The sequence below is a fragment of the Clupea harengus genome, chromosome 7 (genome assembly GCF_900700415.2).
Source record: "Clupea harengus chromosome 7, Ch_v2.0.2, whole genome shotgun sequence".
Classification (NCBI taxonomy): Eukaryota; Metazoa; Chordata; class Actinopteri; order Clupeiformes; family Clupeidae; genus Clupea; species Clupea harengus.
In genome coordinates, this window is record NC_045158.1 from 24,575,011 (window position 1) to 24,647,099 (window position 72,089).

At 44.8% G+C, this 72,089-nt stretch overlaps 1 protein-coding gene and 1 long non-coding RNA gene across 3 annotated transcripts; both read left to right on the forward strand.

Moving 5' to 3' along the window:
• Nucleotides 1-13,864: 13,864 nt before the first annotated feature.
• Nucleotides 13,865-18,217, forward strand: LOC116221135. The gene is made up of 3 exons (XR_004164038.2): nt 13,865-14,202; nt 14,473-14,660; nt 17,234-18,217. It is a non-coding gene; the product is annotated as an uncharacterized LOC116221135 (long non-coding RNA).
• Nucleotides 18,218-18,221: 4 nt separating this feature from the next.
• On the forward strand, nt 18,222-39,572 carry LOC105891400 (neuronal calcium sensor 1). 2 transcript variants are annotated; one of them, XM_031570916.1, is made up of 8 exons: nt 18,222-18,619; nt 26,513-26,537; nt 33,540-33,678; nt 37,258-37,336; nt 37,570-37,658; nt 37,782-37,859; nt 38,302-38,421; nt 39,517-39,572. In XM_031570916.1, the coding sequence occupies exons 1-7, from the start codon at nt 18,556-18,558 to the stop codon at nt 38,398-38,400; spliced, it is 573 nt and encodes a 190-aa protein (XP_031426776.1). In that variant the 5' UTR covers nt 18,222-18,555; the 3' UTR covers nt 38,401-38,421; nt 39,517-39,572. The 2 variants fall into 2 exon arrangements, with proteins under 2 accessions (XP_031426776.1, XP_031426777.1); XM_031570917.1 differs by having other exon boundaries at nt 39,521-39,566.
• Nucleotides 39,573-72,089: the final 32,517 nt, after the last annotated feature.

The following is a 72,089-nucleotide window of genomic DNA, read 5'->3' on the forward strand; positions in this document are numbered from 1 at the left end:
GCTGTCATGAATCATATTGCAGCATTTCAGATGTATTTCTTTGGTATTACAATATGTACTGTAAAGAATTATCATATTTTTTTCTTTTTTTTGGGATGCAACACCAATCTATGCAAAAATAGACGGCAACAAATAGTTTTTTTCAATGCTTCAAGTTGTTTGTGTTTTATAGTTCATTACATTTTGAGTGACAAAGAAGTCGTGCTTGGTGAGTGCATTTGCTTAAGTTGTGGCATCACCTTTGGGTGAAGTATGAAGTGTTTTGGTGGTTGTAGGACATTTTGTATGAAAGCCTAACTGATGTGCTCAGGTGTGTGTGTGTCTGTAAAGCACACTGTGTAAAGAGTTTTGAAGAAGTGGACACAAGTGTGGAAATAATTGTGAAATACTGTAACTCATAAAGCAGAGGTAGGAAGCGCTGTAGGGGAGGGTTTCGTAGCTCTAAATAAAGCCCTTCATCAAAGACTCAACATGTTTGAGCTGGCGTGATAGTCTCAATGGCGTGATAGTGCCAGTGTGTGTGTGTGTGGGCGTACATGTGTGTGTGTCTGTGTGTGTGTGTGTGGGTGTGGGTGTGTGCGTGTGCGTACGTGTGTGTGTGTGTCTGAGTGTGTGAGTGGGCGTGTGCGTACATGTGTGTGTGTGTGTGTACATGTGTGTGTGTGTGTGTGTGTGTGTGTGTGTACATGTGTATGTGTGTGTCAGTGTGTGTGTGTGTGTGTGTGTGGGCGTACATGTGTGTGTCCCTGTGTGTGTGTGTGTGTGTGGGCGTGTGCTTACGTGTGTGTGTGTGTGAGTGTGTGAGTGGGCGTGTGCGTACATGTGTGTGTGTGTGTGTGTGTGAGTGTGTGTAGATGTGTGTGTGTACATGTGTATGTGTGTGTCAGTGTGTGTGTGGGGGGGGGGTGTGTGCGTACATGTGTGTATGAGTGTGTGTGTGAGAGAGAGAGATGGAGAGAGGGTGGGCATACATGAGGAGATAGGGGAGGAAGGGAAACAGAAGCAGAGGAGAGAGAGAGAGAGTAGAGGATGAGCAGTGAGAGTAGAGAGAGTGAGAGTAGGGAGGGAGAGAGAGAGAGAGAGAATGAGAAGAGGGAGGGAGAGCGAGAGAGAGAGAATGAGAGTAGGGAGGGAGAGAGAGAGAGAGGGAATGAGAGTAAGGAGAGGGAGAGAGAGAGAGAGAGGGAATGAGAGTAAGGAGAGGGAGAGAGAGAGGTGCAGTGTTGCTGTCGTCAGCTCCCAACCCCTGACAGGTGTGTGAAGTGTGGAAGTGACACTTTACTACGGGGAATCCCTGCACACACACACACACACCACACACACACACACACACACACACACACACACACACACACACACACACACACACATACACATATCATACACATGCAACAAGATGCCGTTATATCATCAATACCACACGCACACACCAGCATACCAGTATACTAGCACACATGCCAACAGCCTGCCAGTGTAGGAACACATGACCACATCCTGCCACTACAGCAGCACAAGATACAAGCTGAGCAGGATCGTGAGACCCAGGCCAACACCCCACACACACACACACACACACACACACACTATAAATACTGCTGTTTCCTGGGCCTGCACTAGCTGTTGAAACTGTAGCAGTGGCTCTAGTGTAAATGTGTACACTGGCTCGCATGAACTTCTAAAAGTGACACACACATTGCTGGGGAAATCACCATCGGTACTGATAGGGAGGGTGTGTGTGTGTGTGTGTGTGTGTGTGTGTGTGTGTGTGTGTGTGTGTGTGTGTGTGTGTGTGTGTGTGTGTGTGTGTGTGTGTGTGTGTGTGTGTGAGTGAGTAAGTGAGTGACTGTACGTGTGTTTGTATCCACTTAACACACTGCTCTGTAATATGGGGAAAAGCTGGAGGCCTATCCAGCAGCAGCTTTAATTAAGACCAGCAAATTATAGCAATTATGCATTTTTTCGCTCTCCCTCATTCAATCCTCTCTCTTCCTGACCTGACAGCAGTGTGTGTGTGGAAGAGACCTGACCATAGTGTGTGTGTGGAAGAGACCTGACAGCAGTGTGTGTGTGTGTGGAGGTTCAGTGTGAAGAGTTTTTAAAATGTGGACATGGTATTGAAGTGTGAAAATGATTTAAAATGGCTTGTTTGAGGAAAGTTGAAAGATTGTTGAATATTTGGTAAATAGTTACTATCTGATCTGTTCACACAGATCCAGCCAAATCAAGTGTGACTTCATCTGACTTCACAAGTTAACATATACATTTGCCTGGAGTCGAGAACATAAACCAAATATTCTGACTGATTTGTAACTTGACCAGATAAAAGTGACGACTTCCATATGACGCAGGCTTTACAGCTGAGTGATTTCATGCCAAGAAACTGTATAAAACATTTTAAATCAAACTCTCCCAAGGGAACATAAACAGCGGAGGTTTGAGAGGTCAATGCACTTTACAGATGTCCCAACTATTTACAAACTCCAGAGCTTTCCTTCCCTCTGTCCAGAGATTTCCATTTACCGTCTCCCGAGCTGAGGGTCTTGCGGTTTCACCTCTCGGCAGAGACAGTATGATGCCGAGCAGAGCTAGTGCTACTGTGCCCGCTGCCATGCCCGCCACCATGCCCGCTTCCTACACTGGACAACTACAGCCGTCGAGAGCCGGGAGCTGGACTGACGGTTTCTAACGGCCCTGGGCCACGTGAAGAGATGACACACACACACACACACACACACACACACACACACACACATCAAAGTCACCTCTGGAACGGCACCGGACTGCGTCACACACACAACCCATCTGATGAACCACAGAAACAAATATAATAAACAGATGATTGGGCAAATGAATGCACTTACCAAGCAATTACCAAAAAGCATAATCCTTCCAAAGCCCTCTGGCCTACTTAACATGAGGTGAACTAAGGGCAGATTCTAAACCTCTACCAGCATTGGATTCAAACAGTAATAGAAATAGAAAGAAAAGCCTTTATTGTCATTGTATTTATACAACGAAAAGGGAACAGTAAGAATAAACCTTCATAATAATGTAAAAGAGAGTGAACACTGACTTGTCACGTTGTGGTATTTGTACTGTACACTTACCAGCCTCTAGAGGGCAGTGTACACCTGATTTTCACACAGCCCTCAGCATCCTCCTCAGCCCTGATGCTTTACTAACGTATATATCAGCTGCCATAACTGTCATAAATGCAGTGTTAAACTGGTCATATTCAAAGCTGGTACAGTCCACGGGCAGGGTGGCATAGTCAGGGTTCTGAGCCCCATGGCAAACCTCTGCCAGCCCAGAGTCGTTTCACTCCTGATGAAGATACTGTCCTGTATGTTTGGGTCAACACCAAAGCACACCCAGTGAGGGTGTACGTATATTCCCGCGTGTGTGATGTAATGCCTATCAGGGGTGTATTGGGAAAGTAATTCAGTCCTGAACTTGCCTGCCAGGGCCAGTAATGAGACAGACAGAGAGACAGTAAAAACTTCATATAGACCTTCTTTTCATGACCCGCTGGCCAACAGATGTCGCGGCCCACCGGGATTCGTCCTTGTACACTTGATGGCCAATTCAACACAGAGGCATATAGAGATGATGGCACCAGTTAACCCAATTAACCTAGTTAACCCAGAACCTGTCTGCAGCTGCTGGTCCTGTGCCTCTGTTGGTACCACACTCATGGGACTCATGGAAGGCACTGTAACTGACTGGTGTGTGAGTGTGTGTGTGTGTGTGTGTGTGTGTGTGTGTGTGTGTGTGTGTGTGTGTGTGTGTGTGTGTGTGTGTGTAATACTGGAAGGCACTGTTACTGTCTGGTGTGTGTGTGTGTGTAATACTGGAAGGCACTGTAGATGACTGGTGTGTGTGTGTGTGTGTAATACTGGAAGGCTCTGTAACTGACTGGTGTGTGAGTGTGTGTGTGTGTGTGTGTGTGTGTGTGTGTGTGTGTGTGTGTGTGTGTGTGTAATACTGGAAGGCACTGTAGATGACTGGTGTGTGTGTGTGTGTGTGTGTGTGTGTGTGTGTGTGTGTGTGTGTGTGTAATACTGGAAGGCACTGTAACTGACTGGTGTGTGAGTGTGTGTGTGTGTGTGTGTGTGTGTGTGTGTGTGTGTGTGTGTAATACTGGAAGGCACTGTAGATGAGAGATAATTGACTAAATGTAAAGCAAATAGAAAGGTTGAATAAAAAAGGCCCTAAGATCGACCCCTGGGGGACACCACCGCTCAAGATCGACCCCTGGGGGACACCACAGCTCAAGGCCCTAAGATCGACCCCTGGGGGACACCACAGCTCAAGATCGACCCCTGGGGGACACCACAGCTCAAGGCCCTAAGATCGACCCCTGGGGGACACCACAGCTCAAGGATGTTAGTGTAATTAACAAGGCCCTAAGATCGACCCCTGGGGGACACCACAGCTCAAGATCGACCCCTGCGGGACACCACAGCTCAAGGATGTTAGTGTAATTAACAAGGCCCTAAGATCGACCCCTGGGGGACACCACAGCTCAAGGCCCTGAGATCGACCCCTGGGGGACACCACAGCTCAAGGCCCTGAGATCGACCCCTGGGGGACACCACAGCTCAAGGATGTTGGTGTAATTAACAAGGATGAGATCGACCCCTGGGGGACACCACAGCTCAAGGATGTTGGTGTAATTAACAAGGATGAGGTATCATTTCCAATGGAATAGAGGGGCCATGTTGACGATGCTCTTGAACTCTGAATAGTTTTCAACAACTGGCGGAGATAAACCTTCCATCTTTATACATTCCTGTTCAGGGGCAGACCACCAGCTTTCAGTTCCCACAGGCTAGATGCCAGATTGTTCCCCTGCCTGAGACGGCAGGTCTCTGCATATCAGCAGATCCCACACCAGCAAGTATTATTCATATTAACCAACCTTAAAAATCAGCATGTTAAGAAGGAAAAACTCCAGTTATTTTAAGCAAAGCAAAGTAGGCCTACTTTAAGTCGAAGTCTGTGGAAATTGCAAACAATTTTGACCTAGACAGATGGCCTACTATACTACAGCTGTTGAAATCCGCTAAAGCATGGAGAATTCTCCGTTAACAAATCCTCCGTTAACAAGGTGTGATATTTTGCTGTTTTCATGACATGGTTTTAATGTATTGTTTTTTAAATACGCTCCTGTAGGCAACACACTCATCAGTGTTTCGTTAAAGTTGTCATATCTGATGATAACTGAAGCATATGAAGATATTTTCTTGGTTGGACTGATCCTTTATTTTCATTCATAAACCGCTACATCTTATTTTAAATGGTAGGTTGATAGATGTGGAGAAAGCATGGCAAGAGAGGGGAGGGGAATTTTTACCTTGGGCTATACCTCACACATCTGAAATAAAGTCATGTCATGTCATGTCTTATAACCACAGACATAAGACTCTCCTCTAAAAAGACTCCTGCATTGGATGCTCCTGTGTTTCCTCGCCCATAGGTCCTCTGTCCTCTGTCCTCCCTCCTCCCTCCTCACTCCTCGTCTCTTTTGGCAGATTTGTTTGCCTGCCTTTGGACTGTCATTCCGTGTACCGAACTCTGATAATAAACGTTGTTGATTATTCTGTACCCCTGTCTCTGAGTCGTGCGATTGAGTCCTGCTCACAATACAGTCCGTTAGAGTCTGTCAGTCTTTCTGTCTGTCAGACTCAGTGTCTGTCTTTCTGTCTGTCAGACTCAGTGTAACTGTCTGTCTGTCAGTGTCACTATGTATCTGTCTTTCTGTCTGTCAGACTCAGTGTCACTGTCTGTCTCTCTGTCTCTCTTTCTCTCTCTATCTCTCTCTCTTTCTCTCTTTCTGTTTGCCTGCCTGTGGTTGCCCTCCTCGCCCCCGTGTTCATCATTAAGTCTCTGTAAAGCTGAGGACTCTCTGTCCATCTGTCATTAGTTCGTATCTGTATGTGTGTGTGTGTGTGTGTGTGTGTGTGTGTGTGTGTGTGTGTGTGTGTGTGTGTGTGTGTGTGTGTGTGTGTGTGTGTGTGTGTGTGTGTGTGTGTGTGTGTGTGTGGGATTAACACCATCCTGTCAGCACAAACCCACAGGATGCTGATGGTTTCATGGAATCCCTCTGAAATGGGGGCCACTCAGGGACATCAGCAGTGATGACCTCATAAAGGACTCCAGGTATTACACCAATCACTCTCACGGAATGTTTGCCAGCCCTCATTTGGTCACTCAAGAAGACAACATCTTACCTAGACACAAGTCTCCACTCACTCACACACACACACACACAGACACACACAGTTTCCACACAGCACACCACACACATACACGCATAACACACTTCACATACACATATGTAACACACCATTTACACACTACCACAACACTCCACTGTGCACCACACATCAGAGGCCACACACAGCACACACTACTCACACCACAGACACACACCTCAGAGAATCCCCCACCCCCCACCCCTGGCACAGGGCAGACATGTTGTGTTAAACAGCTGGGGCTCTTATCTGTTGGCAAACACTGCTGTGGTTTATGGTGATGCCTGTTGGCTTACCTGATGGTGGACAGAAGCCACAAAGGGAATTACAGCATCTACGCCCTGGGCTCATTCAGATCTAACACAGTCATATGGGGGCTTAGTGTTATGAATCTAACACAGTCATATGGGGGATTTGTGTTATGAATCTAACACAGTCATATGGGGGCATAGTGTTATGAATCTAACACAGTCATATGGGGGCTTAGTGTTATGATGGCTGCACATGTGCTCAGTGGATTTTGATGCATTTGAAATGTTTCTTTGAAACTGTAATATGACACTTACAGTATGTGGTGTCATGATGATTTATACATTAAACTGCATGAAATGACAGGTTTACAGAACACTTAAAAACAAACTCAGAATACTTTATCCCATCTTCTGTAAAAACAAAATTAAAAAAATGTAAAACACGTGTTGTCTAAGTGTTGTTCATCCAGTATTTTCAATTTTTATGGCTGTCAGAAAGATCTGGATGGCCAGATGAACAAAGCTATGAAAGTGGCACACAGGGACTGCTAAGAGACAGAGTTATTTTCATCCTGATAACATTTCTATTAATAGGCATTTATGTGTTCTGTGTGTGAGAGCTCATTTATCACAGCCACGGCCTCATCCATGGACTCACTGCTCTCAGGACCACTGAGGACAGGTCTCCTCTGAACAGCCCCGCCAATCTCCTCCTCTCCTCTCATCCCTTCTGTACCTCTCCTCCTATCATCCTCTCTTCCCATCCTCTCTTCTCCCCTCCTCCCTCCTCTCCTCCCGTCCTCTCTTCTCTTCTCTCCTCACCTCCCATCCTCTCTTCTCCTCTCCTCTACTCCTCTCACCTTCCTCCTTCCCTCTCTTCCTCTCTCTTCCTCTCACCTCCTATCCTGTCCTCTTCTCCCTCTTCTCCTCCCTTCTCTCCATTTCCTCCCATTTTCTCTCTCCTCCTCTCCTCTCTCCTCCTCACCTCCCATCATCTCGTCTCTCTCCCTCTCCCCCCCCCCCCCCCCCCCTCCCTCTTCTCCCTCCTCATCTCACTGGTTTGGCGTTTCTTAGTGTTGATTACTTTCAGGGCCCCGTGTGCCAGTTTCAGGAGAGCGGGCTTGCTGTTGATGTTGAGTGAGAGAGGCGTGTCTTACTGTAGATGGAGTCTCTTTTCCAAAGTGGGCTTATGAGGCGTCTCCCCCCGACTGTCTCAGCTCTGACTCATGCGGATGAAGTATGAGGGATTTGACAGAAATATGCCGTTTCTGGAATCCTGTGCTCACTGACCTGGATTTCCCATTTTCTGTCTGAGACGCCCATAGTTGCTGCCGCCATCTCAGGCCTGTCATCTCTCTTCTCTGCTTTCAGAGGTCAAGGGCAGTCCTGTCCTTCGGCCTGCTGCTTTTTATTTACCTGTAAAATGCTTTATGGCTAATCTGTGCGTGTGTGTGTGTGTGTGTGTGTGTGTGTGTGTGTGTGTGTGTGTGTGTGTGTGTGTGTGTGTGTGTAAAATGCTTTATGGCTAATCTGTCTACCAGGGCTCCTGGCTCACCAGTGCTGGGTATCGGATGCATCCGCTAATAAAACAAAATGAAACCATATTAAAAAGAATTTTTTTTTTTCATGAAGCACATTTAAAAACTTGCTTCAGGCTTATTGTAAGAACTCTGTAGGGAGATGTTACCCCACTAAAGTAGACTGCATACTGTTTTAGAAATTGTACAATAAAGATCATCAGAAATGCAGGGTTTTATAAAACGATTCTTCACACATATCTTTGTGGCAAACACAAACACAAACACAAACACAAACACAAACACTGTACCCAGCAGTCATGCATGAATTGACTGAACAACAGGAAGCTTCAATGCAGAGGCAATGTTCCCAGAACCCATCACTGAGGATATTTGGACAGGAGCAGGTGCACATTTAAATGTGTCATCAGAAAGGGTCTGTTTGAAAAGGTGTTGGAGTCTCAAATTAGTCACGGTGTGACAAACATGAAAACAGAACTCTATCTTTCTTTCTCTCTTTCAGATGGGGTCTGAAAATGCAGCAGCTAAACTCAGATACTTGTTCTGTCCATTTGATCATGTTCTTGAAACATAAAGGTACAAGCATGTCACACTTTGGAATAACATATGTATGTATTTATGAACATAATGTTAATATCGCTGATTTGTTCTCCAATGATTCCACTTTCATGCCGTATCAGTATTATTTGTTGTGGTTGCGTGAGAAGGAAGACATGGAAATAAAGTTCTTTAGTACCTAAACCTTCAGTGTGATCGGCATGAAAGGATAGATGATATTCCCTCAGGCAGATAAAAACAAACATTTCCTAATTCTATTTTGGTGCTTGTATTTCATAACTTAATGTGATTCTGGTCCTGCAGCGAAAGCTCCAGGGATGAAGGCAGACTAATAAATCAAGAGGATTTAATATGAATTCCACTGATGAGGTCCATCTGTTCTTGAGCACAGCAGATGCCCAGTAGAAACCAGCGCAATCCGCCACCTTTCAGCCCCCCTCACACACACTCATCCCTAGGCAGCGTCATCCAGACCCCTACCTGTCTGCCCTTCTTCCTTCTGCACCGGTTTCCTGACCCCTGACCTCTACTTCCTGTCTGGTCTTGTCTTCCTCTCCGTGTCCAGGGACTGACCTACAGTAAACCACCCTGGCAGAGGAGTCACACGTTCAGGCATTATAAATCAAACACGTTTAGACATTATAAATCAAACTTCCCCTCGTCGTTCTACTTTTACTCCACCTGGTTCCTCACTCATCTCCAGCAGACTGTCTCTTTCCTGGGGAACAGAGGAGAGCGTCTCTCAGAGGAAGATGCCAGAGAAACTCCACATCAAATATTCTGTGTGATATAATATTCACCGCGCTCCAGTGGGTACGCCTAATCTTTTACAACTTTCGATAAAAGTGGATGAAAGTTTGAGGAAGTCCCGATTAGTTACACACACAGTGTAGTTTTCCAACGCTAACAGCATAAGCACATGCTAATGATCCAGCACTGACAGCAGAGGGCAGAGATGGCTAATCTGTGGTGATTGTTGGGGCACAAATCCCTCTCTCAACATTCTCATGGATGACTGTGGGTAAACAACAGACTCCTTATATGAATATACATAATGTGATCATTAGAAAGGGGTCTACATGGGTAATCAATTACAATTATAATTCGAGATTGGTTAGTTAGGTACGTAATTAATGCTGAGTTAGTTAATTATGTAATGGACACAAGAGAATGCAAACCCTTCTGTTAAATAAGGTGTTGGTGTTGGCCACTCTGTGTGATTATAATACCCCATGTGATGACACAGTAAGCCAGAAAGTGGGGGCATCCTACACACTCCTCCCTCCTCTCTCCTCCCTCCTCCCTCCTCCTCCTCCGTCCTCTCTCCTCCCTCCTCTCTCCTCCCTCCTCTCTCCTCCTCCTGCTCCGGACTATCAGCTCCTCCACAATTCCCAGCTCCATCCAACACAAATTTGATCCTAACGCTTACACACACACACATGCACCCACACACACACTCACACATGGACACACTCACACATATACACACACACACAGACTCACACATACACATACACACACAGTCACACACACACACATGCATGCACCCACACACTCACTCACACATACACACATAGTCACTCACACGTACACACAAAGTCACACACACACATGCGAGCACACACACACACACACACACACACACACACACACACACACACACACACACACACACCACACACACACACACACACATTCTCCAGTTCTTCCACTGCTGTGGTGTCCCACAGTGAGCATTAACCCAGATTCCTCTGTAGGCCAGACGATGCTTTTTACAGCTATGAAACATCAGGGGATTTCAAAGGAAGATGTTTTATTTACATATCAAGGTGCCACAACACCCAGTTGGAAGCATATTTATGTCTCTGTGTGTATGTGTGTGTGAGTGTGTTTGTGTGTGTGTGTGTGTGTGTAAGTAAGTAAGTAAGTATGAGTGTGTGTGTCTGAGTAAGTATGAGTACTGTATGTGTGTATGGGTATGTGCATGTGTGTGAGGACGTTTGAGTGTGTGTTGGTATGAGTGTGTGTGTGTGTGTGTGTGTGTGCGTGTATGTGCATGTGTGTGTGTGTAGGAGTGTTTGTGTAACAGCTCGAGAGGCATCAGGCAGAGGACTATCTGGTCACAGATGGAGGAGAGTGAGGGCATGGCAGCTGCCAGGGTTCTTGGCAGACAACGCCGCGGCCTTGCCAAGCCGAGCTTCACTTCTGTTTGGGAAAAATATTTAACCAAGCCTGCCTCTCCCCACGCCAACGTGCCCAAAAACCCCACACCTCCCAGCCTGGCATTCCGAAGGACAGCCCATGCCAATCCATGCCTCTCCTCCGGGCCTCACAGATCCGTTTCCCCTCACACCCCCTTCCCCCTGCTCACACAGTTCCCCTTCAGCGGAAGTGTAGGCTTTTCACAGGGCCAGAGCTGGGGAAACAAAGACATTTAATCCTTACTGAGTCATGAAAACATTGGTGCCATTATTGTAACGGTTAAAGGAAAATGTGTTCAGCTTCGGAACACACGGTGGGGATGATTCACCATCAAATTAGATTTGGCTTTGAGTCAGAGAGAAACACTCAGGCCTGCTGAAGACCTGACTGTTCCCTCAGGCTCTACAGCAGATAGAAGAGAGGAGGACAGGGGAGACAAAGCCTGAGTGAGGTGAGTCAGGATCTGAGGGGAGACAGAAGAGAGGAGGACTGAAAGACAGAGCCTGCGCTCCAAAGCAGGGAGGGGTGTGTGGGGGGGGCGGGGGGGGGGGGGGGGGGGGATGGGGGTTGGGCTGAGGAGCCTGGGCTCTGAGAATCTGAGACTCATCCAGACCAGCCGTGCTGGCTCATCCTGCCCGCCACGTCTCCCCCTGGAGCTTGTATCCGCAGGCTGGCACGGGGACCACAGGCGACTCTGCTGGGAATACTAAGAGGCAGGTAAAGTGGCGCTCGCTCTGTTCAGCTTGAGCACTGATGATGGAAGATGAAGCGCCAGGCTCCAGTCAGCATATCAGCTTCCACTAAAGCACTCATCTCAGTGGGCTTGGCCTGTCGAGACGCTCCCACTTCTCTGGCTCAGGTCCATGTGGATTTGGGAAATTAATGCAGGGTTTGCATGCAGATGGCGACGGCAGTGCACAGCCTAGGATGAACACTGGAGATCTACTGCACTGCAGCTATTACTTACTTACTTCTGCTTCAGTTTACTCTGCTGATGAACAGACAAGCGTTTCCCTCCTCCTGTGTCATGACTGGGAGTGGTTGTCCATCACTGTTGGTTTCTGTCTGCACAGACTCAATTTTATGAAGCATGCACAGTATTTTTCATCATCATCTAGGTCTGCCAGAATGAAACACCTTTGATAAGAAGGTTTTTTTTTTCTCCATTTTTACTTTGCAAGCCCCAATGAACAGAAAACATAACAGAAAGAAAAGTTCTGTCCCATCTCTGCATTCCAGAAAACTGTCACCTTCTTCCCGTGTGTCTGCCTTGAAATCTCATTATGTTTGTTTACTCACGCAGCATCACTGTGGCCAAAAGCAGTCCTGTTGGGACACCTTCATATTTATGTGGTGGTGACTATTTCCTCTCTCTGTGTGTGTGTGTGTGTGTGTGTTAGTGGAAACTATTTCCTAGAGAGCATTTACTGTTATGTGAAAATATGATCCAACAGTAATTGCAAACTAAATCAAAACCAGTGATTTAAAAAACACATACAGCAGAAATGGCTGCCTGAATACGTGATTCATGTTGAAAGACTTTATTTGTCGCAAACTTTATAAGTCTCTTTTTTGGCTGCTGAAACCCTGACCTATTTCACAACAACGTCTGGCCTTAATAACACTACTGCTGAGGTATGAAGGTTTTCGTCTGATATTCATCCATTGTTCTCTAAGAGCTCCCTGGAGATCATCCACACCTCTCCAGTACCCAGCATCATCATAGCTACGTATATAATTTTCAAGCTTTCAAGATGTTCTTCATATTGCGAAGTGTGGAGATGCTTACATACATGTATAACATATGAAATGTTTCCTGTATATGTCTGTGTATGTTGACTCTAGTAGGCTTTATAGACCGCTACAGCTGCTGTCTTCTCAACCCACTTCATATACATGATTATTAGCCACTTGCTGAGAGGATGGTGGTTCAATGAAGGTTTGGTGCCTAATGGATTAAACATAACAGATTTTAAATACATGAATGACTACAAGCTGGGAGGCAATTACATCCAGAAAAAAATCTGTTGATCTATAAAAGCCTCTATAGATCCCCTGCTGCAGCTGGAGCAGCTCGCCATTCAGCCTCTGTAAAGGATGCTGACTGAATAGAATCAGCAGTGCTGAAGCGTGTTTATGTGTGTTGCTGTTATTTGTGGATGTGCTACATGTAAAGCATCTACTGAGGGCGTGATGGTGACCCCAGCCAGGTGTCTGTCTGTCTCCGATGGTCACTGACCTTCCTGTGGAAAGTGCTGCTATGAGCCTCTAGGTGGAGCTGTGGGTCACAGCGCTGCAAGAGGGAGTGTAGATGTCAGAAATACTGATTCATCCCTATGCCAGTGTCACTGTTAGTTATGAAGGGAAAGTAATTCAAGGCTATGATGAATACAGATGACAGGTAATAATACTAAGAATAACAATAATAATAATAACAGAAATATCAATAACAGCCACAGCAGCATCAGCAGCAACAACAACCACAACAGTAATAAAAACCTTCATTTTAACTTTTGTGAGGATAAACATCTTAGAAAAGAGCCCTGACCCACACATCAGTATCATATCTACTGCATATAATAACACTTTACACTAACAGTGACCAGTGTCACAGGGGCTGAACGCTCAGGGCGTATCAACAGATTGTGGCTAGATCAGTTCAAGAACAATCAGCACCTGGGCAGAGAGCATTCTGGGGGCAGGGGGGCAGGGGGGCAGAGGGGCAGGGGCGGCGTTGCTGGGTAGACCCTGTCCCATGCCTGCAGCTACAGATCTCTGAGAGATGAAAGGGGAGCCATTAGGCTTCTTTAGCCCTCTGACTGGAGCTAATTAGCACTGAGGAAAAGTGGAATCACCCCGCCAGAGGGCGGCTTTGCTTGAGATTTCCCATGTTAGGACACACTGCAAATCTCAGTAGTAATTACCCTTTAACTAGTCTGCAGCCGGAACACACTTATTTCTCAGGACCAGTTTCCATGTTTTTGACCTTATAGCACACACAACCTTTCTCTCTTTGTATACAAGAGGTGGTTTCTTTAGATTTCAAATACGTTCATTACTAACTTTTATAATGTTTGATAACATGGGAAATGAATTAAATGAATGTTGTTAAACGGTTAAACCAGACCAATGCATCAGGTGGCCAACTCTCTACCCCATCTCAGCTGAGCTGTTTTGTTTCCATTCGCTATGAAACAACAGATTGCGTCTTCAATAATAAAACATGAGCATGATTTAGGTTGCACAAGTGTGTGTGGAGCCTACGTTATTAATGAGCCTACAGTTGGGTTCCAGAATGTGGTGCTGCTAAGCCACTAACAGATGGTCAATGTCTTGTTTAATAAGTAGGCAGTAGTGTGGAGGCAATGGTAGGCTAAAATTGGCTACATGAGACTGGTAAGATGAAAGATTTTGCGTATATTACATATATTATTTATATATACAATTAAATAAAAAATAAAACTTGACAAAAAAGAAATAAAAGATTTGATGACATCTCATAAAGGTCTACAAACTAACTAACATAAGACCATATAGGGTAGCCTATATAGGTTGGCCAACACAGAACAGTTAAATCCTTGTTTTCGCTTTTGCATAGAAATGGGGTAATTAAGTGTTATTATATATTATTTATGTGATTGCTTGCTTGCGCTATGTGAACGGAAGCCCGTAATTGGAGTCTGAAATTAACTGAATCGGTCAGGAAGTAGGAACCGAACAGAACCGAAACCACAGTTGCGGGCGCAGTTGGAACTTGGAATCCAGGCGTTGGAGGACCCGCCAGTCATCACATCATACCGGAGTGACGAGCGTCAACATTCTCCTGCTTGGGCAGTTTCCGTGGAGTCGACGGGGTGAATACGCGTACTTTACGCTCTGCACATTCATTTGTAATATATTAATGTAAAATGTATTCTCTGACGATAAAAGCGTGGGGTAGCTGAAGGAGTTTGACACGTAGGTTTTTGGCAATGGTCCCCGGTCGGTCGCCATACTAACATCAGTCATCACTGTTACAGTTGTGTTGCTACGGATACGTTACAGTAGCAAACGTTAACCGTCCCACACGGCAAAATGACCTGTAGTAACGTTAGCAAGAAAGATTAGGTTGATTTACTGATGAAGACAAAGGAGTTGCTGGTTTGAAGGTCCACTCCACATGCGTATCCTGGTAAGTGCGATATCGATACGTTACTCAGACAGTAAGTTAACTTATAACGTTAGCCTATGAACCAGAGACATTAGCGATAGTGTGTCTGTGTTGACGTTAACTATCTCTAACTTATTTGACAAATGTGAAATAAAACACATCGCTATGGTTTGCTTCAATATTAGCTATCGATGCCTGCTGTAAGGATTATGTTAACTTAACTGCGCCAGCTTGCTAAGGTTAGCGTCAATGTTAACATTCTGAGTAACTGTAAAATAGTTGTCATTCATTTACGCTAGCTTCTAACGTCAGCTGTTAGCGTTGGCTAACATACTGTCGGAAGATAACCTTAATAAGACCATAACTTTGGGTCAATTCATCCGCCACTTTTGCGGACGGTCCCGTCATTCATTTTTCCCTATACTGAAATACAGTGTTCACATAATAACTTCAGAATATTACTTGAGCAACAATGCGCAAAACAACATTTTGACTGAAGGTAAAAACGGATTTATTTACTTGGTTTCCTGTAGTTCAATAAGTGTAGCACGCTTTAAGATCACCTGCTGCGTTCGCGCACCGACCGTCGTTTTCATGCGGTTAGCCTGTCACGATGGAGCACTGTTCTGGCAGGGCAAGTTTGTTGCTTTTGTTTTGGTAATGGCCATCGGCGCTAGTTAACCCTCACTCAATTATTTGACACTGGTGTGGTTGTGTTGCGCGGTGATGTCGATGCAGAGAGACTTGGCACAGTGCTCTAATAAACAGATTTGAATGCCTTTCAGAAGAGCTACCAAGAAGCCGAAACAGTTTCACATCTCTCTCAGCCGCTATCGGCAGGATCAGCTGGATGAGGGTTGGTTCGCGTGTTACGACCATAGTATGACAGCTAAGGCAAAAACTGCTGTAATACCTTGCCTTGTGGTCACTGGTACAGCTTAGTGCGTTGCATGCGTGCTGCAGACTATTGTAAGCAGTAGGCTACTGCGGTGGTGGCTGCTGCAGTGTTCTTGGTATTGGACTAAATAACTCATATATTGTCTTTATCTATTTACAAGATTGATTCATTCTCTTTTATGTCTAGTTTCTGTGGGAATGAAATGGTGAATGGTATGAAGTTAACTTTAGCCATTTTCACACATGTTCATACAGTTTCCTGCAGTAAAGTCTTAACAACGATGAAGTCAAATTGGCATACCGTGTTGTAGCAACAGTTTATTCCAAGATAAAGCGATGAGAACTATGAAAGTCAAGGCTGAGTTGGGGGCTTCACCTCTCCAGCAAGGAGAATGAGAGCTCAGCATTTTACACGGACCACTGCACAGCTTACTGCACACAGGCACAGGAAAGGATGGAGAGAGGGATAGAGTAGAAGAGATAAAGAGAAAGAGAGCAGTAAGAGAGATTGGAAGATGGAAATATAGTGATTCAGAGATAGAAGGGAGAGGAGAAAAGTGAGTGATAGTGGACTTCATTCTCATGCAGCAACATTCTATTCCATCTCTCTTATATTTTCTCTTAATTTGCTGTTAAGTCAGCTCCAGATGCACCAAACGTTCCATCCAAATCTTCCCTGACCCTGGTGTGCTGAATGATGAATCCTACTTTATCATAAATTGGAGGCACATGGCCGATTGTTTGTTGTTAGAATAGGTAATGCCCTCGAAACACATGTGAGGGCAGGTGTTGTGCCGTGTGCAAATACTCTGGGACATGCCCATGAACGCAATATAACTATCATTACTCTAAAATGTATAATAATCTTACTTTTATTATATTACATTCATGTGTTTTTCCTTGTGTTGGACAAAAATGTGTGGACTGTGAATGTTTTCTTCTTGGGAACTAACCAAATAAAAACAAAACAAAACAAAAAATAAGGACATTGGCAATTGTTTCTTATGTGGCTTCCTGCATGAGGCCCAGTGAGAGAGAAATGCAGAGTCACAGAGGGACAGAAATATTTATATATACTGTATATATATAGAGAGAGAGAGAGAGAAAGAGAGAGAGGGAGAGAGAAAAAGAGAGAGAGAGAGGGAGAGAAACAGAAAGAGAGAGAGGGAGAGAGAGAGAGAGAGACACAGAAAGAGAGAGGGAGAGAGACAGAAAGAGAGAGAGGGAGAGAGACACAGAGAGAGACAGAGACACAGAAAGAGAGAGAGAGACAGAAAGAGAGAGAGAGAGATGAGGTCACAGGGTTCAGGGAGCTCCAGCCCTTCCTGCCACTCTGCCCGAGGCGCTGGCCTGACCTTGTTGCTGTTTGTCTCTCCTCAGCTTTCTGGACGAAGAGGTCACAAACTCACACCCACTTTAAAAGCCTCTCCTCCTTCCACCCCGGGGAACATTACTGTGGGGCAAACGGGCCTGGCTGTGAGTGGATGGATGCACAGAACTGATAAACGGCCCGTAACGAAGGACAGTGCCCCAGTGTGCTCCAGTTTCACCAGCACATCCTGGCAGCAGTGACTGGAGCTCCATTATCTGTATCTGTGTGTGTGTGTGTGGGTCTGAGACACGTTGGAGTAGAGGTGCCCACTGCAGCATGTGCCAGAGAAGGCTGGAGGACAAGAAGAATGACACTAGCGTCTTAAAACACACAAATACATTCACATAGACACAAACACACACATATACTCAAACGCACACTTTGGGGTCAGTCCCTCTGAAAGGGTTTCTGCAGGCGTCTTAGCTGGTTTTGTGTGTGTCTGGTGACTCACACGGCCAGGGCTGGTGACTGAGGCTGCTGAGGAGAAGCCAGTTTTACTCACAGGGTCGGAGCTGAGTAGTAATCACCCACAGCCCCAGAGACGTACAGGCAGAGGGAGAGTGGGAGAGAGAGCGAAAGAAAAAGGCAAATGCGATGGTGGAGGAGGGAGCCGTGAGAGAGGAGTGGCAGTCGTGCATGAGCGGGTGAACATACAGTACATGCACACACATACACACACACACACACACATCCCACGTGCACAAACACACACATGAAGCGGAGAGACAAGGCTCCTCGGCTAGCTGGGCTTCAGCGCTGAGGCTTAACTGAGTTGCGTCTCCCACTCTGGAGGCAGGGAAGGAGAGGAGAGGAGAGGAGAGAGGAGGGAAGCACAGGAGTGCTCAGCTGCCTGCCATTCTGGCTCTGGCTTCACCACAGCAGCACCACAGCCATAGGAGAGGAGAGCCCAGGGCTACACACTCCTGAAACTGGAACAGCCGCTCATCACTCGCTAAGAGGAGGCAACCAGAGAGAAGAACAGGACGGGAACACAGGGAGTGGTAACAGGGTTGAGCCCTCTTTGACTTCAGCTGAAACAGCGCTGACTGGATCCTGGTTTTGGACATAACTGAACTTTGGTTTTAGTGGTGCCCTTGCTGACTGGATCTTGTCTTCAGTGGGACCAGTTCTGACTGAACTCAGGTGTCAGTGGCACCACTCTCAACTAAACCCTTCTGTCTTCAGTACCAGAACCTGGTCTGTCAGCTGCCTCTGCTCCCTGAGTGAGAAAAGGAACCGCAAGGACTGGGTTCTGCGCGTCTCTTCTGAATAATCAAGGAGGAGAGAGGGGCGAGGAACCTTGCAGACAGCACTGAGGACCACAGTAATAATGGGGAAGTCCAACAGCAAGCTGAAACCAGAGGTGGTGGAGGAGCTCACCAGGAAGACCTACTGTAAGTAGTCAGTCTCTCGCTCTCTCTCTCTCTCTCTCTCTGCCTTTCTCACCCTCTCTCTCTCTCTCTCTCTCTCTCTCTCTCTCTACCTGTGTCTTTGGTGGACCTACTGTCCGTAGCCTAACACTTGCTCCCTCCTAGTCTCTAGCGCATCTTCAGCTGTCATGTCTTCCCTGATTGCACTCATGTTACATGTTTTGTGAGCATGGCCATTCAGAGCAGGTAACAGGAACACCATTGGTCAGTATCCGCAGCCTTAATCAGCTTTTTGCTGAATGAATGAAGGCTGTGGAAAGATGAGTTACCCGCCACTCTACAGCACCCACCCACTCTAATCACGTGTGTCTCACTTTGGGCTTTATATTAATCTAATCAGACCACACAGTTAATCTGTAAATCCGCAGTATACCCTGCAGTGTTGACGCACACATGTATCCAGCTGATGGGAGCAGTTGATGAAAGCCTTCATCTCTCTCTCATGAGGAGAACATGAGTCTCGGGTGTGGGTCGTGCCCATAGGGAGTCAGATTAGAGCCTGGAGGGTTCTGTAGGGTTCTGAGTACTGGCCATTCCCATTCACACAGAGCTTGGGTTCTCCTCAGACACAGGTCATGAGGCAGCCACTCTGTAGGGACAGCCCTCACATACTTGCTTAATATGGGCCTTCATGCTATAACCACTAGATGAAAAGGCCTTCATGCTACGTATAACTATTAGATGAAAAGGCCTTCATGCTACGTATAACTATTAGATGAAAAAGCCTTCATGCTACGTATAACTATTCGATGAAAAAGCCATCATGCTACGTATAACTATTAGATGAAAAAGCCTTCATGCTACGTATAACTATTAGATGAAAAGGCCTTCATGCTACGTATAACCATTAGATGAAAAGGCATACTGTATACATACACTGGCATAAGGACACTCTGGCACTCTGGATCTCTAGCAAAGATGGATTGGTGAACGTGTGGCTTGGCCCTTGTGTCCCGTCAGTATTATTACATGTTCCTCACTGTGTTTGTTGGCTGGGAAAAGAGCTTTGTGTGTGGAGACACAAGTTCACTCAGATGTAGACCAAAAATAGGCCTTAGAATCAGAATTCAAGAGCTGTCAAATTGTGATTAGCAGAAGCGTGGCAACCTCCCTAATCAGAGCTTAAAAGGACCTTCAGTGAAAATATTTGATGAATATGCAGAGTGCCTGGTCTTGAGATGTGCAATCAAGCCTTTGGTTGGCCAGAAATAGCAGAGCTGGTTTGTCAGCTGCCAGACCTGAGTTTGTTGCCATGGAGGCAATATAAACACATATGGTGTGTGGTAGGCTTCATATTTTATATTGTTTGTTTATTTATTTATTTATTTATTTTTGTTCTGTTAAACTAGTTTAGTCCAAGCCAAAGGATATTCCTCAACAATTTCACCTCCAGTTACAGTTGAGGAGTTTAGACAGCTGTAGCTCAACTGGTAGGTCAGGGTGATACACAGACAGTGGACACGGCTTTGACTCTTTCAGAGCGCACATACTGCAGACAAATGATACTCTGCAGAGTGAGGAAGAAAGTGTTCACGTCATTCTGCTGTGCCTCGGGTGTGTCTTTCCTCTGTCAATCACACCCCGGCATGGAAACCCTCCCCTTTGGCTGTGGAGCCTCATGGGCTCTCCTCTACCCAAATACGTGCAGTGATGGTGAAATGCACACTGGGTATTATCCTGCTGGGGCGGCCTTGGGCAGCTGGCTGATAATAACTGTGTTCAGAGGCAGGCAGAGATTGAGACAGACAGACAGAAAATGAGAAAGAGAGAGAGAGAAGGGAAAGTGCAGAAAAGAGGAGGATGGCCCCCCCTGCTGAGACGGGCTGGCTGCTGCTGTCTCTGGCCACTGTTCCCTGCGCTCTGCTCTCTCGCTGTCTCTCCCTCTAATTACTTCTGCTAGTTGAAATGGTAGTGTTTTATGAGTTTTGATGGGTTCAGTCTAACACCAGGGGGTATCAGGATATTTCTTTGCCACCATGTTGTCTTACCCCTCATCTCTTCTTTCATTCATCTCTCTCTTCACTCTTTCATTCGTTCTTCTCTATCCTCCATTACCCCTCTGCTGTTGCTTTATTCTCTCCTCGTGTCTCAGTCCATATCAGGCTTTTCCCAGGGTTTAGCTTTCCAGAGGGCTTAGGTGCTGTTAGGGCATTGAGTTAGGGACCAGGTCCGACAGGGGGTGGGTGAACTGTTAATGTGTTTATTACTACTACTACTACTACTATTATTTTTATTATAATTACTATTGTTTCTTGGCTCTTCTCTCTCCTCCAACACCCCTGCGCTGGTGCATTGTTCTGTGTGATTATCAGGCTCTTCCTCTCCTTATTCGTGTGTCAGTGTGTGTGTGTGTGTGATTATCAGGCTCTTCCTCTCCTTATTCGTGTGTCAGTGTGTGTGTGTGTGTGTGATTATCAGGCTCTTCCTCTCCTTATTCGTGTGTCAGTGTGTGTGTGTGTGTGTGTGATTATCAGGCTCTTCCTCTCCTTATTCGTGTGTCAGTGTGTGTGTGTGTATGTGTGATTATCAGGCTCTTCCTCTCCTTATTCGTGTGTCAGTGTGTGTGTGTGTGTGTGATTATCGGGCTCTTCCTCTCCTTATTCGTGTGTCAGTGTGTGTGTGTGTGTGTGTGATTATCAGGCTCTTCCTCTCCTTGTTTGCGTCTCAGTGTGTGTGTGTGTGTGTGTGTGTGGAGCCTCCACTGGCTTAACTTCATATCTCTGTGCTTATTGCCTGTGTGTGTGTGTGGCTTGGGAAGCACTATCCTCCCTTAATGACATGACTGAGGCTTTAAGCCCTCCAGCCTCTTTAACCCCAGAGGATGTTACTGTGTGCAGAGCAGAGCAGCGCTGCGACTCAGGGGAGAGGAGAGAGCCAGTGGTCTTAATGCTGATGTTTCTGCTCTTCCCCATCCTGTCAGTAGGACTCTGTGTGAGGGATTTCATTGGTTACAAGCTTATAGGCAATGGTAGTGCAGCTGGCAGGTAGCCATGCAGTGTGTGTGTGTGTGAGGAGTGAGTGTGTGTATGAGGAGTGAGTGTGTGTGTGTGAGGAGTGAGCAGTGTGTCATAATCACTCACGGGAGGGTTTAATGTAACTGACCATGTACTGAGGGTGTGTTAGGAGTGGGCGGTGTGTGAGGGGTGTGTGAGGATTGCACCGTGTGTCATAATCACTAACGGTAGGGTTTATTATGCATTATCCTCTGCATAGGAGCTGGGAGCAAGGCAGGGTTAGGGTTAGAAGCCTGGGTAGAAGCAAGGCTGACCTGAAGGGCTACCGGACCAAACTGCCTGTCCTCTCTCTCACTTACTGTCCCTTACACACTCACTCACTCACTAACATCTCTCTCTTTTTCTCACTCACTCACTCTCTCTCTCACTGACATTTATCTCACTCTCTTTCTCACTCACTCACTGTCTTTCTGTCTGTCTTTCACACTCACTCACTCACTCACTCACTCACTCACTCACTCACTCACTCACTCTCTCTCTCTCTCTCTCTCTCTCTCTCTCTCTCTCTCTCTCTCTCTCTGTCTTTCACACTCACTCGCTCATGGTACAGTATCTTGTGCTTGTGCTGTCACCCTCTCTTTCTCTCCTTTTCCCTCTCTCCTCCTCCTCCTTCCTCCTCACTCGCTCCTTTGCTCTTGGCGTCTCCTCTGTCTGATTGCTCTGCTGTCCTTCGTTGGGCCTGAGCTATGAAATAGTTATGAAATAAAAGTTGATTACATCTCAGCCGCAGTGAAAGGACTCTCTGTGGAGAGGCCAATTAAGCCGTCTCTCTGCTGAAGCCCAGTGCAGTCAGACAGCTGACATTCTCTCTGGCTTGTTGGAGGAGTGTGTCTCTCTCATCATGGCTCTCTGTGCAGAGCCGAGTGGGGTGCCATTTAGGGTCGTATAAGTCTCTGTCACGTGTGGGACAGTGAGGACATGACTTGTGAGCCCTCCCTTAGGGACATAACAACAAGAGACAAGACATGAGACAAGACACGGGCGTGTTCAACAAGATGAGACAGGAGACTGAGGCATGGAGGAGGAGGAGGAAAGAGCCTCATGGAAGATGTGGAACATCAGCAATACACTCCAGTTGTTAGTAGAGCACTGTGATAGTGTGCTGGATGCTGGGTTTAGTGAGATTGTGACAGGCGATCATGTTATAAGGCTGGCCTTGAGTTGACTCGGTGTGTAACGGTGTTAGGCTAGTTGTAGATTGGCTTGCTTTAGGTCTTGCCAGTTACTGCTGAAAAATAAAGTAAATCTACGAAGGTGGGTGTGTGTTGGTGTATATGTGTGTGTTTACAGTATGTGTGCTGCATAGCATAGCATAATGTGTTCAGCGTGAGGTGGGGCAGTCCAGCAGCATAGCATGATGTGTTCAGTGTGAGATGCTGGGGCGGTCCAGACAGCGCTGTGCCCCTGTGTTGATCCAGTGATGCACCACAGCAGCATGGCAGGACAGCGCCCCCTGCTGCCTGAGGGCCATTCATATTTCATGAGGGTTAAGGACCCTGCCAGGAGTTTGATAGAGACCGAGGGAGAGACAGTGTTTAGCCCACACCATCTTAATATAGGCTTTGTCATACACTTATTACTGGAGGGAGCTATTTATGTTTGCCATGGCAACTGAGTTTCTACTGAAGATGATCAACACTTAATTTATCTACTGCCTTTAGTGTCTGCATCTAAAAGTAACAGCCTCACTACGGGCTTATGAATATGTATTTATTTTCTAAATCTGTTGCCAGGTGTCCTAAATCAAACAAACACAGCTTTTCCCTCTGTGTTGCTGTGCGGTAGGTGCCATCAGCTGGTCATGTGTGGGAAAGCAATGATAGGTGCCATCAGCTGGGCATGTGTGGGAAAGCGATGAAAAGAAAAACATTTATGGGCTGTTGAAAGTAGGGATGGGCATTCGATTAAATTGTCTTAATCGATCGTCGGGAGAATTAACGATCGATTTTCGATTAATCATTAATATTTTTATATTAAAATTCACTATTTATAGGCTATATTAAAATGCAGTGAAAATAGAAAAAAACACAGCGTGTTTCCTCATTGAGATCTTTATTACAAGATGAACAACTCTTGTGGCAGTTAAACTTACAAGATGGACAACTCTTGTGGCAGTTAAACGGGATCCGTTCAATGGTTACACTTGAAAATATGCGCTGCTGTACTCTTAAGCAGCGGAGCCGACAGCTAGAAGCCAGTGCTCATAACACAACTTTTTTTTCTCTCTAACTAATTAATCTCACATTTTGAAATTCATTCATCTAGATTCATCGTGATTAAAAGTTTGTTTTCTTCTCAAGACTAAATCTTATAAATTAACGAGTAATCACTTCAGACAGCGTGTATTTTAGACACTGTTGTTCAATTGTATTTTGTTCGTGCTCTCTCGCCGTCATACAAGGAATATATGCGAGACACAATGGTGCTCCTCGACGGTAAATCGTAAGAATTGTCCCCTGAAGCAATTCGAATCACCTCAGTCAGCCCACCGTCTTCAACTATGTTGATGGGCCGACAGTCACCGGCAACCTAAACTGCTACAGCGTTGGTAACCTTTTCACGGACTGGTCTAGTTCATTTCCTAGAGAAGTCGTGGAGTGTGGGTTGGCGACCATCTAACCTGGGACTGCTTTCTGTCGGGTGCTTTGCATTAAGGTGATAACTTAAAGACGAGCTGCTTCTGTAATAGCTACATTCAGCTTGACAAATGCTACATACAACTTTAGTTTTGTCGATTGTTCTGTCATTTTGCCTCTTAAACAGAAACTTTCCGCCCAACAATCCCTCAGCTCTCTCTATCTTCAACTACCGTCTCGGTCTCTTCTATCTAACTGACTTGCAGACACGAGGCAGTTTCGTGCCATGGGTCAACGCGCACCGGAAGTAAACAAAGTTGCGTTAACTGCGTTCAAATATTTTATTGCATTAATCTCGGCCACAATAATCTCATAGAATAACGTGTTAACTTTGACAGCCCTAAAATAAATAAATTACACGCACACTACGCAACAGAACATGCATTAGTTTTAATCGATGAAAAAATAATTTCATCGAGGAAATTCTTAATGATCAATTAATCGATCGTCGATTAATTATGCCCATCCCTAGTTGAAAGCATGACTAACCGTTATGCCACGACCCCAAGGCTTCTCAGAAGTAGCATTAATCCATTAGGCAACCATCAGTGGTCCTCAGAGGAAATACTCTCTTTTTTCTCCCAAGTAAAATGAAATCACCTCCATCTTCCTTTTCCTGCAGTAAAGTCGTTTTCTGTCCTCAAATGGAGGGAAATGTGCTTCCAGACGAGCAGGCCTGAAGCAGCAGTACAGCATTACTGTCTCAGCTGGGTGTGTCTTGTTAGTTTAAGCACTGGGCTGCGTTATGAAGCAGGCCGTCTGTCTGGTGATTTGTCTTAAGCACCCGTCCCTGTTGGTGGAAAAGGGCCAGGAGTGTTTCTGCCACTGTCTGAACTGCCATGAAGGCTGAATGGGACTGGGCTGGGAGCCGGGGTTCAATGGAGACACTCATGACCCTGGGTGTGTATGTGTGCTGGTGGGGATGGAGACACTCATGTCCCTGGGTGGGTATGTGTGGTGGTGGGGATGGAGACACTCATGTCCCTGGGTGGGTATGTGTGCTGGTGGGGATGGAGACACTCATGTCCCTGGGTGTGTATGTGTGCTGGTGGGGATGGCTTTGGCCCCTTCAGAGAGAGGAGAGGAGAGGCGAGGGGAGGAGAGGAGAAGGGAGGAGAGGAGAGGAGAGGAGAGGAGAGGGGAGGAGTGGGCAGATGCAGGCAGTTTCCTGCAGATAAGGTCTTTGTTCCTCTGTCTCTTGAGGTACTCTCTCTTCTCACCTCTCACTTTTCTCTCTCTCCCTCCCTCCCTCTCTCTCTCCCTCTCTCCCTGTCTCTCTCTCTCTTCCTCCCTGTCTCTCTGATGAATAGTGTTGGACAGTGTGTCTGAATCAGGACGTGGGTTAACACACACTCAGGAATGTGACTCTGATGAATAGTGTTGGACAGTGTGTGAGAATCAGGACATGGGTTAACACACTCAGGAATGTGACTGATGAATAGTGTTGGACAGTGTGTCTGAATCAAGACCCGTGGGTTAACACACTCAGGAATGTGACTGATGAATAGTGTTGGACAGTGTGTTTGAATCAAGACCCGTGGGTTAACACACACAAGAATGTGACTGTGATGAATAGTGTTGGACAGTGTGTCTGAATCAGGACCCGTGGGTTAACACACACTCAGGAATGTGACTCTGATGAATAGTGTTGGACAGTGTGTCTGAATCAGGACCCGTGGGTTAACACACACTCAGGAATGTGACTCTGATGAATAGTGTTGGACAGTGTGTCTGAATCAGGACATGGGTTAACACACTTCTTATAATGACATCAGTGCCTTACCGGAGACACTGATAAAGGAGGCCCACACTCCAACTTCCTGTGTGTGTGTAATGAAGGCTTCACAGCAGAGAGAGACGTTAGAGTTACACCACAGCTCTCTTTTGGCCTCTCTCTTATCCTCCTCATAGCTCTCTCTCTCCCCCCCCTCTCTCTCCCTCTCTCTCTATCTTATCCTCCTCACTGCTCTCTCCCCCTCTCTTATCCTCCTCATAGCTCTCTCTCTCCCTCTCTCTCTCTGTCCATCTCCTTCCTGATGTTTAAGAAAGAATGGATATATAAATGTGTTAAAAGAACCCATATATATAATCCTTCAGCAGAAATGTGGTGTGTGTGTCAGTTTGTGTTTGTCATAGTCCTGGTGTGGTTCTTTGCTCTGTAAGGTTCTGTGTTCTGTGCCTTCCTCATGTTCTGCTCTTCTCCACAGTCACCGAGAAGGAGGTTCAGCAGTGGTGAGTGATGTTCTATTTTGTCATCTCTGTCTGTCCTCTCTCTTCCCTCTCTACTTCAATCCTCTCTCTTCCCTCTCTACTCCACTCCTCTCTCTTCCCTCTCTACTTCACTCCTCCCCTTCACTGTGTCTTCCTCATCCTCTTCCTCCTTCTCTGAGTTTCCACCCCTCATTCTCTCTACATAGACAAAATGGCCACCATAGGAGTATGAACTGGTGTCTGTGTCCACATGTGAAACCATGGCAACATAGAGCCTTCACACACACACACACACACACACACTCTCAGATTGACATGCTAACATAGAGCCTTCACACACACATCCTCTCAGATTGACATGCCAACATAGAGTTCACCTAGCCCCATGTGGTCCTGTCCACACACAGGAGGCCTCACCCAGCCCCATGTGGTCCTGTCCTGACCCGTGTTGCACTAATACCAGTAAGGATGGGATTTGAACCATACATATGCAGCACACTGGATTAGCAGGCCAGAGCCTCGTCATGGAAACCCCAGTGTTTTTAACTCTTTCCCCTCCTCCTCCTCCTTTTCTGTGTTTTTTAAGCCTTTCCTCCCTTCTCTTTTCTCTTCTCCTGGTCATATGCGGCCAAGCTGAACTCTCTGCCCTGAGCATGTATACACACACACACACACACACACACACACACACACACACACACACACACACCATACACACAGGCATGCATCACTCCTCACTCATAAACTCACTCAACACCCCCCACCCAGTCCACTGTAAACACACACACACACACACACACACACACACACACACACACACACACACACACACACACACACACACACTCGCCCTGCCATACAGTCACTCCTCTGCATGCCATGTGCTGAACACACTCCCTCCCGCTGCTAATAACCGGGGCTGAGTCACTACCTGCGCCATATCCACCTCCTCTCCTCCCCTCTCTTTTCCCCCACTCCTCTCCTCCTCTTCCCTCCTCTCCTCCCCTCCTCACCTCCTCACCTCCTCTCCTCCCCTCCTCACCTCCTCTCGTCCCCTCCGCTCTCCTCCTCAACCCTCAACCCTCCCCTCTTTTCCCTTACCCCTCTATGTCATGTTACCTTTGTGAGTGTGATGTGCGTGCTGTGGCTTTGTGTGTGATGTGCGTGCTGTGGCTTTGTGTGTGATGTGCGTGCTGTGGCTTTGTGTGTGATGTGCGTGCTGTGGCTTTGTGTGTGATGTGCGTGCTGTGGCTTTGTGTGTGATGTGCGTGCTGTGGCTTTGTGTGTGATGTGCGTGCTGTGGCTTTGTGTGTGATGTGCGTGCTGTGGCTTTGTGTGTGATGTGCGTGCTGTGGCTTTGTGTGTGATGTGCGTGTGGTGTTGCTTTGTGTGTGAGACGTGTGCCTGCTGAGTGTGTGTGAAGGGCAAGCCTGCCTCTCTACTCTATGTGAGGTGTGCCAAGCCCAAGGTCAGCCAGACTCTGAGTCCAGCCACAGAGAGACAGAGAGGGGGGGGCGGGGGGGTCAGACTCAGGGCCCTAACTCACTCACTGACCTCTGCTGCCTGTCTGCCTGCATGACAGGGGGACAGGATATGATATCAGAGATTCTGCTGGAGAAGAGGATATGATGTCAGAGATTCTGCCTGGTGGAGGGTTTGGGGTCAGACCTTGACTCACTCACTGACCTCTGCTGCCTGTCGGCCTGCCTGAGAGGGGGATATGGGATATGGGATATGGGAGAGGGATATGATGTCAGACATGCTGCTGGAGAAGAGGATATGATGTCAGAGATTCTGCTGGAGAAGAGGATATGATGTCAGAGATTCTGCTGGAGGACAGGCAGTGATGTCTGAGATGCTGGTGGTAGACAGGATATGATGTCAGAAGCACTGCTGGAGAAGGGGAAATGATGTCAGAGATGATGGTCGAGGAGAGGAAATGATGTCAGAGACTGAGGACCCTATCTGATCCAGTCAGGCACAGTGCTGGAGGATCTGATCTGATGGCTAGATTGCTAAAGGAGGGAGAGCCTCATACTCCAGCTGTAGCACTTAGCCGGCTGCAATGCCTTGTGGGGTACTGGAGGACATGTGCAGGTCAGCAAAGTGGCAGGAGTGAGAGAAGCCTTGATCACACTTTACACTCAGAGATCTGCCTCTCCACAGAGGCCACACTGCCTGTAGGCTTGGGCTGTGTGCATGTGTTTACCTCTGTCCTTGTTTGTGTGGGTATGTGTGTGTGTGTGTGTGTGTGTGTGTGTGTGGCTTTTCTGTGCTGTTCATTTAGGTGCAGTTCATCTGTGTGTGTGTATTTATCCACCTTTGTGTGATTTCAGCTGTGTGTGTGTGTATGTGCCTGTTTCTATCCATGCTCAGTAATAGCACCTCATACCAACCCCTGCCTCCCTTATTCAACATTATGGGTTTATATCCTCTCCATATGTCACTCCCTGCTTGCCGTAGCCTCTGGAGATCCCCATAAAGCCTTTTTGATGGCTCTCTCCTCCGTTTCCATGTGCACTTGATGCTGGTAACGGGGCCAGCGCTGGGCTGGGGGCAGCTCATATTCCCCGCTGTCATGTTGAGCTACAGCATCTATCAGAGGGAGATAAACCCACTGCCACACTCAACGCTCTGGCCCAGCGTGCTCAGCTCCAGGACATAACTCACCATTCAGTGCTCAGCTCCAGGACATAACTCACCATTCAGTGGGCACCATTTATTTACAACCAGTAATTCGTGGCATATCTATCTGCAGTAAAGCTTTGGCAAGCTGCCTCTCTGGTCTATAAAGGCCCTGTAGTCAATATGCAGAGGTTAACAAGGCACACACACACACACCTCAGGAGACCAATGAGGCGCTGGGTCCTCCTGCTGATTGGCTGGCCCCTGTGTTGCTGAGCCAATCACCTCAGCGGGACAAATCAGTGCTGACACACACACACACACACACACACACACACACACACACACACACACATTTATGTTTGCACACACAGATACAGGCACCTCGTAAGTGCAAGCACACATATGTTTGCACACACAGATACACACAGGCACCATGCAAGCGCAAGCACACACACACACACACCTCCTTCGTTTAACCAAAAATGTAATGTTCATGCTGCGAACACCGCTGATGTCACAACAGTGGAAAAGAGGGGGGAGAGAGAGATTAAGAGAGGAAGAGAAGCAGACAGACAGAGAGAGAAGCAGACAGACAGAGAGAGAAGCAGACAGACAGAGAGGAGAGAAGCAGACAGACAGAGAGAGAAGCAGACAGACAGAGAGAGAAGCAGACAGACAGACAGAGAAACAGACAGACAGAGAGAGAAACAGATAGACAGAGAGGGAGGCAGACAGACAGAGAGGGAAACAGACAGACAGAGAGAGAGGGAAGCAGACAGACAGACAGACAGAGAGGGACGCAGACAGACAGAGAGAGAAGCAGACAGACAGAGAGGAGAGAGAAACAGACAGACAGAGAGGGAGGCAGACAGACAGAGAGGGAGGCAGACAGACAGAGAGGGAAGCAGACATGGAGAAATGAAGGGATGGAGGGAGAGAGAGATGTGTGGAGAGGAGGATGAAAAGAGACTCCAGCATGAGGAGAAATGCCAGATGGCAGATAATTAGAGAGGCAGGACGCCCAGACATCACAAAAGCTGCCATACAGTTAAAGCTTGACATCTCTCTCTCTGTCTCTCTCACATTCTCTCTCTCTCTCTCTCTCTCTCTCTCTCTCTGTCTCTCTCACTTTCTCTCTCTCTCACTTCCTCTCTCTATCTCTCCCTGTCTCTCTCACTTTCTCTCTCACTAACTTTCTCTCTCTTTTCTAACAGTAAGTATGATAGTGTATACCCCTGTCCTTTTATGCAAACGTCGATACTCTACATTTATTATTGTTTTCCAACATATTCTTGCCTTCAACTAGTAATCCTACATTTTATACATGCTTATTTTTCAAAACTTTGTAAATAAATGGCAAGAACATTTATACACTGAAGTTCATGTTGTTCCTTATATATACATGCAAATTTCATAAAATGCTCAAATTTAACACAAGAATTGATCTGTGATAAAGTCAGACTCATACCTCATACTCACTAGACAGGTCGCAAAACCACAGAACGTAACTCACAGGTACTGCTTCTCACCCTATCAGTGTGCAGCCACCATATCCACAAACTATAGTTCCTTAAACTTCTACTCAGAATAAGACATACAACAAACCTTTAGTCTATATTTGGCAGAAATGTCTTCTAATTGAACTTAATCCTTGCTGATTCTCTGGTCTGGATTACCAAGTGATCCTATTGGTTACAGGCCCAGGGCCCTGAGGTTACAGTAAACACTCGCTATCGCCCCGAACATTTTAAGCCCCAGAAAACGGAGGTGGTAATAGCAAAACAACAAACAGACCAGAACATGCCTTGCCGTGTCTGAAGGAGGGGCGAGTAATCAAGTGCCGAACAGTGCACACAAAGTTGGAAGACGCACACACCCATTTAAAAAAAAAAAAAAACGTGGCTATTTCAAGAAGAAAACTCCAGGTAAAGGCCCCGTCACACCATGACGTTCTGGTCAACGTTCTCTGAACTTTCTAATCGTTCAATTTCGAGCTTTCTAGGGCGATGTGGGCACATCTGGCGTGTTACTAACGAAATAATTGCGTAGGACTGACACATGACTAGCGTGGGACTGACGCATGAGGAGTGTGTAACACCGACCAAGTGACGTGTCACTGGTCCGCGACAAACGTGTGCTGACGTGTCACTCCAGCGCGACAAACGATAAGTCAACCTTAGAATAGCGTGTTAAGAGTGTAATTTGCGTGTGAATAATGACAGAAAAGCGTTTTGCTGGCGTGTGGGTTTTATGGTCAAACGGGTATAAAACGCTGGAAAATCATAGTGGATTCAGTTGATCTGAACAGTGAACATCATGCCGCCAAGACCACGAAAAGGTGTGAGGGGGGCTTCTGCTACTAGCGCTGCTGCAAGTAAGAAGATGATAAATGCTGCTGAAAGTAAGAAGAATACAAAGCCTCTTTCACTAGCGGGCGTTATTCCTGGGGTTTTATGTTATTAAAATAAATGATTTAAATTTGACACTGAATTTGTGTTTCTCAATGTTTATTATTAGAAAACATCAACACATCCACACACATTGTCCATGTCACAAGAGTCTTCATATCATATCCATCTGCCATGGAACAGCACCAGCTATAACAGTGCTCAGCTATGTTCAAGTTCAGTAGGCTACATCTACTTCATGCTGACTCAAGCAAGCATATACCCTCCACTCCGCTTTTCGCTAGATTATGCAATGACCTTGCATGACATGATAGCATTGAATATGTAGATGTATAGTGCACAGAATAACGTTTGCAATGATGTAAGTTGCGTTTGTTGATCACGTATGGTTAATAACATATTAATTGTAGAAGGGACATGATAAAATCAAGATCTTCCCTTGGTGAAAAAATTTTCGCCGATATCTTCCTACGAGAGATGGGTTAGGTGCTCAAATTTCCCTGGATCAAAAAGGATGTTAGTAGGCATGTCCAAACTAAAAATCACGTCTCAGGATTGCTGCGCACATAAGTTATTTCGGGTGCATCAACTGTACTCAGTCTACCCTACCCAACGACTGACTATGATAGCCAAACGCGTGCAAAGTTAATAAAAAGTTCCACGAAATTCTCCAGCGTTTAAATGAAACGTTGAAGAACGCTGATCTCCATGAGAACTTTTGTGCGATTAGCTTTCACACAAAGCTCTTCTGGCGCAATTCCAGCGACCATGGACGATTACCAACGTTTCCTCTAACATCATAGAACGTTGACCAGAACGTCATGGTGTGACGGGGCCTTAAACCACCACTTCAAATGTCCCTTCTTCATCTAGTTTACTCTTCTTGCTCACGAACAAAGGCAGTTACCATCTGCCTGCTCTCCAGCGATGTAGCGTTACCCCATGCTTTTCACTCTGTACCTGCCCAATGATACCCCAAACCCTGATCTTCCACTCTGTACCTGCCCAATGATACCCCAAACCCTGATCTTCCACTCTGTACCTGCCCAATGATATCCCAAACCCTGCTCTTCCACTCTACCTGCCCAATGATATCCCAAACCCTGCTTTCCGCTCTGTACCTGCCCAATGATATCCCAAACCCTGCTCTTCCACTCTGTACCTGCCCAATGATAGCCCTATGCTGTAATGCGCCTTGTGCATGTTGAACCGCTTCTCATGGATTCCACTTCCTCCCTGTTTTTACCGTTGGATTAGTGTACTTGACTACTGGATCCTTAGACTGTGACAAAGTCATCTCCAGTCTGGTCATGCTCCACGAAGCTGGTCTTTGGTAACTCCAATATTACTTTTCCATACAAAGCTACAGTATTTGGACAACGTGGCACCCCAAGCTTTTTGCATACAACAATTGGTGTTGCGTCACAAAAACAGAAAAAAAGTATGACCGCTCTCTACAGTACATACTGTATGTAATACCAAACAAATGAATCTGAAATGTTGCCATGTGTTTCATGACAGCCCTATGCTACAATCTTTGTGGTATACTTAGTACAACTGAATGAGAGCAGATGCTTGCCATTTCCAGCGCAGTAAGGGACACACAAGATGCCACCACCAGATGTCTACTGCAGCCCTAATGCTGATCCATGGTGACCTCTGAATGTGGGGTCAAATAGTTATGAACTTCACATTTACTGCATAATTCTCTCTTGCTTTGAATCTTTAGGGGAAAAAAAGTGCATATCATATCCACCCTTACAAGCCCCCACGCCCAACAAGTATTTCCAGATCATGTTGATCAGTTGATTGATTTAGAATGAGATGAGTTAGGTTTCCTCATGCCTTTTACATGTGTGTGGGTGTGTGTGTGTATGTGTGTGTGTGTGGCTGTGTCTGCGCGGGTGTGTATGTGTGTGGCTGCGCCTGTGTCTGCGCGGGTGTGGGTGTGTGTGTGTGTGTTAAACATGCTGTTCTGTCTCCTCAGGTACCGAGGCTTCATCAAAGACTGTCCCAGTGGTCAGCTGGACGCTGCTGGCTTCCAGAAGATCTACAAGCAGTTCTTCCCCTTCGGAGACCCGACCAAGTTCGCCTCCTTCGTCTTCAACGTGTTCGATGAGAACAAGGTACAGCAGCCCACTCACATGAGTGTGTCCAGGGGTTGCAGCTTTCCCTTTAAGAGTGTGTAGGGGTCACATCACACACATGAGTGTGTCCAGGGGTTGCAGCTTTCCCCTTAAGAGTGTGTAGGGGTCACATCACACACATGAGTGTGTCCAGGGGTTGCAGCTTTTCCCTTAGAGTGTGTAGGGCTCACATCACACACATGAGTCTGTGTAGGGGATAGGTCACACATACAGTATGTGTGTGTGTAGAGCTCTATGCTACAATCTCTGTGGTATCCTACACTACAACAGAGATTATGCCAGTGCAGTAAGTGAAACAACACAAGATGCTACCACCAGCAGTCTACTGTAACCCTAACGGGATCATTTTTTGGGGATAATTTTTTTATGAACTTCACATTTACTGCAACATTCTCCCTTGCCTTGAATCTTTGTGTGTGTGTGTGTGTGTGTGTGTGTGTGTGTGTGTGTGTGTGTGTGTGTGTGTGTGTGTGTGTGTGTGTGTGTGTGTGTGTGTGTGTGTGTGTGTGTGTGTGTGTGTGTGTGTGTTTACTGCAACATTCTCCCTTGCCTTGAATCTTTGGGAATAAATGAGGCGGAGTAGCATTTTTGCAAGTTCTGTTTGAAATCAAATCCCTATGAGAGAATGAATGGGGTTTTGGAAAATCGTCAAAATAACACCTGTAGTGGTGAAATACCTGTTTGAGAGACAATTTCTGCTAAAATCAGAATATAGCATCTTTCCATCTACAGTGATGAAAATGTTGTCAGGTTTTGAACTGAAAGAATGTCAATGTCACAATTTGCCGTTGTTGTTTAGAGTTTTGCTTGTAGTGTTCTTGGACTGAGAGAGGTATTCATGGAAGAAGTGGTGAGTGCACACCTTTGGTATCAAAGCAAAGTCAAAGTATCCATAGTTCACACATATGAGTGTGTGTAGGGGATAGTTCACACACATATGAGTGTGTGTAGGGGATAGTTCACACACATATGAGTGTGTGTAGAGGATAGTTCACACACATGGGAACACACTCTCCACTCTCACAGACTGGCTAATAGAGGGCTCTTAGGTTCACACACACCCATGTGTGGAGGATGGTTCACACACACATGAGTGTGTGTGTGTGTGGAGGATGGTTCACACACATGGGTTCACGCTCTCACAGGCTGGCTAATAGAGGACACTTAAGGGCCAGTGATGAGCAGAGCCTCAAGCAAAGGGGTGTTACAGGGTCACAAAATGGCCAGACTGCGGTGTTGGTGTGTGTGTGTGTGTGTGTGTGTGTGTGTGTGTGTGTGTGTGTGTGTGTGTGTGTGTGTGTGTGTAGGCCATTATGAGTTAAGTGCAGTGGATAAGCTGTGTGAGCTGTGTTTATTGAAAGCCTGTTGGTCATTAATTATTCACTAAAGAGGGCTGTTGTGTTATCTGGCTGATCAGTGGATGTGATTAAGAAGCTGCCAGAGAACAGCCAACCCCCTCTCCCCACTGTGATCACACACACACACACACACACACACACACACACTCCTCTCTGCACCATCATCAGCAACACACACACACACACACACTCCTCTCTGCACCATCATCTCCAACACACACACACACTCCTCTCTGCACCATCATCACCAACACACACACTCCTCTCTCCACACACTCATCTATATTTATGAGCAGTTCTGCCAACCTGCCCCTGCCAGTTTCACCGCACCAAACAGACGCAGGGCAGCCATCAAGCATGTGTCGTTAAAAGCAAGTACATCTCTGGTCTAAGGCCTCACAAGTACACGGATGGAAAGATAGAGAGACTGAAAGGGGGGCGAGAGGGAGAGTCAGATGGAGAGCAAGTTGCCGTGGCAAAGTAACCCTGCAAACTTCTATCTAAATCATTGTGTATATAAAGATATGTTGCTAGGCTACCACTGAATGTACTGTATATATTTAGTTGTTCTAATGTTAGAAACACCATGGCAACCCTTGAAGTCCGTAATGTCAAAGATAGGTGTGGGTTACAGGGTCTGAGCTCCACACTGCGGTGACAGTCAGTCTTATTGTGTTGATAGGTTGCAGGTTGCTGTGTCAGACTTGAGGACATAATGAGCGTCAGTTTAGAGCTGTCAGATCAGGACTGGGAGATAAGAAGACATCACAGGCTGAGGTAGCCTGATGGGATGGTGTGTGTGTGTGTGTGTGTGTGTGTGTGTGTGTGTGTGTGTGCGTGTGTGCGTGTGTGTGTGTGTGTGTGTGTGCTTTTATGGAATGACTCACGGCTCAGGTGATTGTCAGGTAGAGACGTCTCCAGCAGTGAGAGCAGCTGCTCAGACCCTCAGTGAATCGGAGTGCTGAGAGGAGGAGGAGGAGGAAGAGTCAGACGTCAGGTCTTACCATAGACATCAGGAGACAGAGGGTTTATGATGGACCTTCAGATGCAGCAGGTCTTACCATAGACATCAGGAGACAGAGGGTTTGTGATGGACCTTCAGATGCAGCAGGTCTTACCATAGACATCAGGAGACAGAGGGTTTATGATGGGTCTTCAGATGCAGCAGGTCTTACCATAGACATCAGGAGACACTGGGTTTGTGAAGGAACTTCAGCTTCAGATGCTGCAGGTCTTACTGGCATGTCTGTGTGCCTTTGCCTGTGGAAATGTTGTGGAAATATCAGCACTGAAACACAGACCTCCACCCTGGCACACACACACACACACATACACACACACACACACACACACACACACACACACACACACACACACACAATGCTCTCTGACTTTATGCAAAACACAGAACGGTGCCTGCTAGCCGCAGGATTCCTCTGTGTTTTCCCACTTTTAAAAACAGACATCCCTAGTCAGAACAAATGCGTGCGCACGCACACACACACACACACACACACACACACACACTCACACACACACACACACACACACACACACACACACACACACACACACACATAAACACACCTGCCTGGAGCTGTGGGGTTCTTCCTGTTTTAAAGACAGATAGTGTAATGTGTGTGTGTGTGAGTGAGGAAGGGGGAGTGACATAAATGTGCACCATTAGGGGGCAGAACAAAGACACACACACACACACACACACACACACACACACACACACACACACACACACACACACACACACAGAGAGAGAGAGAGACGTGCACACACACACCATTAGGGGGCAGAACAAAGACACAGAACCAAGGGGTAGAACTGAGGAGGAGCAGAACGCCAGAACCGGCTTTGGGGCTTTTGGGTGTCTGAGACAAGGACAGACGGATACACACACACACACACACACACACACAAACATACTCACTCTCTCTCTCTCTCTCTCTCTCTCTCTCTCTCTCTCTCTCACACACACACACACACACACACACACACACACACACACACACACACTCCTCTAGGGAGTGCCAGGTGCAGAGCTGAAATAGAACTAGGCTGTCTGCACACGGACGCCCTCACCCAACAAAAGAGGTTCAGAGTGGCACTTCTCAATTAGGCCATTTAATCACTTTCTCTGTTTATCTCTCTCTCTCTCTCTCTCTCTCTCTCTCTTTCTCCTCTGCAGGATGGACGTATTGAGTTTTCTGAGTTCATTCAGGCCCTGTCAGTCACTTCTCGTGGAACCCTGGATGAGAAGCTGAGATGTAAGCAGATGCACACCCACACGAAGACACACACACACACCCACATGTAGACACACACACACCCACATGTAGACAGACACATCCACATGTAGACACACATACACACACATCCACATACAGACACACATACACATGTAGACCCACACACACCCATATGTAGACACACACACACCCACATGTACACACGTACACACAACCACATGTATGTAACTGTCGGTGTGTGATTTGGACAGGGGCTTTTAAACTGTATGATCTGGACAATGACGGCTACATCACTCGTGATGAGATGCTGAACATCGTGGATGCCATCTACCAGATGGTGGTGAGCAGCTGCCTCTTCCTCATCTTCCTCCTCCTCCTCCTCCTCAGGGTTGGGTGCTCAGCATGGTTATGGGGGATTGTAGGGGCTGTGAAACAGGAAGTGAAGTCTGTTCTCATGTTGCAGGGAAACACAGTGGAGCTGCCAGAGGAGGAGAATACACCAGAGAAACGCGTCAACCGCATCTTCACCCTGATGGATAAGGTAGCTGCAGGACAGGCATCCTCACACGCATGTAGAGAGCACTGTGTGTGTGTGTGTGTGTGTGTGTGTGTTCCCCAACCTCACCGCAATTCACACTATCACACAATCAGACAATCCGTGTCTGCCTGAATTAGCACAAGTGCTGTCTGTAACTGTGTCTGTGTGTGTGAGAGTTATGAATCCTGGAGTTGCTCACACACTGTTGGCATGTGATGGCCGTGGGCATTTCCTGTGACATGAGAGAAACCGCTCCCCCTGCTGGTCAGACTGGTGAATAACCATCAGCTGCACCAGCACTGTGTGTGTGTGTGTGTGTGTGTGTGTGTGTGTGTGTAGTGTTAATAATATCCCAGATTGCAAGAAATGCCAGCTGATCAGACCTTCACATGTCCTCTGCCTGTGTGTGTGTGTGTGTGTGTGTGTGTGTGTGTGTGTGTAACAGAACGCAGATGGGAAGCTAACGCTGCAGGAGTTTCAGGAAGGCTCAAAGGCAGATCCCTCCATAGTGCAGGCGCTCTCTCTCTACGATGGGCTGGTGTAGACTGCACAGTACTGCCCCAGGGTGAGTACACACACACACACACACACACACACACACACACACACACACACACACAGTGCTCTCTCTCTATGATGGGCTGGTGTAGACTGCACAGTACTGGCCCAGGGTGAGTACACACACACACACACACACACACACACACACACACACACACACACACACACACACACACACACACACACACACACACACACACACACACACAGTGCTCTCTCTCTACGATGGGCTGGTGTAGACTGCACAGTACTGGCCCAGGGTGAGTACACACACACACACACACAACTATACACAAATACCCAAACTATTGTGTTTCTGAGCAATGGTAAGCGATGATGTGATCTGACCATAAGCGTGTGAAACCTGTGTTGTGCCAACAAGCACAGGACTTGAGCACCAGACTTGAACCCGCAACCTCAGGCATGGGAGTCGGGTGTGCTAGCAAGGAGGCTAAAACCTTTCTGGTTGTCCAAAAAGTTTCTGGTGTCGTCTAGTGAGGTTTACTCACTGCACAGCACTGCACACGGTCAGATGTGAAAGAGTGGAAAGTGATGGTGGAGGAGAGGGAGAGGGGTAACCTGTAGCAGCCAGGCGTGGGCAGAGCAGAGCAGGCTTTTGTGTGTCTGCTCAATGTGCCCTTCACTCCTCCATCAATTATTCACCTCCCATCTGCTCATTACTGGCAACCAGCAGACTGCGGGTGGGGGGGGGGGTGCATTCTCAGACTACACAACTACACACACACACACACACACACATCAGTGCACACATACAGCTTTACAGACATATATGACACACACACATATACACACTCAGTATGTGTATACTTAATTCATGTGTCAGGCATAGATGACCTTTAGCACGTGCAGAGGAGTTGCAGTTGGTTCGTGTCGTGTCTGGTCATGTGCTGTGTAAGGAGACTTAGAACAGGATCCTGTGGACGTCTTTGGTGTGTTTGTGTGTGTTTTCTTTCTCTCTCTCCCTCTCTGTGTATGTGTGTGTGTTTCTCATGTCACTCTCATGTTATGCTGTAAAGGTTTATGGTCCTGTATGTGTTAAGGAAGTGTGTGTGTGTGTGTGTGTGTGTGTGTGTTTCAGATAGGTGAGGGGTCAGACATCTCTGACGCTGTGGAAAGTGGTTTGGAGTTTAGTTGTCTGAGAGGACTCATGGGAAGAGCAGAGGATTGTGGGAAATGAACCGACTGGCCTCCTCTCCTTTCTCAATGCAAACTTTGGCCCTTCTTTAATTTCACCGGAGGACGAGAAGACGACCCAGACAAAACTTCATGTTTTTTCTGGTGATTGTGAAGAGTATAGATTCCATATGTGTGTTTGTGAGGGAGAGTGTGAGCGTGTGTGTGTGTGTGTGTGTGTGTGTGTGTGTGTGTGTGTGTGTGTGTGTGTGTTTGTGCATGCCCTTGTATATCTGCTGCAAATTTTGTTTAATTGTGGGATACATTTGGAATAAGAGGTAAAGAATGGGAAACGTGTGTGTGTGTGTGTGTGTGTGTGTGTGTGTGTGTGTGTGTTAGTGTACATCAGGCCAGGACTGAGGAACTCTGGTGTGTGTGGATTCTTGTTTGCTGAAGAACACTTGAAGAGGAGCAGTGGACTGGACTGGACTGGACTGCACCAGGAGAGGCATGAGGACAGAGCTCATTTCAACCTGTACATACTCAAAACATGACCTGTTCATTCTGCACCGGAGAAACAGACTTTTAAAACATGTTGTCCTGCTTTGCATACATTCTGCTGAAGTTATGATTGCACTCAAACAATGGAGCTTAAATGCTTGATTTATTAATTTATTTATTTGATTCATTTTCATGTTTTTTATTGTTGACAAAAAAAGTGTTTGTTTGTAGATGTCACTAAGACTTTAATTTTGTTCACTTAGTGAGAAGGGAGACACTTGGTCATGTATTGATTGACTGTACTTGGTCATGTATTGATTGACTGTACGTATGGTATGATGTTTCCAGTATGCTGTCTGTCTGTGTGTGCGTGTGTGTCTGTCTGTCTGTCTATCTATCTCACTAGCTAGTCTGTGCAGACCCCCCCCCCAACCCCCCCGCTGTAGCCCAGCCTCACACACACTGCAGCCACACTGTCTTCTGTTGTAGCACGTGTGTATCGACTGACAGCCTTGTCCTCTGTAGTTGCTACTCTGACAAACAAGCGCAGCTGCTTTGTCTTTGCTCTCTCTCTCTCTCTCTCTCTCTGTCTCTATAAAAGCCTTTGACATTTGCAAGCTTGAGCTGTGCTGTTGTCTGTCTTCTTCCTGTGTGTTGTTTTCCTGGTAAACAGAGCCCATGGAGTGCGGTGCTGTTAAGGCGTTTACTCACTGCTCTGCGTAACGTTCCCAGGCTCTCGGGACTCTGATTGATATTCGCCTCCCGGCAGGCGGCGGCAGGCCTAAAGCGTCTCTCATTACTCCTGATAAAGAGATGGAAGCGTTCTTCCTCCTGCCCCTCCTTCACATTAAAGCCCCGGCCGTCTCTTAAAGCGCCGCTGCCCGCGCTCTCAGCTCTCGTTGTTCTCCATCATTGGCCACGGCCGTCTCTTAAAGAGGCACTGACCGCGCTCTCAGCTCTTGGCTCTGAGCAGCACAAACCCAATTACCACCATCTCCCCACGGAGCCAGAGGTCAGGGCTGCTGTTCCGCCAGTGGAGTGGACTTCTTATTCAACAGCAGGAGTGTGTGTGTGTGTGTGTGCTACAGGACAACATCTCTCATAACATGGGGCTCAACACACTCTTTAGGATGAGCACAGAAGTATGACATGAATCCATAAGTTGCACTCTACACATGAAGCCTTTGTGTACTGATTTGAATTAGGGTAATGGAAAGTAGAGGTATGTGTACAGGTCAGTCAAAGATGATGGGTTGGAATATTAATAACTTTCTGTCAAACTCTCAACTACCTCAAGGCTGCTGGGAATAAAAGAAAAGTCTTGTGTTTTGCTGTGTGTTATTTTATGCTGTGTGAGGGGATAGATGTCTGGGGTTTGCCTATGTTGTCTGAAGAGTGATATCTGGCTGCGGTGTGCTTGGCTTGTGTTGTGTGAGGTGCAGGCCTGGGCTCTGAGTGAGCTTGTCCCCTGGTGTCTGGGGACCTGTCTATCTGGCGTGTGGTTGGCTGTAGTGTGTAGCTGACAGTGGCGGCGCCAGAATTTCTTTTCTGCAGGTGCTATGGGGGAGCTCGGCGTTTTAGTGAGGGTGCTATGAAATGAGGATGATAGCCTATGTGTCACATGGTTTTCTCTACTACAACAACTTTACATGTTTGCTCTCTGAAGCGTCTTTGGGGTCCATGAAAAGCGCTAAACAAACCGATTGTATTATTATTATCATTATCTAGGCTTCTTCCGACAGACGCGCACATCTGCGACGGTCACTGACAAAAGGCATACAGCATGTTATAGAGTCCGCAATCCCAAATACTTAACTTACTTTAAAACACTTGTGGTAGTGAGGATTAAAGTTGGGCGACAGGTGACCACTACCATCTCAGATAGAGTGAAATTAATCTTGGAATAGCAGATAGAATTAACTAAAACAGTCAGAGTCAGAAATGCGTTAAAAAGGTATATATTATTTCAGTTCACAATCATCAGTAATCGTATACCTAGCACACAGACAGACTGCTTGTCTTAGGCTAAAGAGTCTGGTTTTTTTAAGGCGGCTCCAAAAAAGAGGAAAAAGGCAAAAAGTTAAAATCTTCGGCAAAAAAGGGCATCTTCCTCCTCTAAAAATCCACACCAGATACCGCTGGATTTCTTCTTCTTCTACGTCACTCTTGTTTCTTAATCGTTCTTCCAAACATAGACATTTAGGTAGCAAAAACCGATGCATTGTTGAAACTACAACGCACTAACTCGCTTTCTCCTTCAACCGTCCGGTAACGTCAACATTCAAGCGTGCGACGTGAAAGTTGGGTCAAAGGTTATGACAGAATGATTGCTCTGTGTCTAAAACAATCTGTTCATTTCAATCTGTTATTATTTTCTTTTGTGAGTTAAATATTATTATCACACAATAAATAACGCAGAATTAAATTAAATAACAATAATAAATAAACCATTATTTTCATGGGGGTGCTATGGCTAATCCAGGGGGAGCTAGAGCACCCCCTAGCCCCCCCCTGGCGCCGCCCCTGGTAGCTGACACAGCCTGCTGGCTCAAAAAGGAAACAGACTTCACACCCCTGCAGGCAAGGAGTCGTCTGCGCAGAGAAACCGGTCCTCTCACTACGAAGAACAGAGTCGGTCTGGAAAGCCTCACGTATCCGTCTTCTCAAAACAAAGCAGGAAACAAACATTAATCGATGCCTTGTGTTCACTCTTCACACATTAAACAAATGATATTGTGCAGTCATGGCACATCTCAGTGATTTACATGAACTGAAAAGCAGTACATAATACGAATGCCAAACACATTAAATGAAGCCAAACCATCAGTATAAATAACTAAACTGGCAGTGGGATTTTAATGTCAGCTGAAACGTTTCGCACAATGAAATCTCACATCTTGGCACATCTAAGAGGCCAAATGCAAGACATTACTACAACGGAAATGCACGCCGCGGGACCGCATGTAGATTGTAGACTGATGTGTAAGACATGGTGATGAAACTCAAAATCGTAATAAACTTCATGAGGTCTACAGAGGATTTCAGCTATTTTAATTTGGTCAGTTTTGCGATTGTTAATCCGACTGTGCAATTACATCAATGGGTGGACAAAGGAGTCTCTCCCGGCGTGCTCTGGAGCCGCAATCAAAAAGAAAACATGGCAACTCTCGGTTAATCTTATGTCATTTCTTTTGAACAGATAACAGAAAAGAATGCAGTCATTTGCTTTGGCACTGAGACAAATATGACATGTACAGTAGAGGACTTAAATCTTTTTTTAAAGACGTTGTCGGAGGAAGCGAAGAAGAGAAAAAGAGACTATAACCCTCACAAGAATCAGTCTCGGACTGGCTTTTACTCGTTGCAAGTTAGATGCCGAGCTGGCCTTCCTTCTGTTGGAGTAGTCAGTAATAACTTATTAGCCGTCTTGTGTTGCTCTTGCTTGATGTTTGGCTGTGTTAGGAAAGTCGACTTGCTAGTTTTTCATCATAAACAGCCCTGACAATGTTATTTATGAAAGGCTGTAACCTTATCGGTGTCATCTCTGTCTCACAGAGATTTGTAGTTTTTCCAGATGCCCAAGGTCATCAACAGCTGTGTTAAATGTCTTTGACCGCCAGAGATCGCTGATAAGTCAAACTCACCCAATTACACGCAAGCGTGTATCGGAGTCATTTGTCTGGAGAGACGTAATTCATCTCCTGTTGCTTACATTCAAACAGGTCATGCTATGTGAAATGTGTAGGCCTACTGATGTACATGTATGTGCAATCATTTGATACACTGGTTTCCCTGACAACGCCAAACATAATTAGTCTGTTGGAAGGCAAATGCCGGGTGATGAATTATTATGTCTAGATTGTTTTTGTCAAAAGTGGTGGTACGCGTGGAAATTATGCGTGGGGATGTGGTTCCAGTTTATGCTGAGCACAGTTAGGCACTGGAACTGTCAGGCGTAACCATTGACAAACCCCTTATGGTCTGACTGAAGTTCAAGTGCTGCCGGAATGCTGTGTTGGTTAGGCCGACACAGTTCTGGTTGTTTGCTGGGAATTGCTGTAATTACGGACAGATGCAGACTCTGAACATTAACTTCAATCATGTCAATTTGGTTACTAAATAAAATGTGATATACTATGTAAATATTATGTGGATTTTGAACTTGGTCAGATAATTTGCAGTGGTTTAAAGCTGATATAAATGTTTATGGAGAGTTGTCCATTTTAGTTTTGCTGAGATTGCTTCTAGTCCTTATTAGCTCTCAATCATGTCATTGTTAAAATCCTGACTAATCTTAGGCCTAGAGTGGGTGTAATGGAGGAGGTGAAAGCGAAGGTGAGGCTGCCCAGTGGGAGATTTGCCCCCCAGAGAGGGGCAGGAGAGTCAGGTGTGGGATGGGGTCTGGGAGGCAGCCTGATGAGAAGCACATGTTGTGTGCCCCGGGGAGGGTGGGGTGACCCAGGTGAGTTTGCAGCGTGGGGTGACCCAGGTGAGGTTGCCCTGTGGGGAGGGTGGGGTGACCCAGGTGAGGCTGCCCTGTAGGGAGCTCTATCTGCCCCACAGCGGGGCAGAGAGGGGCAGCCGGGTGGGAAAGAGGGAAAGAGGGAGAGAGAATAGAAATAGAGTGGGTGAGACTGACCAATAAGAACTGAGAAAATTAGTGCGTGTGTGTGTGTGTGTGTGCGTGTGCGTGTGTGTGCGTGTGCGTGTGTGTGTGCGTGCTTGTGTGTGTGTGTGAAAGAGAGACAGAGTCAAATACCAGCCACATAGCGGCCTTTTACTGTAAGGATGAAAACAATGAAGGCTTCAACAGGGTTTTGTTTATTTCAGCTACATCACAAATTCATCAGAAGCCCAGACTGCAAAGGCCTTGTTGCCAAGCTGATCAGCTATATAGTTCACCACCACAACATCAAGCTTGCGTGCAATGCCCTGCTGGTAGCGCTTGATAGCAGTCTCCTTCGTAATGCCTATCGTTTCACGAGATATTTAATTAATTATGTTGATATCCCAAAACACGGGGGTAAACTGATGGCATCTTATGGCTTCCGTAGTCCAACACAATCTTCTCAAAGTTCAAGTTTAAAGTGCAAAGTACTTTATTTGTCATTGTCACAAAAACAACGAGACAGACAAGGCAGCATTAGACAGCTAAAAACTGCGGTGGACATTAACTGCCACAGCTAAATAATAATAAATAACAATTAATAAATAGATAAATAAATACTGTATCCCTGAGTACATTGAGGTGCATCACTTTTGCATATCCTCCAGTGCCATTTTTGGGTCATCAGGAGCTTCCAGGCTGTTCTCATAACTAATACTGTGTTCTACTCCAATGTTCCGTAGTCCAACACACAGTTCTCATAATAACTAAAGCGAAATTTATGCTACTCCGATTTCACGGAGTCGGACATAGGGAACGCCCCTCCGAACACTCTCCGAACCCTCTCCGAGCACCTCGGAGAGGCTGTCGTGCACCTACTCATTTTTCTAACTTCCCGTACGAGATTCCCGTACGAGGTTTGTTGGAGAGGGCTCGGAGTAGCATAAATTAAGCATAATACTTTGTTCCACTCCGATGTTCCGTAGTACAACACATTGTTCACATAATAACTAATACTGTGTTCTACGCCTATGTTCTAAACTCTTGCAGGTTATTAAAGTGTAAGTATACACTTAAAGGTGCAGTGTGTAGTTTATAGTGGCATCTAGTGGTGAGGTTGCTGAGTTGGGAATGGCGTTTAGGTGCCTTGGCAACTCAGGACAAAAGAGAGTTTCTTAAATTTGGGATTTGGCATTAGTGCCTTTCTCCTTTTTTAAGTAAGGCAAATTGTTACAGCGTAATACATTTTTTTTGAGAATGTGACCGCATGGGTCAGAACATTTCCACCATTATAACTTGGCTAGATTTCTGTAACCAATGACTGTAAAAAGACTATGTGTATCCTTACGCTCACAGTTTGACATGCTGTTCCTGCAAGTTCAATGGAGGCATTCTGTGATGCACCGGACCTGGGTACTGGGACAAGGGGGCGGGCGTACCACATCAGCAGGTGGAGCAAGGGGCGGGTCTACCACATTAGTAGGTGGGGCAAGGGGCGTGTCAACCACATTAGTAGGTGGGACAAGGGGCGGGTCTACCACATTAGTAGGTGTACCTGACTTTGAGTCATCTCTGTGCAAATCTCTGTCTTAAACCTTGACAACATGGCAGTGGACTTCTGGCTTAGTTTCTATAGAACGGAAGGGCATGGAGCGCGTCATCCATGCCATTTACAGTCACTACTTTAAACAGTCACACAAGCTCACCATCACTAACACTCACTCTCAAAACTTGGAGGAGTCTTTGTGAGGAGTGTGTTCACGCACGCACACACACACACACACACACACGCACACACACACATGCACACACATACACAAACAAACACACACACACACGAACAGAGGATGCATTGTTTGGGTCGGGAAGCAGTGTGTGTGTGAGGAGTGTTTGTTTATTACAGCGCTTCTAAAAAGATGACAACCATGGCGGTTAGAGCTCAGTGTTTAATGTGGCGCTCTGGAGAGTTGCAGGCATTCTTTCTCACTCTAAAGGATTAGATCTGAGCAGCACTGCAGACACCAGATGTGCTGTGTGTGTGTGTGTGTGTGTGTGTGTGTTAAACCTTTCTTACCTCTTATGATTTTATTATCTTTCATCGAAAAGGCTGTTGCCTAGCTGAAGAACATTTGGTGTGCGTCTGCTCTTTTGTGTGTGTATGAAACAGAGAGAGAGAGTGTGTGTGTATGCATGTATGAGTCATACCCTCAGCACACACTCTGGTGTAGAGGCCAGCTTGTAAAGCTCAGAGCCTGTTCTTGATGTTTATTAAGAGCTTAATCGCAGCTATATTTGCCTCTCCATTCACGGGTGGTGTGTATTTAAAAGCCAACAAATACAATCCAACACCACCACCCCCCCCCCCACACACACACACACACACACACACACACACACACACACACACACACACACACACACACCTTTTCCTCCTTCCCTCTCACCCCCCACCTCCCTGTAGAACCCCTTCTTTGTGATGGAGGCTTCAGAGGCGACAGCCAAGTCACACCCACCCACCCACACGGACACACACCCACCCACCCACCCACACACACACACTGTAGACAGCATATAGCTCATTGTGATGTGTCCATATAATACGTCTCTGCTTAAACAAAGGCTGAGATCGACTTCAATGAAGCCATCTGCCAACCAACCCACGGGGCAGAGACTCCAGAAAGCGCTTCAGATGCGGTGTGTAGCGTCTGGTCTCCGGTTCTGCGGTCAGCTTAAGCAAACCTGGATAACTCCTACTAAACACCTCTTTAATAATTTCTCCCTGGGGTTAATTAACCTCCCATTAGTCTCCCAAACCATTGAGATATTAAATGGAGTGATGTACTGAATATCAACATTGACAACATGGTTGACATTACACTGCAGACTGACTCATGCCCAGATGAATATGAACTCACATCACCCCATCCCACAATCTCAAGTCTGTTGTAGTTTTCTTTAGAGTTTCTTTAGAGGACCTAAATCAGATGGGCTTCACACACATTTCTTTTTTCTTTCTTTTTTTAAACATGGTCATCTTTTTTAATTTTGAGATGTAGTTTTTAAGAGTTGTTGTAATGCTGGATTGTTGGAGTGGGTGGGTGGGTGGGTGAAGTGTAGCAGTCAGCCAGCTGTAGATTTACCTTCCAGGACCCCTCTCCCACTTCAGTCAGCCAGCTGTAGATTTACCTTCCAGGACCCCTCTCCCACTTCAGTCAGCCAGCTGTAGATTTACCTTCCAGGACCCCTCTCCCACTTCAGTCAGCCAGCTGTAGATTTACCTTCCAGGACCCCTCTCCCACTTCAGTCAGTTGCACCTTAACAAACCTGTTGCCCCTGCAAGCCAAGTTAACGGCTGCCAGATGTCCTAGTGCTTTTTGAGAACACAGTGTTAATGGCAGTCATCTTAACCTGAGCCATATTGCTTTTATGATAAACTAGGTTGGAACATTTCCTGTAATCCTCGGCCAACCCCACAGCACTATTGCTTTGTGTGTGTGTGTGTGTGTGTGTGTGTGTGTGTGTGTGTGAGTGTGTGAGTGAGGGAGAGAGAGAAACCATAGAGAAGTGCTGACTGCTGATCTGCTTCGCTATGTATTGAGTGTAAAGACAAACGTAAGAGAGGAAATTATACATAATATTTTAGTTTTGAGGGTTCTTTAAATATACTTTCATTTTTTAGGTCAACTTTACAGAATTAAAAGAAAAAAAAGCTGACCTAAAGTCGGAATGAATAAAGATGATTATACACAGCCAAAGGGAGTATCGTCATTTCTTGTCCTGACCTCGTAACCTGCCCACGGCACGGCCGTAACTTGCCTGGTCAGTCATATCTCAACACTGGTGCTGGGAAACTGAGGCCCTGGGTAGTATTTTAGGGTCATCAGTGCTATGCGAAAGTGGTAGGTGCCAGTAGGTAAGGATCTATTTGAAGAAAAGCTGATACATTTGCAGAAGTAACATTATGATTACTGTTACATGCTCGGCTCTAAGCATGAACATGAAGGGGAGGCCACACAGATTGCAATAATAATATGTTACGACCCTGGCGGGTCTAGGCCCCGCCCCATGAGATTTGCATGCCTGTTCTCTATCTGTCGTTACAACAGGTAATTGGATCCAGGTGTATGGGTGATTGGCTGGGCTACAAAAGCCCTGCTCAGATGGAAGTCGGGAGAGCGTTGGATTGGTCGTTGGATTTTGGTTATCGTTGGATTTGGATAGTGAATTGGATTTGGGATTGTCGTTGTCGTTGGTTTTGGATTATCGTCGTCGTTTGTTTATATTACCATTTACCTGACTTTACATTACATCTTTTGTTTCTCTTCACAACACTGATCTTCACCACACGTTTGCTATAATTATTAGATAACTATATAAACTTGTAAATCATTAATAAATATATTATTATTACTATAAATATCCTAAATTCTGCGTGGCCTCCCCTTCTTGTTTCGTGTCGTGAGCTGGCACGTAACACGTGGGGGCTCGCCGAGATTTTTTCCGGGAATCTGGTAAGACAACTTTTCATCCACTCATTGGGGAATAGTGGTGGGGAAGCTGTATTGATTGTATAGATCGGGATATTGGCCTTGGATGCTGACGGGCACAAAACTGCCGGTGCAGCAGCAAGGGGATTGTAAATTGGGGGAGACGCACGCGGAAATTTGTAAGGTTAAACTTTTGTTGTTTTCGTTGGGTTGCTGTGGAGGAGGAAAGTCATTTTTAAGAGTGACTGCAGCTGTGGGCTCTCGCTGGGAGAGAGACCGACTGTGCATATCAGTTAAATTGGGTACAGGTGTTGGTAACTGGGTGGTGGTAGTAGGTGAGTACTTACTGAGCAAACGCAAACCCCTGCGCAGGTTAAGAGCGCTTACCGCTGTTTGTTGTTTTGGCCGGGCTTGTAAGAGTTTGTTGTTTTTCGTGGGTGTGTTGGACGCGCTGGAGTTGGTTAGCAGCTCAATTGCAGGTGGACACACTGAAGAAATAGCCACTGGAAATAGCGAGGACTGTGTGTTGGAGATAGATCGGGGAAGCGCTAGTCTAGTGGGTTTTGGTGATTGGGTGGTTCTACACCTGTGCGTGATTTGCTGGTGTACACAATCGCGTCAGGGAGATTCAATTAATTCCGACGATCGGAAGAGTTGGGCCGGTATAATGGCGTATATGAGTGCGTTCGAGTTTGAGTTGCTTATGGAACAGGTGAAGGCTGACGCAGCGGAAAGAGATAAAGCTCGCAAAGTCGAATACAAAAAGCTGAAAGCGCAAGAAGCTGAGGGAGATAAAAATCGCGAAAAGCTGAGAGCTGAAATGGATAAAGAATGGGTAAAGCTGAAGGATGGAAGAGATAAGATCGAAGAAATGAAACAGGATCGGAAATTGCGGGAAGAGTATAACTTTAATTCACCTAGATGGGAGGGATATGCAGCACCTGGTCGTCAGTCTAACAGCACAGAAAGGGAGCTGAGGGAGGTGTTGGCCGAGAAGGAGAACATGAAGCATAGTTTGCAGGAAATGAAGACTGTGAATGAGATGTTTAAAGGGGAACTTGAGAGAGTTAAGACGATGTTGGTAAAAGACTATATTAGCCTCAGTGACCATGAAACAGTCACAGTCAGACCGTGGTTACATGGATTCGAATAACTGCCTTAGTCGGACTGAAATCGCATTATCCGTTTCATGTAAGCACCTTAGTCGGATCGTAGTCGGACCGCACATAGTCGGACTAACACCCCTGGATAACTCGATCGATCCAGTTGATAGTTCGACTATTGCGGCATGTAACGGTGAATTGGATAAGGAACTGGACTTTGCGTCTTTGCGCATGCTCCCTCTCTCCCTGCCAGGTCGTGACCCGGAAGACGAAAGAGGGATAAGTTGTCTCAACTGTTCATACTAATGACACGGTTTTTTATGAATATCCTGCAGACTGTCTCACAAGCTTATTCTTGTTGATTATGAACAAACATAACAGAAGAGGTCCGAAGATATGAGCACCTTTACAACCCCTCCTTAAACACGTATAAGGACGTTCCACATTTTATTTGCTTAAAACAACAGCAGTACTGTCAAATCAGCTGTCACTCGGCTATTACCTGACCAAGGTTCCATGGCAATGTTCCGAAAACCCATTTTTCCGACAGCCCGCTGTTCCGAAATTGTGAGTACAGCAACGTGAACCACTATTGCCCACATGCACATCCCAATGAATCACACAATCATAAACATATAAATGCCTTTATTTCACAAGCATTAACTTGAATTCAGAATATTATTATACACACATGCATTTGCATCGCGATGATACAAAAATATTTGTATGATTGCCAACGCATGCATGCTTTGTCAGTGCTTGACAAGATCTGCGTAATGTCCTGCGACAATCTGCCGGTGATTTCCTTCGCATGAGTGGTAGCCTACCCCATATTCAAAACCAGAGTAGGCTAAGTTAACAAATATTGCCTAGGAAAAGTTATATGCATGATAGCCCGGTGAGCGTCTCCGCTCTGCTGTGCAAACGAAATGCTTTGAGTGTTTTGTGCCACTTAAAATATTTCTAAATTTTGCCAGGGGGACTATTTTTCGGAATATTGAGATTTCGGAATATCGGGCTTTCGGAACACTGGGCCGTCTCCCCTGACCAATACCTGTCAAACTTGGTGATACTATTCACAACTAATTTGTCCTTCATTTTATCAAATATGATGAAATTTGGTATTGTGCCCGCGATGCACGCGTGAGTTTAGTTGTGTTCAGTCATCTGGCGCTGAAAAAAACCACGAATAAGTTCTGTTAAATCAGAAAGCAAATCAGCTGTCACTCGGCTATTACCTGACCAATACCTATCAAACTCGGTGATACTATTCACAACTAATATGTCCTTCATTCTATCAAATATGATGAAATTTGGTATTGTGCCCGCGAGGCACGCGTGACTTTAGTTGTGTTCAGTTATCTGGCGCTGAAAAAAAACACGAATAAGTACTGTTAAATCAGAAAGCAAATCAGCTGTCACTCGGCTATTACCTGACCAATACCTATCAAACTCGGTGATACTATTCACAACTAATATGTCCTTCATTCTATCAAATATGATGAAATTTGGTATTGTGCCCGCGAGGCACGCGTGACTTTAGTTGTGTTCAGTTATCTGGCGCTGAAAAAAAACACGAATTAGTACTGTCAAATCAGAAAGCAAATCAGCTGTCACTCGGCTATTACCTGACCAATACCTATCAAACTCGGTGATACTATTCACAACTAATATGTCCTTCATTCTATCAAATATGATGAAATTTGGTATTGTGGCCGCGAGGCACGCGTGAGTTTAGTTGTGTTCAGTTATTTGGCGCTGCCCTCTAAAGACAGAGACGTGACAGGTGGATCGAGATATTTTCCCGTAAATACCTTTACCTAAATACCTTTATAGACAACATTGATCATACACTCCCATTGCACTCAAACAACCACACTCAAACGAGGAGATATTGTATCAATTAGCCTGCTACGCGAGAAGAAGAAAAATATATCATGAACGCATATTTATTAAAATGGGGAAACTATAAAATCGGAGTACAGACAACTAATGCCCAGCGTTGACGATGCAGATACAGAGCTGGAAACAGCTAAATGAGTTACGCAGTGAACTTTATCAAGCCCTGGAAAGTTCGGCAAATTTCTAGCCAAACATTCATTGCGTCCTGAAGGTCTTGTATCTATCTACGAAAAGACTGACTGGACTTGCTCTCATGAATATTCACACAGATTTGGAAATCGACAGCGAAGAAGTACTAAAACAATTTGATGCAACTGGCAGAAGGGCAATGCGTTTAGGCTGTGTTGTGGCGAGAATGGGATCTCACTACACCTTTTCTTTCAATCAGAAGACCGGAGACTGGATGTAGAAATCTGGAGGTTTATTATTGTAATCAATAAGCTACAATAAGGAGATGGTCCATGGATTAGCTCGATCTCATTGTATGAACGTTTTGCATGCCATTTTAAGGCCTGTAACCTGTGGGATGTGTCCTATCTGGCTGTTTGCCAAAACCAATCAGAATTAACTACTCCCTCTTCTGTAACTCCCCTGAGTACCCTTGTGTGTGTGTGTGCTTATGTGTCAATGTGTGTGTCTGTGGGTGTCTGGATCTCCTGAGACCCCCTGACATCCTCTGTGACCCCTGTGTGTGCCTAAGGCTCCTCTGAGAACGTCTGACCCCTTCCCCATCTGGTGCGGATATCCTGAGGCCCTCAGTTAATTGTTAATTGTTAATTGCTAATTGTTAATTGGCGCCTGTGTAATGGTCTATGTCTGCTTCCTGTTAAGTCTACTCTTCCTAAAGTGAGACTCTCATACTGATAAGCTAATCCATGTTCATCTTAACATAAAAAATATCCCACAGCTGTAACCCATTATTTGCGCGCGTGTGTGAATGTGCGTGCGTTTCTCTCGCCTTTTATCTTTCACCTTTGAATAATGTAACTTATAAACACATCGGCCTGGCAGAAACAAACAAACAAACAACCCAAGAGGCAACACGCATTTCTGGACCGATGAACAGACGCGATTCATGCTCAATCAACTGTTGTTGTTATTGGTAGTGGTGAAGAGGTCAAGCGGAAAGGGCTGTATCACCACTAGTTGTAATAAAAACAGCGCCACCTATCGTATCGGATATGACATGCTTTCGGCCAATGATTCGATTTATTCACTGCCATGTATATTGGGATAATAGCACCTACCCTCGAAAGAAAGCATAGTCCGACTAAGCAAAGATTAGAATTATACCATCATGTAAACACACTGACAGGCAAGCTGAACAGTGCATTAACTGAAGCTGAGGAGAAGGCAAAGGAAGCCCTCTCCAAGTATCAGTCAGAGCAGGAAGTCACTGGTAAGCTGCACAAGGAGCTTGAGGTGCAGAGAAAAGAGTTGGATGGAGTACAAGCAACTATACAGGCTAAATTTGTGCCACTGTCTGTCATGAAAGAGAAAGAATCCCTTTTGAAACAGCTGAGAGAGGATATGGCTATGCTACAGAAGTTGACTAAGAGTGAGGCTGCTTCCAGTGAGCAGAGCAGGAAAGAGTACATTGTGAAGATTGCAAAACTGGAAAAAGAAAGCAAAGACGGAGAGGAAAAGATGGACAACATAAAAGCTGTCGCTGTAAAGGCAAAAAAAGAGCTGGATAAGAGCAGAAAGGATGTTGTTGCTCTGACCGAAGAGGTGGGGGTTTTAAAAACAGAGCGAGACAGTGTTTCAGTCGCAATGAAGGATAGTATACACAGGGCTGCGGACTATGAGAACCTCAGGTTGGATTATGATGGGCAGACTGAGCTATTGGGTGAGGAAAGAGAGAAGCTTGAGGGGGCGGAGGGACGTATTGAAGAATTGACCAAACATCTGAAAACTGCCATCCAGCAGCATGAGCAGTGTGCCTCAGAGAGAGAGGACCTGATTGTTCAACTGGACACTCTGCAGAAGGATGTCAGCCAGGTGGAGGCTCAAGTTTGTGAGATGCCCAAAGAGGGATATGCACGTGAGAAGGACCTGGAGAAAGACACTCAGATTGAGGATCTGAGAAAGCAGCTATTGACCCAGAAAGATAAAGTTCTGGAGGGCGAGGCCCAGTATTTATTGGAGAATGGCCTGACTAAACTGGTCCACAGTGGTTTTACACCTCATAAAAAAGAGGTCCATTTTGCATGGACTAATGCGTTGTCCCACACTCCAGATGTGGGGAGAAGTTGTGTGGTGTTATTGCTTGCCTGTTTAACTATTTTATCTCCTCTCTGGTCTCCTCCCCTGTCCCTCTTAGACTGCTTTTCCAGGCCCACTGGAATTGCTGAGGGGAAAATAGGTTGTGTGACTGGTGAGCTGGATGAATGGTGAGCATGTGAGTGAATAGGTGAATAGGTAGGCCGTTAGGTGAACACTGTTTTCGTTTCAACCCGCTCCACAGTCGCGCATCTACACAATCTTTAGCTCATAAAAAAGATTGAGTCGTGCTTAGCTACCAAAAAAAAGTTCGTCGCTGACTTTCCAGTCAATTTTTGGTGCGTCTATGTTTTATGCCGAACTAGTTTCTTCAGAGCGCACAAGGATCTTGGTCGCGAGTGCTGGCACTTTTCGACACGTGATCATGCTACACCAATAAGGTAGCTGCTTTTTGTCAACAGAGTTGCAAGATGGCGTCCACCATGCCTTCATCGAGCAGTACGGAAGACGAAGAAAATACACCGGAATGTCTTAATAAATCAAAAAACAAACATTGTTTTATGCATATTACTTCAGTCAAGCACGAAGAGGTACATTATTTCACCACTACACGATGGAATACATACAGGACAAGCCTACAAACGTGGCTCGGCTCTGGAGGTGCAGTACCACAAAGGCTGTTATAATCAGTACACCAGGTTTTTGACGAGGCCTGAAAAACCAGAGAAAGAACAGTAAGTTATTTATTAAATTGCATTTCAAGGAGCTACTAACTTAACATTATATAAGTAAACATTCAATCTGCATTCTGTTGTATGTGCACACAATCACAACCCTTATTCATTTATTTCCTTCTCATTTATATGTGTTCTAGGAATGAGCCCACGTTTGATGTCAGCTATAAGTTATTCTGTGAGAGGATCATTCGCCAAAGGCTGCTTGTCAACCAAGAGGTGCAGAGAATGGGCCAGCTGAGGAAGGCCTTCATTGAACTGGTGAAAGCAAATGAAGGTCTTGAAGCTTCAAACTACAGGTAACTGCAATGCATTTTTCTCTCAAGTCTTATTATTTGTCATGTGCAAGTCTAGCTTTACACAACATGTGTGTGACAGGCCTGAGAAACTGTTTTTAAGTCTTGCTGTTTGCACAGACATGTACCACTTGGCAACAAAGAGAAGGTGTGTGTGTGTGTGTGTGTGTGTGTGTGTGTGTGTGTGGGGGGGGGGGGGGGTGTGTGGTGAGGTTTGTGACGTTGTGTGCCTTTCTTGGGCATCTTTGGTGTTAAATGTGCTGTATGGCAGATAGGTCCTAGCCTGTAATGTCTTGTACCACCTCCACCACTCTCTGCTTTTCATGATACTCCTGTGACTCTTAATTGTCACTGTTTTGTTGTGTTGCAGACAGGATATGTTGAAGAAGAGGCTGACTCGTGATTTCCCCCATCAGTATCAAAAACCTAGAACGGTCATGTATAGAGCTGATGCAGGGTCACAACGCATGCAAATCTTTGGCCCGGATCAGAGGACCCCAACCCAATGGAAAAAGTTTCTCTCAGAAGGAACAAATACCGAATTCCTGTATGTTGTATGGAAAAATGCAGACCTTACAATAGTGGGCAAAAACCTCTGCTTGCACATACAAATCAATGTCACTGTGTGACTGTTAAGGAGGGTGTACAGTCTGTTTGTGTTGTTGAAGACCTGCAGTGTGATCATGAAGAATGTGACACAAGGGTGTTTTTACATGCACAACATGCTGCACAGGAGCATAAAGCTGTCATTATCAAGAACTCTGACACTGATGTGGCAGTCATTGCTGTAAGTGTGCAGACAGATTTGCCATGCAGTTTATATGTTTTCACAGGGACTGGCAACAGGACACGTATCATTGACATTACCAAGGTGTCATCAGCTCTCGGAACCAGTGTGTTTTCAGCCTTGATCGGAATTCACACATTCTCTGGGTGTGACTCCACAAGTGGAGGCAAAGGAAAAAGAAAGACATTTTCTGTTGCATGTGAGAAAGATGAGTACCTAAAGGCTTTTACAAGTTTAGGTACTAACTTTAACTTGGAGCAGTCAACATTTGCACTTCTTTGCCAGTATGTATGCCACTTATATGATCAGCCAGCTGCCGATAATGTAAATGAAGCTAGGTACAAGGCTTTCTGTATAGCATCATCAGCCTTGCCAGAATTATGCATTCCCCCTACTGCTGATGCCCTCCATCAGCATTGCAAAAGGGGAAACTACTAGGCTGCAATAATGAGGTCCTGTCTCAAACTAAATATAAGTGCTCCATCACCTGCTGGATATGGTTGGCAAATAGAGGATGGGACCTTGCACATCACCTGGATGACCAGAAACCCGGCCCCTGACTGCGGCTGCAAAGGTGCCTGTGAGACAGGCAGATGTTCCTGTTTTTCTGCAGGATTGTGTTGCACAGACTTATGTCGTTGCTGTAATTGTGCCAACACAAAAGAAACTGAGGAACTGGAAGATAACCGTCCTGACACTGAGGACTGAGTGTCCTTAATCTGTTATTTCTTATTTAGTTTTGTACAGTTTTATATATCATATTTTTCATAAAGATTGTTTTTATGGTTCATCAGTGTTGTTTTCATTTGTGAATGAATGAATGAACGAACGAACAAATGGTCATTGGTATAAGTACAATTACTGCCTTTTATTGATACAAGGAAGGAGGTTTTTTTGTCACATACATAGAAATACTTACGTAAAGCATGTAGTGAAATTTCGTTTGGTGTTAAGCTTTTTCTGTGCGAGTGTGAAGAAAGAAAGATCAAGAAATATTTTTCATAAATAGCAAGAGGGAGTATAAAGTGCAGTGTGTGTACAGTCCATGTGCAAGTGTGAAAAAAAGTGTAATTGCTGTTTATATAGTCATTGTGTGTGTTCAGGATACGGAATGCTTGAGGAAAGAAGCTCCTTCTCAGTCTCTCTGTTCTGGTCTTGTAGCAGCAGAGATGTTTGCCTGACCTCAGTGTTTAGAAAAGTCCATGGTCAGGATGTTAGGAGTCTTTTACAATACTTTGGGCCTTGGTACGTAGTCTTCTCTTGTAGGTCTGTAGGGAGAGGTGCTCTGATGATGCGGTACTGCTGTCACAGGCTGTACAGTTCCCATACCAAGTGATGATGCTGTCAGGACACACAACTGATGGGTGCTGATGCTCTGAACTTCCTCAGCTGACGTAGGAAGTACAGTCTTTGCCTTGATTTCTTCAGTGTGTGCTGGGTGTTCACAGTCCATGTTAGATCGTCAGTAAGGTGTATTCCCAGGTATGTCAAACTTGATCTAAATTACTTAACATAAGCATAACATTATCGTATATTTGCCTCATTGTTCTTCTTGGACGCGGCTATGTATACAGCACTATTTAGAATCCATTTAGCTCACTTTTGAGGATGTTCGGGTGTTTTCCTCTTGATCGGTAACGTTGAATCTAACCACGGGAGCCGCCATCTTGCCATTCTGTTGACAAAAAGCAGCTACCTCATTGGTGTAGAACGATCACGTGTCGAAAAGTGCCAGCACTCGCGACCAAGATCCTTGTGCGCTCTGAAGAAACTAGTTCGGCATAAAACATAGACGCACCAAAAATTGACTGGAAAGTCAGCGACGAACTTTTTTTTGGTAGCTAAGCACGACTCGTTCTTTTTTATGAGCTAAAGATTGTGTAGATGCGCGACTGTGGAGCGGGTTAAAACGAAAACAGTGTTCACCTTACGGCCTATAAGGGGGTGGATGTTCAGATGGGTCAGTTTGCTATGGAGGAGGTCGGGAATGATGGTGTTAAAGGCAGAACTATAATCCACAAACAGGACCCTTGCATAGGTGTTCCGATTGTCCAGGTGTTGTAGAATATAGTGAAGGGCTATGTTGATTGCATCGTCTACTGAGCGGTTGGGTCTGTATGCAAATTGGAGGGGGTCCATGAGGTGGTCAGTGGATGCTTTGAGATAGGAGAGGACCAAGCGTTCAAATACTTTCATAACTACAGAGGTGAGGGCGACCGGTCTGTAATCATTTAAGCAATCATCCGTGTGCTCTGCCCTGCTATTGTTTCTAACAATACAATATTTCTTTGTTTGAGTGTGGTTGTTTAGGTCAATGGGGGTATATTATCATTACTGTCTATAAGGGAAGGCATTGCAACGGGAAAATCTCCTGCTCATCTCCATTTGCGCCCCACCTCTCACATCTCTGCGACCCACCAGTTGGGCTCTCCCCACACTTCGAGAAACGCTGCGGTAGGGGGAAATTGACAGGGTGGTTGCAATAATAATAATAAAAAATATTATTATTTTAGGAATTGATACACATGAAGTGCAGTTTAAGGCAAAGGGTAGTGATGGATAAAGTTTTCTATACAAAACAAGTGAAGTCTTTCATTCTCACTTTCCACTCTAAAACTATGAACTGAACTGAACTATGAACTAGTTCAGAATTGAAATGGTGAACTATGAATGTGAACTATTCATGTTTACTTGTATGAACTGAACATTGAACTAGTTCATGAGAGGTGTGAACTGAACTTGTACAACACTGTCAGCTTGTCGGTCTTGACGTTCAGATGCTGTGCCTAAACTAGCTATATCATCGTCTGGTCACATGATCAAATAGAGACTTGACATTGGACCACAACATACATAATACCCAGCAATCATCATTGCAAATCTGAATATGACAAAAATACTAGTGCTGTCAGTTTAACACGTTATTAACGGCGTTAACGCAAACCCCTTTTAACGCTGTTCATTTTTTTAACGCGAGATTAACGTTATTTTTTTATTTTTTTTATAAAACATTCTTTTTGGCCTCGCAAACTGTGTAGTAGGCTAACGTTACGGTTTAAGTGAATGGTGAGCGCGATACGGCGAAATGGATGATAAAAAGCTTCTGAATGGAAAGTTTACTTTTAAAAGTTGTGTTGTGCAAAAGAAGCGAGCTTCACTGTTGTCTGAAAACGTCAACAGGCAGCTGGCTGAAAGCAGAGAAGTAGTAGGCGTACCTTTTATTGGTAACCTAACTGTTACAGTTCATTGTTTCTGAAATAAGAGGCCTGACTGATATGTTCCCAGCAAACTTGGGAAAAAGAAAATATTAAGCCATGGTTTAACTGCACTATAGGCTGAGTCCTTGTTTACCTGAAATGTGCACTTTATAATTTTATTTTGTACCGCCCTGTTTGGCAATATTGGTTTTCAATAAAATAAAACATTTGCATAAAGCAAGCCAATCCACTTTTCCATGTTGATAAGGGCATTAAAATAAAAAAAAATTATGGAAAAAATAAATAAACGAAGGGACATTTAGAATAGATAAAAAATTGCGATTAATCGCGATTCATTTTGAGTTAACTATGACAAATGCGATTAATCGCGATTAAATATTTTAATCGTTTGACAGCACTAAAAAATACCAAAGAAAATAAGAACGTATTCATTTCATTGAATCGTTTTTTAATAGTTTCTATAGTGTATATAAGATAAGCATATCATTTTGTTTTAGATTGCTACTATTTTTCCCACAAATAATACCTACCATGATAGAGATAAGTTTGCCTTTTCAAGTGCATATATAGCATTAGACACGCTCTCTAGTGTAATGATATATGTCTGTAAGACCCATGTGACCCATGTGACTACACATGCTGCACTTGCCCAGTTACGTGACAGGTGGGAGATAAACAATCGACGACTTCTAACTGTGACGGGGCACCTGCGTGACCCGCCACTGCAGCCTGTAGGCTGCTGCCTTTACTGGACTGGGGGCTGGTGTTTTGTGTGTGTTTTGCGTGTTTGGTGTCGGTGTACAGTGTATATGTACGTTATCCAACCCACTCGTTTTAAAATAATCACCCAAATTCAATGTCTTGTCATAAATGTTCTGTTTATTTAGTTTACCAAAACACATCGTAATATCACTTTGCATTGTCCGTCTTACCGTTGTTAGTGTCGTCTTCCGTCTGTTTGTTTGGTTGCGTGAATGGCGCAACCAAGCACGATTTTAAAACTAACTCCGATGTATTTCCGATTGTTTGGCTGAGATATTACGTGTCGGTTATGCCTTCACTAAGCCAAAGTTGCTACATGTGGCCTAGGCCACATTCCCAGCGAAGTGGGACATTGTTTGTTTTGAGTATGGCTGCTGTGAGCCACAGGTGTTTCTTTGTGCCTGGGCCGATGACACACCTGCCGTATAATAATTGGCATGAGCCAATTGGAGGTCGTGTCTAGGCTACTTAAACTCGCCTTCCCTTTTGTTCGAGAGAGTTGCCTGGTAATAGGACGTAAGTCTTAGGTGCTCTCGCGTGGACTAGTTTCTTGGTCCTTTTACTTGCCTTGTTTTGTATCGTGGAGTGGTATCGTGTTTAATAAGGCGTAAGCCTTACGCGCTCTCACTGACCAGCTAATGTGGTCCCTTGTTAGATAGTCGACTATTTATTGTACATATATGTATTGAGGCTATGATGCCAATGTATTTGTCTTTGAAAAAGTTTAATTTCTATTGCTTTATTTTTGTATCTAGTAATGTCCTTGTTTCACTGCCGTATTTGAGAAAATAAAAACCGCATCACTCTAACATCTTTTACCTCCTGAGTCCTCCATGAGTTTACATCTAGCTCTAACCGTGACGGCTATCTCGACCTTTCACACTAACACACAAAGACGGCATGGTGTAGCTTGTCTTCGACAAAAAAAATTGCTTCTCCACCTACTGTTCTGGCGGTGAATTGTTTTCAGCACCCACAGTCTTCGGAGAACCATAAAGCAGTCCCCCCAGGATTTCGCGGGCCTTTTTTGTGATAGTTGCGGCCTAAAATTCCTGGGGGGTATTCGTCGTAGCTCGCTAAGCGGTTTAGCGAGCTAATTTTCAGGCTAAGATAAAAAACGCCCCTCTTTTTGGTTCGTGGAAGCAACTTTTGATAAATCACCATAGTTACATATCGATTAGCACTAACCTGCTCCAGGGCAGGCTAACTTAAGTGTAGCTGGATAAGCTTGCCACACCCCCGGAAAAAGGAGGGATCCCATTGACCAAGGACTGATATTAGATAGTTAATAAGATTAGCGGAGGGAGAGCGTTCTTTGCAATCGCCAAGATCAATTATTCTTGTATGAGCGCTACCGATTCAGCCGACAAAGAATCATTCATTTACAAGACCTTCTCGAGTCATTTATTGCAAACACCACAGTCGAACATTGACTGTCTTGCGCTTTTTTGCGAGTGGTACATTTTTGTAGTATCGGTGATGCGGAGAACAAAGCACTCATAATTATATGAGCGTTATTAGTACACCATAGCATATCATTATTGTAGAAAATGATTAAGGTGGACTCATGATAAGAATAAAGAGAAATACAGACAATTTATTTTCACTGCTTCAATTTATTGTATTTGTTATTAATACATTTAGTCATTTAACAGACGCTTTTATTCAAAGCGACTTACAAGAAAATGTAGAATTATATCGAGGAAGGAGGTTAGGGGATTTGAACTAGCAACCTTGTAGTTTCGAACCGGTAGAGAGAACCTCTGTACTAGTTGACACTTGCCGTCAGGTATTCATACATAGATATCACCCTATAAACATCCCAACACACCTTGCTCTCACAGCGGTGGCGGTGTTGAATTTTGCCATGATTATGGTCTTGTATCCTTCATAAGCGTTCATGTTCATCTCCTGCTGGCCAGCGGAGGAAAAAAAGAGCCCTTTTCTTTGAGTTTAGAACCATTATACCGCTAGAAAATCATTGTTTTGGTGATCGACCTTTCCTGCCTTTTGAAGTAGGACGTGCACGCGCAAATGCCCCGGTAAGTTTAGCCTGGTTGAAATTAACCACATGATTTGGATGCGGATCAGCCGTAAACGAACCGATATTTGCTGTTCTCAATCAGCTCGCTAATCTTAATGGGCTAAAAGGCCAATTGATTAACTTAGCTTCAATCCTACGACGAACGTACCCCTGGCTTGTGTAATCGAGTTTGGCTGTCTGTTTACCTACGTTAATGTACTGGTGGTGTAAAACACGTAGCGGGAACAGTACATAGGCTTTATTTATCCACAACGAAGTAAGCTGTTGGTATTACAAAAGGACCACCAGTAAGACTGAATACTATGTTATGAATGTTTCAGCCTTCACATATAACTGGGGGAAAAAACAGCCTGTGTCACTGATCTTGTCTGTCTGAAGTCCTTCCTGCGTTTCTGCCGTTCTCATTCTATGCTGGGGTACGTTCGTCGTAGGATTGAAGCTAAGTTAATCAATTGGCCTTTTAGCCCGTTAAGATTAGCGAGCTGATTGAGAACAGCAAATAACGGTTCGTTAACGGCTGATCCGCATCCTAATCATGTGGTTAATTTCAAGCAGGCTAAAGTTATCATGGCATTTGCGCGTGCACGTCCTACTTCAAAAGGCAGGAAAGGTCGATCACCAAAACCATGATTTTCTAACGGTATACTGGTTCTAAACTCAAAGAAAAGGGCTCTTTTTTTCTCCGCTGGCGAGTAGGAGATGAACATGAACGCTTATGAAGAATACAAGACCATAATCATGGCAAAATTCAACACCACCACCGCTGTGAGAGCAAGGTGTGTTGGGATGTTTATAGGTTGATATCTATGTATGAATACCTGACGGCAAGTGTCAGCTGGTACAGAGGTTTCCTCTACCGGTTTGAAACTGCATGGTTGCTAGTTCAAATCCCCTTACCTCCTTCCTTGATGTAGTTTTACATTTCCTTGGAAGTCGCTTTGAATAAAAGTCTCTGTTAAATGACTAAATGTATTAATAACAAATGCAATAAATTGAAGCAGTGAAAATAAATTGTCTGTATTTCTCTCTATTCTTATCATGAGTCCACCGTAATCATTTTCTACAATAATGATATGCTATGGTGTACTAATAACACTCATATAATTATGAGTGCTTTGTTCTCCGCATCACCGACACTACAAAAATGTACCACTCGCAAAAAAGCGCAAAACAGTCAATGTTCGACTGTGGTGTTTGCAATAAATGACTCGAGAAGGTCTTGTAAATGAATGACTCCTTGTCAGCTGAATCGGTAGCGCTCATACAAGAATAATGGATCTTGGCGATCGCAAAGAACTCTCTCCCTCCGCTAATCTAACTCTAATATCAGTCCTTGGTCAATGGGATCCCTCCTTTTTCAGGGGGTGTGGCAAGCTTATCCAGCTACACTTAAGTTAGCCTGCCCTGGAGCAGGTTAGTGCTAATCGATATGTAACTATGGTGATTTATCAAAAGTTGCTTCCACGAACCAAAAAGAGGGGCGTTTTTTATCTTAGCCTGAAAATTAGCTCGCTAAACCGTTTAGCGAGCTACGACGAATACCCCCCTGATCAATCTGTTTAGCTATCCTTGTTGATTTGTTTTATCCGTATAGGTGTTTATGTTGTTCAATTTCATATATTAATTTAAAGTCGTCCAATTTCAAGTGATCCATTCTTCAACACTCGCTGCTACCTTATCAGCAGAAAGTAATGTTAAATCTCCATGGCAACAGCTCTAGAGGGTTTGGAAAATAATCGGATTCATTGCTTCCTTTATTATTCACAGCAAAATATATAATTTTCATTACATTTCATAGATTTATTACCAGACTCTATGTAGAAAGGGCCATGCACACCTTGCAGAAAATTATAAAAATTGAAGCTAGATCTATTTCTGAATTATCGGAGGACATGGGCTGAGTTCCGTTTCCACCTCTGGTGTAGCCATTCTCATTGTTTAAAACGGATTAGAACTCTGCTAGTGTCTGCACGATGTCCCCAAGGCAGAATTTCCGCCTTAGGTGTAGCCGGGGAGAAAGTTGTGGGAGGTGACAATGATTTGTCAAATTTGCGGGAAAGTTGCGGTGATGTGTTAAAATTGCAACGTTGCGCTGAATTCGCGGGGAATTGCTGAATTTGCGTGAATTGGTGCGATCGCAACATCGCAACTTCCTGGAGGGTCTTGATAAAGGCAACAAAAATGCAAATTAGTCCGTCCTATCCGTCCGCCCGTAACGGAGTTGGAGTACCATACTGGCACCTGTTTGTGTGTGCGTGCGTGTTTTGCGAGTGCACAATTATTTTTTTTGCGAAGGGGGGGGGGGGGCTTTAACATGTCCAGGCCCAGGGGCCCGTGGTTTCTAAATCCGTCCATGCATATGACTGCAGGTCAGGACATCTTTTAATTCTAGCATAAGTGCTGAGGCATTGGCTATATTCATGTTCCGGCTTGCCAGGAAAATATGCCGTTTTTTAGCTTTTCCGAAATACGTCTTTTAAACTCTGGTGTATGCCGTGTGTGTTAAAATAGCTGGCATGCTGATTGAATATTGACAGTTTAGTCAAAGCAATTTTGTCTTGTGCTATTTTTTTGGCATAAATTCACCAGGGGTTGGGCGAGCCTGAAGGGCGAGCTCTGCGATGAACGTGCACACGCGTATTTTCAGGTCACACACACGGTCAGTTATTGATGCCGGTACATCAGCTGTGGTTGTTGCTCCCGGTAACAGCGTTGTGTGTTGGAGAGCGTGAACAGCTGCTCTATGAGCGGGGGCTAACTCATGACGTGGACGCACTTTTTCCCCGCTAGTTGCATATACATGTAGTAGCTTTTTTGAGCACAAATTGCAGAAGCAAGCACCTGCTTCTCTTAACTTCTTACACCAGCTACCAAAAGGCTTACTGTCCTTCCCTATCTCTTCTATTCATGCCCAGCTCCATTTATTTTTCAATCCTTTATCAACTAGGAAGGCATCTTCTCCCAAGACCCGCCCCAATCTACTTCTGATTGGCTAATAATGTTATTTTGAGAGCGGGAGAGTTGTGCTCCTTTGATATCATTGGCAGACGAACTCATAAACTCGAAAGTGAAGGTGATGATCGATATTTTTATGTAATAACACCTTAGCAGGGACATCAGTCCAAACGTGAAATGATCAATGATGGGAGACTGTTAAAGGTAGTGATAGCTTGACAGTCTTGAGCTAGATGTTATCTCAAAGAAGGACTCAGGAGGTTTCAGATGTTGAGAAAGATGGGCATTTTATTCCACCCAAAGAAGGCCAATAAGGCAGTAAAACAATGAAAATACTAAATAAATAATATAAACTTTGTAATAATCACATATAATTGGACAAACTAGCCACATATACAAAAGCACATAATTAGTGGTCTAAGCAATAAAAGGACCATTTAAGCTAGTCCATGGTGAGAGCTCGAAAGACTAACGGCAACTCTCCCGACACACAGAATCATCTCCATTAAATAGGCCATGACACTCCCTTCAATTGGACGAAGCCAATACTGAACTTCAGGGGTGTCAGGCAGGTAAACACATTTGGCTCCTAACAGCCACAACATTTGGCTCATATCAGCCACAAAGCAAAATCCCACACAGCGGGGAAAGAGTAAACAGGGTAGCATAACATTATGCATACCACGGCTTGGTGACGGCACAGCCGACACATAAAATATCAGCCAACATTATTAAACATAATTCGGGCCAACCCGGAAGTTATATGCCCTTTTAAAACTCGCGCATAATCACGGTATATTCACCAAAACAAACGAACAACGAGACACTAAACAACGGTAGACAAACGGTATGGAATATGACGTATGATGGATGCAATTTAAACGAAATAAACGGAACATTTAACACAAGACATTGTATGATGTGGTTATTGAAACGGTAGAGGTGCAATGATTGTAGAAAGCTAGCGCAAGTCACGGAAGGTTAGATGATGAATGAGCCGGTTAACCAAGATTTAAGAAACTATATGCAGACACGAATAACAAACACAACACACACACGGTTCATGTTTGTACATGTAGGCAGTGTAATACTGCCGTGACGGACGCCATGCGTACCGTCACAGAGACCAATGCCGGAGCTCAAAGGTTTGGTTCAAATGACGGGACAGAAGATAATTCGCTCTTTCCCTGTCATCTCTTCCCAACGTGTGACAATGTCTGGACTGTAAATGACACCGAAGAAGTTTGCCTGTCAGCGGTAGGTCCACTATGCAAAATGACCATCACAATTTGTAAACTTTTAGATAGGTAGATGCAGTGAATGTCGACAACTTCGACATGTAACGTGTATTTTCTATGATTAGTATGTATTGTGTTGATTGTAAAGCAGTTTTGTCAATGGGCAGAAAGTTGATGGTATTTTTCACTTGACTACGAGGTTCATTATATATACACACTGTGATTAGCTATAGTTCGCTGGGAACTTCCCATTCCTCACGTTTCGTTAGCTAGCTAACCGTGCTGCCATACTGAACCTGATGTATTTTATCATTTTATTTTACTTGTGCAGATGGTGCGTATGCCAACTGTTGTTTGTGTATGATACAGGTATGTTGCTCCAATAGCAAAATATGTGTGTTATATGTGTGTAATATAATATGTGCATGGTTGTTCGAATTGTTTGTGCACTGGTTTACTTTTATTTGATTAATGTGTTGTATAAAATGAGACAGAAGAAGTTTGCCTGTCAGCAATGCTGCCTATGTCAACTGTTGTTTGTGCATGATACAGGAATTAAAGAACAAAGCAATCGCAGTGTTGGTCAGTCCCCTGTTTGACCACCGTTACAACCGTCTCCGGTTGTGAGTTTAGTCGTATGACTATGTAAAAGTTCGGTTAACAAGTCAGTTGAGTATTGAACCGTATAACTTATCACAATAAAAAAAAATAAACGATCGTTTAAAAGTCCTGGTATTAGACAATAACTTGTATGTATACATGTCTATGTTTTAAACCAGTGGTCCCCAACCACCGGGCCGCGGCCCGGTACCGGTCCGTGAGGCATTTCCTACCGGGCCGCAAAGAAAGAATACATAATTTATATAATTTCCGTTGTATTAATTATTAGAGTCCGGATTTTCCCCGACGTAACATTCGCCTGTGCCTCTTGACACGTCAAGACGCTTGTCTCGGTCACGTGATACGTTACTCAAAAAACAAGCCCACAAACTAGCGAAAATGAGTAAGAAACAAACGTCCTTAGAGGCATGCAACTGAAGAGCACAATCCACAGACTCCACAGCAACGCGAAATCAACTTCAGACTGATCAAAATAATGTCAAAGCGGAAAGCAATCACCGGTGGATTAAACGCAGACCTAACTTTACCAGTGCAGAGGTGGAGGTAGCTACTGTTGCAGAATGTGTCCATTCTATTCCAATATGGCTATATCCACGTGATTGAGTTTAATACTTATTTATTTATTCACTTACATTTGCAGTGTTCGTGTAGTGCTTTTTTAGAACATTACGATGCCTCTTAGAATCATGAATGTAAATGTGAAACGTAATTGTTAATGATTAAAATATTTTTTATAATTATTTAAATCCGAGGATGTCTGTAGAATTGACGTGAACGCAATTGACCGATCGCCAGGGCCCCGCCCCCTCAGTTACTGTTGCTACGTCCGACACAATTCCCGGAACTGTCAAGCTAAAACCCATGGCGAGTACGGGGACAAGCGCTATAGCTGTCAGTGTGAGTGATGATTTTTGGAGTAATACCTCCACGATATCCTCCAGATCAAGGCAAAAGGGACTGCAATATGCAGTGGAAGGATATCCAAAATATTAAGATCAACAACGAAGTGGACACAACAATAATCGAAGCAAAAGTATACAGGTCTCAATAAAAAAAATGAGAAACCCCACGACCTCTTCATTAAATGCAACCAGCACAAACCTTGTAGACTAGTCATCTTATTTCACCACTGGGTAAGATCTGTATATAATATTTCAAGCTAGCTAATAACCTACAAAGATTCTTTATTCGTATTATTTATTCCGTCTCTGGCGAGACACTCTGGTACTGGAGGTATCTATCGATCTAGCTAGCTAGGATGGTGACAATCTAGAGAACAGTACAGTAACGTACCAGTGTGGATCAAGATAGCTGCTAGTGACGTTATTGTTCAAGGGATGTGTGTGCATGTTGCTGAAAGTATTTCACAGTCACTGTAGTGATAACTTGCTTGTAAAATGATGATCCTGATGTAATGCTATGGCTTTGTATCAGATCGCCAGGTTATTGCTCTCAGGTTGTGCCTTATGCATACCTTGGGATACTCAGGAGTAGGTTGCCCATTCACAAAATGCCACAAAGATTAAAATAAAACAACTTCATATTGGCCTTTTGTTCAACATTGATACAGTATGTTAAGCTCGAGCTAGTCTCTCCAACTAAAGTGTTAATGTTAAAATCAAAATGTTAATGTTACCGTCTGTAAAATTGCACACTGAGCTATCCTAGCTAGCGATGTTGATGTTACGTCTGTAAAATTGCACGCTGAGCTATCCTAGCTAGCGATGTTGATGTTACGTCTGTAAAATTGAACGCTGAGCTATCCTGGCCAGAGATAGCAAACGCCAGCAGCATAAATACAAAGTGTTCGTTAAAAGTTCTGTTCATAGCTGGCGTTTGCTATCGCTAGCTAGGATAGCTCAGAGTGCAATTTTACAGACGGTAACATTAACATTTTGACGGTAACATTTTGATTTTAACATTAACACTTTAGTTGGAGAGACTAGTTATGTACTTGTAGTGGTAATAATACAAGTTGTCATGAACCATAACTGTTTGGGGATGTTCTCTCAACTAGACAGTTAGTTATCATACCTAGCGATAGCGTAGTTCGCTAGATAGATATCATAGCTAGCTGCAAGCAGCTTCATTTACTTTGGAGCAGACATATGTGTGTTTTTCGATATATTGAGGTGGGAGTCGGGTCTCCCACACTGTTTAATCCACCGCCGGCACATTTCCTCTTGTGTTTTGGGCTTTGGAAATGCGGGAAAAAAAACACGCATCCCTCTAATCTCTGTGTCAGATCTAAAAGTCCCGTAAGCACACTGCTTCACCATGCTGCTCAGACCTCAAAGTTGTCGGACCTTCTTCTCTTAGTAGCGGTTGCTAAGGTATGATTGGACGAGGGCCGTTCTAGGGAGGAGTTTCGCGATCGGTCAATTACCAACGGTTTCTCACAAATTAAGCCCTTAAGAACAATCTGGCTATTGGCTATCACCACTGCTATTTAGCATTCTTAAATTTTGGTCCAAGTTAAAAACGAATCCCAGATGAGAACTTTCATGAATGCCAGAATTGTCCCTGCAGTTACTTTTATACACAGACGCGTAGGTGCAACTCGCGTTCAAATGATAACTCTCCGTTTTAATTGGTGGATCAGAAATAAACTGTGAATTTCATTTGTTTGTGTCAGTCCAGTCCTTTGCATTTCGCCAAGGAGGGAGATTTCACTAAACAGTCATAGGTCCCCGACGTTTTTTTTTGCGCCATCTGTGACATTTTGCTGTATTTATCTGCCGGTCCGTGAAAATAATGCCTACATTAAACCGGTCCGTGGTGCAAAAAAGGTTGGGGACCCCTGTTTTAAACAACTAGAGACCGGAATAACGTAATCACTTCCGGTTTCTGTGCCTCACCAGCCACGAACCTCACCGCACGTCACTGCACCTTAGGTACAAGAACTAATGGCTAATGATCATTCATGCAGCATATCTTTAGTTCATGCATTAGAATTTTTTGTTCAGATGTCTTAAATTGTCTCCAGAATGACTGTTAATAAAATGCGTAACAACCATATCTTCAAGTTGATTTTGTATAAACTGTATTATATTACTTATTGCTACCACAATGGCATTCATTTGAATAACATAGTCCCACTTCAATAAAAAACATGAAGGCGTACGTAGAAATGTATACACACACACACACACACATATATATATATATATATATAAATCTTTATTTTAGACGCCAAGTTCCATATAAAATAACAGACATACAACTATAAAAAAGAGAGAAAAACAAAAAGATACAACATACATAATACAGTACATTAAAAAGTATGAAGACTTTTGTGCCAATGTCGTCTTAAATTCGAAGTAAATTGATAGCAGCTCTTTAGAGGGTTGACCAGAGCCTCTACTATACAGTTCTCAGACTTGTCCAGTCGACACATGAAACCATACATCAATTGTCTCAAGAGAGCCTCACAGGTTGGTATGTGCTTAGACACAAACAACTGACTAGCAATATGCCACATAGGCACATGAAGCAGCAATCTAAAAGCATCACTGTAAGCTACTTTCAGTCTCTGTATACTCCTTTTCCTGTGATTAGACCACAAATGAGCAGTGTACAATGGTGTTATGTAGGTTCTAAACAGGGAACATTTAACTGAATCTGAGCACATAGAAAACGTCCTTAGTAACATATTGGCCTGAGAATATATTTGACAGCGCTGTCGATATATATCGTTGTCATCTGTCCAATTATCAGAAATGACATGGCCCAGATATTTTATTTCCTCACAAACACCAAGGGGACTGCCAGATAAATAAAAGGTAGGGAAGGTTAATTTCCTGTCCTGATTACTTCTGACTATCATTATGTGGCTTTTCTTTGCATTATATTTTATATCATGATCTATGCCAGGGGTCTTCAACCTTTTTCAGCCCAAGGACCCCTTGGCTGAGAGAGACACTGAGCAGGGACCCCCACCCCCGCCGCCCCAAATTTGGGCCTGATATTCATATAATTTATTTGGAACTAAGTGTCAGTCACACACACACAACACTGTTTGAACAGAATTACAAATCATCTGTGACACACAACTCGTTTCAATTTATTACAGTGCATGAAATGCCCTGTATTGTTATTCCTTCGTTTCTTATACTTCTTCTTCTTTGTACCGACTTCTGCGATTAATTCAGCTCGAACCGCTCATTTTTCTGAACTTTATACTTTTTAAGATATTAAAGAAAAACTAATACAAATTTTCCCATTGACTTACATTGGGCCATTATGACATCATAATAGGGTCATTAAACTGGCTTGCACCTGTGCTTCACTGACACCTGCGCCAAGGTTCCAAGGCTCCTCTTCTCTCTGTCCCTCTCCATTCAACTGTATAACTAGGGATATTAAGAGACACCTTCCATACTCTAATTTGTTTTCTCTTTCCTTTCTTCTTTCACTCTTCTTTCCTTCTTCCAATCTTTTTTCCTTCTTTCACTCTTCTTTCTTTTCTTCTTTCCTTCTTCTACTCTTCTTTCCTTTCTTCACTCTTCTTTCCTTCTTCCACTATTCTTTCCTTTCTTCCACTCTTCTTTCCTTCTTTTACTCTTCTTTCCTTTCTGATTTGCTTCTTCACTCTTCTTTCTTTTCTTCTTCCTTTCTTAACTTTTGCATTTCATGCACTGGTATTTCCTTCAGGAAATGCATTTTCTAGTTCTGTTTATTATTGACATTTTTTCTCTCTTACAGTTAGCCATCACTCTGTATTCAATTAGGGAGGGACAAAGAATTGAGTAGCTTGAGAAGCTTAAGTATGGATGAAATATCTCATACCTAGTCAGACCCTCCAGGAAGTTGCGATGTTGCGATCGCACCAATTCACGCGAATTCAACGATTCCCCGCAAATTCAGCGCGACGTTGCAATTTTAACACATCACCGCAACTTTCCCGCAAATCTCCCTTCCGCGGCTACACCGAGGGCGGAAATTCTGCCCTGCAGACACTAGCAGAGTTCTGAGAATGGCTACACCAGACGTGGAAACCGAACGCAGCCCATGTCCTCTGAGAATTCAGAAATAGATCTGGCTTCAATTTTTATAATTTTC

What these genes read in the sequence shown, in the direction of transcription:
- LOC105891400 (XM_031570916.1), top strand. Translation starts at nt 18,556, where the DNA reads ATGGGGAAGTCCAACAGCAAGCTGAAACCAGAGGTGGTGGAGGAGCTC. An exon ending in GCTCACCAGGAAGACCTACT is followed by an intron (nt 18,620 to 26,512) that starts GTAAGTAGTCAG and finishes TCTTCTCCACAG; the next exon opens with TCACCGAGAAGGAGGTTCAG. An exon ending in ACGTGTTCGATGAGAACAAG is followed by an intron (nt 33,679 to 37,257) that starts GTACAGCAGCCC and finishes TCTCCTCTGCAG; the next exon opens with GATGGACGTATTGAGTTTTC.